Source organism: Henckelia pumila, chromosome 3 (assembly GCF_033568475.1).
Source record: "Henckelia pumila isolate YLH828 chromosome 3, ASM3356847v2, whole genome shotgun sequence".
NCBI lineage: Eukaryota > Viridiplantae > Streptophyta > Magnoliopsida > Lamiales > Gesneriaceae > Henckelia > Henckelia pumila.
In genome coordinates this window covers 162,119,130-162,191,218 of record NC_133122.1, presented here as the reverse complement: position 1 = coordinate 162,191,218, position 72,089 = coordinate 162,119,130, and the positions used below count along the sequence as shown (strand labels likewise).

General features: G+C 34.3%; 2 protein-coding genes across 4 annotated transcripts; one reads left to right on the top strand and one right to left on the bottom strand.

Annotated features, from left to right (window-relative positions):
* Positions 1-35,451: 35,451 nt before the first annotated feature.
* On the top strand, positions 35,452-39,703 carry LOC140893087 (uncharacterized). Of its 3 annotated transcripts, none has more exons than XM_073302155.1 (11): positions 35,452-35,794; positions 35,895-36,101; positions 36,179-36,263; positions 36,356-36,406; positions 36,482-36,532; positions 36,641-36,675; positions 37,243-37,314; positions 37,408-37,591; positions 38,369-38,474; positions 39,274-39,340; positions 39,599-39,703. In XM_073302155.1, the coding sequence occupies exons 1-7, from the start codon at positions 35,586-35,588 to the stop codon at positions 37,307-37,309; spliced, it is 705 nt and encodes a 234-aa protein (XP_073158256.1). In that variant the 5' UTR covers positions 35,452-35,585; the 3' UTR covers positions 37,310-37,314; positions 37,408-37,591; positions 38,369-38,474; positions 39,274-39,340; positions 39,599-39,703. The 3 variants fall into 3 exon arrangements, with proteins under 3 accessions (XP_073158256.1, XP_073158255.1, XP_073158258.1); XM_073302154.1 differs by having other exon boundaries at positions 37,243-37,321; XM_073302157.1 differs by lacking the exons at positions 36,482-36,532; positions 36,641-36,675; positions 37,408-37,591; ... (1 more) ...; positions 39,274-39,340; positions 39,599-39,703 and having other exon boundaries at positions 37,243-37,322.
* A 13,929-nt stretch (positions 39,704-53,632) lies between these two features.
* Positions 53,633-55,840, bottom strand: LOC140892159 (tRNA-splicing endonuclease subunit Sen2-1-like). Its single transcript, XM_073300926.1, has 3 exons — positions 55,575-55,840; positions 55,326-55,459; positions 53,633-54,512 (listed from the first exon to the last, which is right to left on the bottom strand). The coding sequence occupies exon 3, from the start codon at positions 54,505-54,507 to the stop codon at positions 53,761-53,763; it is 747 nt and encodes a 248-aa protein (XP_073157027.1). The 5' UTR covers positions 54,508-54,512; positions 55,326-55,459; positions 55,575-55,840; the 3' UTR covers positions 53,633-53,760.
* Between the last annotated feature and the right edge of the window lie 16,249 nt (positions 55,841-72,089).

Genomic DNA, 72,089 nt, shown 5'->3' with positions numbered 1-72,089 from the left:
GCATACTTGGAAAATCGGTCCACAACAACCCAAATGACATCACAATTCCTGACGGACATCGGCAAGTTGGTGATGAAATCCATAGTCACATGCTCCCACTTCCATTACAAAATCTCCAAACTCTAAAGTAAACCACCAGGTCGATAATGCTCAGCCTTGACTTGCTGGAAAACTAGGAATCTGCAATCTGCTTACAAATTGATACATACTGTGCTTCAATCCTTTACACTAGAATCTCATACGTATATCCTTGTATATCTTTGTTCTGCCTGGATTTATGGTGAATCTTCTACAATGGGCCTGAGATAAAATATCCTTATGCAAAATCGAATCATTAGGCTCAACTACTCTGCCAGACAAACATAACAATCCATCCGACTGAAAGTGAAAACCAAATGTGCTATCCCCCTAAGAAAGTCTAGCTAACTTATGCGTCTTCGGATCTGAGAGCTAACTTGTTGAATGCAGGCAAGAAATGTTGGATCGACGAACACTGAAAAGACTCGGATACCTTGCTGTTCTTTCTTGCAGCGAAAAGATCAATGTTTTTTAGTGATAAGCTAATTTGACTCTAATAAATAAGATATGTTTCATACCTCAAAGTAAGCACGATCACCTATCAGACTTATTCTCTATCCTGATTTTGAGCTTGTCTTCAACAAAGCTGTTTTTGAGTACTTGAAGAAATTCATGTAAGTTGAATGTGTGCTCAATGAGCTTCACTTCAATGTTATTGAGTTTTTTTACAATATTTATTTGATCTAAATATCTTTACGTCTTGAACCTGGTATTCTAATCTTCTAGGGATAGGAGCTTCTAAATATTTTCTACTTCAATGCTCTGATTTGACAAGTTATAAGATATTGATCTTGGCCATGCTGATCTCGTGGTCTTCTGAAGATTTAAAAGATAGGTCTTTGATTCAGTGAATCTAAGACTTTATAGGCTCTTGTTCTTGAGTGCTCTACCTTAATATTTATTTATATGATCTTATGTTCTGATTTGAAACGACCCTAACTCTACTTTAAAAATAATAATTAAATAAAATGCGGATTTTAAGAAAAAATTTGGCATGATCTCTATATACATATTCAAACCCGCCTGTCACAGACAACAACTAAAAATACGACCAACAGTACAAAAAAAAACTAGACCGAGAAAGAAACGAGAACCAGAGAAAAAGATCTGACAATTCAACCATCCAAAATAAATAACACTTTGATATTTACATGCCCAAAGATGATCTGAGAAGTATTCGAACCATATGCTTATGAAAGACCACCAATCAAATGCAAATCATAAATCCATAAATTATAGCAGCAAACCGAGTCAAGTAAAATGCAAAAGTTTTCTGGAAAATCAATCGAAGGGCAGGGCAAAAAAATCTTGAGAACAGGGCCAAGAACATACTTATAAATTTCGAAACTTCAAAAAATGCAACACACATCATATAATAATCTACAAGGTAAAGCAAAGAAGTCCATTATCCTTGCCTTTACTGAAGATAACCGAAGGAGATATGGCGAGGCGAGCTGGAACAAGTTCGAAAGTGAGCTGGAACAAAGGAGCTTGCTAAGCTTGAGCTTCGATCGGAAATGGTGGCTCACGGCGGTGCGGGCGGCGATCGGGATAGCAAGGCAAGGAGAGGCCGATCGATTTTGAGAGAGGATTGAGAGGAAAATGGAAGGGGATTGCATCGGCCGACTTGAAGAACTTGGAGAAGGGGAAAAATGAGATGGGCAGTGCAAATGGGCTGCGGAAATTATTTAATGACCGAAGATAATTTGGGTGAGTGCAAATCCCTTTGGGCCTGGTCCACATAAGTTTAAGTTTAAGTGTATATGAAATATAATTAGGGATGGCAATGGGGCGGGTCTAAACCCGCCCCAGCATCAAACCCGCCCCGACGGGGCGGGTCTCGGGTTTGGCCAAACCCGCCCCGGACCCGCCCCGCCAAAGTATTATATATATATAATTTTAAAATATTCATGTATATATATAAATATAAAATATATATGTATTATTAATAATATATAATTATATTATTATACTAAATATTTAATATTTTATCCATAATTTGAATGTGTAATATTATTGGATTGAAATGAATTTATTTTATTATGATATGTTTAGTATAAAAATAAATTATTGTAATATTTTTTAGCTAATAAATATTAATTAATTACAAGTTAATAAATTTAAACTTGTGAGAATAATTTTTTTTTTGTCTTAAATATCATAAATCCATATTTGAAATTAAATTTAATGATATTTGTTAATTTTTAAACTTTTTTATTTTTTACTTTAATAAATTTAAAATTATTTAATTTATGGCGGGTCCAACGGATCTAACCCGGATTGGACCCGCCGGGTTTGCAGGGCGGGGCGGGTCCCGAGTATAGCCAGACCCGCCCCGTTGCCATCCCTAAATATAATGCATAAAATATAATATGTAGTGTTTTTTTTAATAGTGAGGCCCAAATTCCGCAAATACCCGATTTTGAAAATTTAAGAGTTAAATACTTAAAACTCTATTTACTGGGATTGAAAATGCTAATTTTCCATACTTAAACATTTTGATGTCATATTGATAAATAAACTATTTAAATAATAAAAAAAGCGATTAAAATAATTAAACAAACTTGACGAACGATTAAAAGTCATTTAAATAAATACACAAGTGGAAATAAACCTTTAAAATGATTTGGACAATTAAAAAGAGTTTTAAATAAATAATCTAGACATTTAAAATAATTAAAATTAACTAATCGCTAAACTAGGCTATTTAAAATAAATAAGTTGGACACTCGAAAATATTTAAACAAATAAGCTAAACATTTAAAATCATTTAAAAGAATAAACTAAACAATTAAAAATTATTTAAATATTCAATATTAAACTTTAAAATATTAAAACAATTAAGTTGCACAATAAAAATCATTTTGACAATTAAACTTAAACAATTAAAAACATTAATTAAATAGTTAGTACAATAAAAATCATTTGAATAAATAATAAAATATTTTATTAACACATAATTCACAATAAGAATTTAAATCAAATAAGCCTAAAAATAATAATTATAGTATTTATTTAATTTAATGCATGTGATTTAGTAGATTGGATTTTAGGCGCCAGATGATTAGTCTAGGATTTGATTGTGTTGCATGAAATGGTTAGCTTTTTTTAAGATTTAAGTATCTTATTAATTCAAAATTGATCTTGTAGAGTGCTCTTACAAATTCGGCTTTTTTGGATAAGAACAATACTCAAGCAGCCATATAATCAAAGTAAACAAATTATGATCTTTTTAAATAAATGAGAGGTTTACATTAGATCAATCATCAAAGCATAAATGTAGATTCTTTATAATATAAAATATTTCCGTTACAATATTAATGAGAAGAAAAGATTAAAAAAATCACATCTATTATTTTTGCTTCTTGGCTCTGACACCAAATATAATGTCTCAGATTTGACGATTATGCTCATTTTATTATGTGGGGACCTCGGGTTGCTAATCTCAACTTAGGAAAAATCACGATTAATTAAAACAATTAATCAAACAATTAAAGAATAGAAACCAAGAGCAGATTTTTTTTTTTTAAAATTCCCAAGCCTCGCTCGATCGGTTAAAGTCATCCGATCGAGCGAGCATGAAAACAAAATTCTCGGGTTTGCACAAAAATTGGTCTCGCTCCATGTTTCACATGCCGCGCTCAATCGGTAACTATTACCCGATCGAGCGGGCACACTTCCAAAAAAATGACAGAGCAGAACTTCTTGCTGTCAAGTCTTGGTACAAGGTATAAATCATAATCAAACTCAATCCCAAGCATGCTATCAAATCTAAAAACATGCATATACATTTGTATCAAGTCTCACATATAAAATCATGCATTTACTACATCGAATAAATAGCATAAAAACATGCAACGTCAAGCTACTCAAATTTTCAAAAGTAAACTTCTAACATACAAGCTTCATGCTATCTATTATTCTCCATCTTAAACCTGAGTCCTCACGTGCTAAGTCACACTCCCGAGCTGCCAATGTCATCTTTGACCAGCTTCTGCCCCACCTGTTGTGATGCACACATACAAAACAAAACAACAGCCGGATAAACTCCGATGAGAAATCATATCAGTATAAGCGACATATAAATGCGCTAACTAAATTCATATCAACTCTAAACATGTCAACTCAAGAATAGAGCAACCATAACGCATATATCGACTCAAAATTCAAATCAAGACTTCAATTTATATAGCGCGCTTATCTCAAGAATTGATTCTTATCACTTCATTGCCATCAAGATTCGTAAACGATCTTGACATGGATATCCATCTAACGAGTTCGTAAACGACTCGCAAATAAGGTTAACCGCAACCTTGGCATAGAATCAACTCAATATACAATCATATCAAAAGAAATAAAGATCCACTACCTGTGATGGATCGACAATAACATAAGTTCTACCTCAAGAACAAGTACTTAAACAAGTATGTGATTTGTTCGGGATAACTCAAGAATAGTCGTTCTTGAGTTTCACAGTCCCTGACTCGCGATGTCGTCATTATACCTTTCATTCTCGAGTTTGTCATGTTCCACATTTGGATAGGAAGTACATCAACTCCTACACCTGATCATTCAAACATCAATCTTGATCACTTCTTCTTCGGTTTCAAGTTGAGGTTCTTGAGTCAATAGTCTCCTATTAAACTCTGAAACATATCATCAAAACATGTATATCAAACCTCATTCTATTCAATCATTTCAGAATTGAATCAAAATCATCAATATAGATTCAATCAACATCATTTCAAACTTCAACTCCTTCTTATTCGATACAACTCGGAGTCGTGAATCGTTAGCCTTCGAAACTCAACTGAAATCGAGAAATAAAAATGTCATAACATTCATAACATCTAAAAAAACTATCTCAACTCAGTTATAGGCTATCAAAACGGTCCAAAAACACGAATCTACGGCGTAGCGATTAAAAATCGATAACGACGAAATATTGAATGCGAAGCTAACTTCTCTCCAACTTCTAATCAATTCATATCATTCATACTCCTCATATCAGCAGCTATAATCATATGCTAACAATACAAATACATGCTGAAATACTCAGAAGTTCATATAACAATAACTCATCGTTCCGGTCTCGACAACGAAACACATATAAGATCAAGAACATAAAACTATATCAAAGTACTGATCTCTGCCAAATTTCATTCTTCAAAACATGCCGAGATGATTAAATACTTACATCAAATTGAAGGCCTCGTTGCAAGGATTCCAGAACATCTTTCGGAATTGAAATCGGACGAGCGGATCAAAAGTTACGGGGTTTCAAAAATCAAATATCAAAGGAAAATGAAGAGAGTTTTGGCCTTTGTTCCAACTTCTGAATTCCTTATTATTCAAGCACGTATCCTGCTGATAATCTCCTTTAAAATCAGATATGTATTGCATAATTGCAATTTAGCCCCTCAAGTCTTCATTATTTGAAATTCAGTTATCGGCCTTCTTTTTAATTCAATTTCAATCCAAAATAATTTAAGAATATTAGAATTTAAATCGAAACTCTAAATACTCCCAAATTAAATATACTCGGATTAAAATTAAATAAATGCAGATTAATTCTATTAATCCCGACTTTTTGCACTTCAGCCCTTCAAACTTCGATATGTGCAAATCAGTCTCTGATCGGGTTTCATCTTCAAAATACATCTTCTTTAATTTCAGAAATATGGAATTTAATCTCAAATTCCATAAATATTCAAATCGAATATTTATTCTTTTAATTTAAGAATTCTCGAAATTTAATTCTCAAAATCCGTAAATTATCAAATTAAATATTTTCGGCTCGAAAATTAAATCTATCATTTCCATAAATTCTCAAATCAATATTAGCCCATAATATGGAATTTAATTCTCAAATCCCATAATTAATAATTTAATATTTTCGGGTCTTACAATTCCTCCCCTCTAAGAAATGATTTCGTTCTCGAAATCGTATTCATCCGGAATATCAAATCTGATAGACTGAATGATTATCTGAAGTTATTCTCACCTCAATCATCCAACTCTGCATTTCGTATCTCACTTCATATTTTAAATCTCTTGTCATATTATTACTTCGAATCTACTTCTATTCTTTTGTATTCGGTATCTATTCAGGTGTACTTTAAGTAATTGAAAAGAATTCGTTCTGAGTTGTTTCTTTCTTCAACCAAAGATTTGTCGATTAATCGACTTAACTCAGAATCTTTTCAATATATATCTCATCTCATTAAAGTACATAGGAAGAATCTTCTGATACTTCCTTCTCATAGATACGTGAAACAAATCAGATTCATCATATCAAGCTAAAAAGATTAAATCGTTCAATCAAATCATCAATTCCATCTGATATCTCAGTCAGTGAAATTCCACTTCAGTAACGACTTGTTTTTTTTTCTCGATATCATTCCATGCTCTGCATAGAACAAATATCAGGTCTACACTGTTATTCAGTTCATCGCTTCAAGATCAGTATTCACATTCATATTCTGAATCTATGGCTCAACTTCGTTCTTTCTCAATTCTGAATCGAATGTTGTTCAGGAATAACTTTTACGCTTAACGAGTTAGTTTCAGCTTCAAAAGTTATATCTATCATTCAATTACTCATTCTAATTCTTCTTTTCTGTTCTTGCTTCGTACAGATTCATATTCATTATCTTTGTGTTTTTCAAATCAAATCTGATCTGATATCGAAAAATCATGATTGATCTGATATTATATACTTCAATAGTAGCATTTCAACACAAAGAGCTCGGATTTTATTTCCTCATATCATCATAACATTATCTCAAAATCGATTCATTAGCTGTTACAGGAATTATAATCATCAAGTGGCAACACATCAAGACAAGTAATACCGAATCAGGTATTAAAGATCTAAGAATAGTCTCAATATCTGGAAAATCAACTCAGATAATCCTTCAATCGACAAATGGTATAATGCAATCACATAAAACCAACTCTCAGAACATCAATCAATCAATCGATGCCACATCTGTCGAATAAATCTAAAGTCTTAATCCTGACAATAGATTTTAATCATTCCTGTAATTTCATCATATCTCTATCTTCTTCACAGATCTGAATAGATAGCTGTTATTCACATCTCATACAGTGTATTCTACAAATCTGATTAGTCTATTCGGATTATTTCGTAATCAGAGTTTATACTGTATTCACAGATTTCAACGTATTCAGAACTGTTGATAATCGGTATCATATCAGATAAAATTTCATTCTCGAAATTCAATTCATTTTCTCTGATTATTCTACCAATTCAAGGATAACATATTGTACCTTTACCTCAAAAAGTACTCAAAGTCTTAGGATCATCTGTATTACAATGTAATAGTAAACTCAATGTTTCAATCTGAAACATTATTTCTTGGCTTACTGTTCGTCTTACAACGAATCTAATCACAATTCAGTGATTTGATCATACAGACAGATTATCGTATATAGTATTTCAAATCAATCTGTTTTTAACTACCACCTGTTTACATCATATAAACGGCTTCATATTGGTAGTTTCACAAATTATTCTTTCATATCATGATCTCATACCAATTTCTGGAGTTTCTAAACTATCACTAAACTAGTCTGGTCAACGATTTGCAACTTCATCAAAAACTCTTTGTACGTTTAACTTCGAAAACATACTATTCAGTTACATCTAGTTTCTCTATCTTCTGGTAAAACAATTATTGGATGAATCACAAATTCATTGTTGTGCATTTTCTTCAAAATCTGATATTTCTTTTCGGAAATATCAAGCACAATCAGATAATCAATCAGAATAGAATTCATTCATTCTGATCTGAGGCTTCAATTCATATCTCTATATGGCATTCTGTACTGAATTCTCATCGCTTCAGTTTACTTTCTGTGTTTCTTTCATCTTCTAAACAGTTCTGGATTTCTTTCAATCAAAAATCATTCTGATTGGTCATATATTCATCTGAATATTCAAACCAAAATACACAAAATCTGAAATCAATTGATCGAATGCCTGTTTCATTCTTCATTTGTATTTCTCAATTGAATTCTTATAACTTGATCTCATCTCAATGTGCTTTAATCCTTCAAAATAAATTCTCACTTAATTTGGATTACAGCAATTCGAACTGTTTTCGTATCTATCTCGATACTTCAAGCACATAAATTCAAAAGATCAATCAATCACGCATTCATCTCTTCTCTTCGTTCTATTTCCCAAATCTCAATTGGAAATTTTATCAGTTACGAGTCAAAAATATTATAATATACTGAATGTATACATCAACCAATCAGTAACTCTTGAAATTCATAATCAGGGAAACTCACTTAAGTCAAGGTCATCCACAGAACAATAATATGAATGACAATATGCTAAGTAAAAACAACTCACTAGCATCTCAACTCAAGACGAGTAGATCAAATCAGACTCTATAAAAAAATAAGAGTCAATCAAAATCGATTGATGTCGGTACCAAAACCTCAAAATCAATATCAAGAATTTCAAAAATCATGATTTTATGATGTAATAACTTCAGTAAAATCAAATAAAGACTCAATCTGTAACTGATTTTCATATCATCATCTATTTTGTAAACCTCAAAAGTAGTATTCAATTCATAAACTCATCAATTCTCTGATAAATTCCAGTTCACAACTTAAACTAAAGTCAAGAATCTTACTGAAATATATCTGTCATCTCTACTCATCGGCATATCTTTCAATTCTGGTTTAGATCATGAACATATCTAGTGCATTGAATATACTTATTTCAGAATATTTCTGTAATCAAACATCATATATCAAACCGAAATCACAGAATCTTAATTCGAGATTCTATCATATCGTCATATTCATATGCACATTATGTTCTTGCTGATCTAATTTTATCGCGTCTTATCATCAATTCTTCTACTAATCTGTATTCGATTATTGCATCATCATCTATCATGCAACATAAACAGATATTTCAATATGAACAAAATCATATTCAGTTTCAGTTCATCAAAGCAATAGTTCCATTCTTCAGTTCAATTCTCACAGTCTCTTTTTTGATACAGAGGTGATCATATAATAAGCTTTCAGCTATCATGAATCTATTGCACCAATAATAAACAGGTCAAAACAAAATAAATCGGTTACCTGAAATTTTATTCTCAGGTGCAATTTCATTCTGATCCTCTGTGTACTAATCTCTAATATACTTTGCATTCAGAACCAGACTAATCTGTCTCGGTTCTCTAGAGCAAGATAACTAATTTCAGATCATTCACTTCATATCTATCTTGGAATAGAAATCGTAGCCAATTGTGATTATCTCATACACTATGGCATACTTACAATTTCATTCCTTCTACTTCATCATTCAACTTCTAAAAGATATATTTTTCCTTCTCATCATTTCTATCTGTTGTGGCAAAGAAACATTAATAAAACTCTGTTCTAAGCACTTACCAACAAATAAATATACCTCTATTTTGTCAAAATTTCTTCGTCAAAATCTATCAGCTAGTTGCTAGGTTTTGAAGTTGATAGACAGTCAATCTGATACATCAGTCATCGGTATCTTCCAGATATCTGAACATCAGTTCTTCAGAACAACTTCTACCTGCAATACATCTATTCATTCGCTGATATTCTGTTCTGTTCAATCAGAGATATTTCATTCAACTGAGAAATAATACAGTTTTATTCAATCTTACCATACCATTCTGTTCAGTCTGACCATACAACTCTATCAGTCTGGGGTGCTTACGTCACCCAAACAACACTGTTCTCTTCGATTCTTGGTGCTTACATCACCCGGGGAAATTCTTATAATAACATCGATAAGAATTCGAAAATTTACAAATCAGTAAATTAATCAATTCAATTTCAAAGGTAGATCAAGAGCACATGCAATTTAGTAAATCATCGAATCAAATACTGCATAATCATGCAATACTATAAATGCATATGACTCACTCTACCCGCTCAGCTTCTATCTCAGTCCAGAACCTACGCTCTGATACCACCTGTTGTGGGGACCTCGGGTTGCTAATCTCGTCTTAGGAAAAACCACAATTAATTAAAACAATTAATCAAACAATTAAAGAATAGAAACCAAGAGCAGAATTTTTTTTTAAATTCCCAAGCCTCGCTCGATCGGTTAAAGTCATCCGATCGAGCGAGCATGAAAACAAAATTCTCGGGTCTGCACAAAAATTGGTCTCGCTCCATGTTTCACATGCCGCGCTCGATCGGTAACTATTACCCGATCGAGCAGGCACACTTCCAGAAAAATGACAGAGCAGAACTTCTTGCTGTCAAGTCTTGGTACAAGGTATAATCATAATCAAACTCAATCCCAAGCATGTTATCAAATCTAAAAACATGCATATACACTTGTATCAAGTCTCACATATAAAATCATGCATTTACTACATCGAATAAATAGCATAAAAACATGCAACGTCAAGCTATTAAAATTTTCAAAAGTAAACTTCTAACATACAAGCTTCATGCTATCTATTATTCTCCATCTTAAACCCGAGTCCTCACGTGCTAATTCTCACTTTCGAGCTGCCAATGTCATCTTTGACCAGCTCCTGCCCCACCTGTTATGATGCACACATATAAAACAAAACAATAGCCGGATAAACTCCGGTGAGAAATCATCTCAGTATAAGCGACATATAAACGCGCTAAATAAATTCATATCAACTCTAAACATGTCAACTCAAGAATAGAGCAACCATAACGCATATATCGACTCAAACTTCAAATCAAGACTTCAATTTATATAGCGCGCTTATCTCAAGAATTGATTCTTATCACTTCATTGCCATCAAGATTCGTAAACGATCTTGACATGGATATCCATCTAACGAGTTCGTAAACGACTCGCAAATAAGGTTAACCGCAACCTTGGCATAGAATCAACTCAATATACAATCATATCAAAAGCAATAAGATCCACTACCTGTGATGGATCGACAATAACATAAGTTCTACCTCAAGAACAAGTACTTAAACAAGTATGTGATTTGTTCGGGATAACTCAAGAATATTCATTCTTGAGTTTCACAGTCCCTGACTCGCGATGTCGTCATTATACCTTTCATTCTCGAGTTTGTCATGTTCCATATCTGGATAGGAAGTACATCAACTCCTACACCTGATCATTCAAACATCAATCTTGATCACTTCTTCTTCGGTTTCAAGTTGAGGTTCTTGAGTCAATAGTCTCCTATTAAACTCTTAAACATATCATCAAAACATGTATATCAAACCTCATTCTATTCAATCATTTCAGAATTGAATCAAAATCATCAATATAGATTCAATCAACATCATTTCAAACTTCAACTCCTTCTTATTCGATACAACTCGGAGTCGTGAATCGTTAGCCTTCGAAACTCAACTAAAATCGAGAAATAAAAATGCCATAACATTCATAACATCTAAAAAAATATCTCAACTCAGTTATAGGCTATCAAAACGGTCCAAAAACACGAATCTACGGCGTAGCGATTAAAAATTGATAACCGACAAAATATCGAATGCGAAGCTAACTTCTCTCCAACTTCTAATCAATTCATATAATTCATACTCCTCATATCAGCAGCTATAATCGTATGCTAACAATACAAATACATGCTGAAATACTCAGAAGTTCATATAACAATAACTCATCGTTCCGGTCTCGACAACAAAACACATATAAGATCAAGAACATGAAACTATATCAAAGTACTAATCTCTGCCAAATTTCGTTCTTCAAAACATTCCAAGATGATTAAATACTTACATCAAATTGAATGCCTCGTTGCAAGGATTCCAGAACATCTTTCGGAATTGAAATCGGACGAGCGGATCAAAAGTTACGGGGTTTCAAAAATCAAATATCAAAGGAAAATGAAGAGAGTTTCGGCCTCTGTTCCAACTTCTGAATTCCTTATTATTCAAGCACGTATCCTGCTGATAATCTCCTTTAAAATCAGATATGTATTGCATAATTGCAATTTAGCCCCTCAAGTCTTTATTATTTGAAATTCAGTGCTCGGCCTTCTTTTTAATTCAATTTCAATCCAAAATAATTTAAGAATATTAGAATTTAAATCGAAACTCTAAATATTCCCAAATTAAATATACTCGGATTAAAATTAAATAAATGCGGATTAATTCTATTAATCCCGGCTTTTTGCACTTCAGCCCTTCAAACTTCGATATGTGCAAATCAGTCTTTGACCCTGTTTCATCTTCAAAATACATCTTCTTTAATTTCCGAAATATGGAATTTAATCTCAAATTCCATAAATATTCAAATCAAATATTTATTCTTTTAATTTAAGAATTCTCAGAATTTAATTCTCAAAATCCATAAATTCTCAAATTAAATATTTTCGGCTCGAAAATTAAATCTATCATTTTCATAAATTCTCAAATCAATATTAGCCCATAATATGGAATTTAATTCTCAAATCTCATAATTAATAATTTAATATTTTCGGGCCTTACATATTAACACTGGTTTTTTCAATATATGTTGAACCCTAAGTTTTGATGATACAAAACAATAAATCATTTTTGTAGATGTTGTTGCCTTTCTTTGTAAAACAGGTATCGATTGCTTGCTTTGAAGAACAGGTATCGACCGCTTGCAATAAAGGCCAATCATCGCCTGGGTGAAGATTCCTCGACCGGTCAACTACAATTCATATCCCTCGACCGGTAACTGTCTCAAGATCTACTCGACCGTCCAAACCTACAAGCTAGCATATCACAACGGTTCTGAGTAATGAGTTCCAGATACAAGAGACAACACTCTTAAGAGCCGTCTAAAGCATTTATGCACAACCAATAAGAAATGTTGGAAATCAGAATATTTACTAAAAATAATAACTGAGGAAGTAGAGCATAGAGATTATTTGCAACCGTTACCTCCTAAATTGAGAAAGAGTCAAATCACGCATTTATTGAAGAACTCTACTTGACATACGAAGGACAACAACTATAGTACTTGTGCATTAATGATCTTAACAAAAATTTTGGGACTCTCCATGAAAAATACAACAGTCAGAGTACATACGTAGCAATGACCGCAATAAAGACATTGAGACTCTATATGTGAATGACGTTATAAATATGATATTTCCAGAAGAAAAAGCACAAGAAGCTTTTCCACTGCAACTCGAAATATCTCTCGCATTCTTAAGCAGTCTCCTTGAAAACTCAAAGAATTTGTGTCCACATTGCTCACACTAACCCTCTCTCACCCAGAAAGTTATCAGATCTTCTAAGATCACTCAAGGGTTTGATAGTTTGGATCTGCGAATTCAAACTTAGTTGAAACTGCTACCAGTTTGATAAGAGCTGTCAATATTATTTTGTTGAAATCTAGGAGTTCCAAATTAGGCATTGTATAAGTCCTGATTTTGGAGTGGGTGTGTTACAAGACATTGTAATAAGGAAAAGTCTTCTAGCGGATTCCTTCCTGTGTGGAATAATGGGAGACGTAGAAGGATTCAGCATTCGAACTTCCATATATCTTGTGTTCTTTATCTTCCTGCTAATTGTTATACTTGCTTAAATTCTCATAGTGATTTAAGTCAATGTTTTTCACTGAAGCTATTTGGACTCATTCCGTACTTTTAAGTTGTTCAAATATCTTTAGAATTTGAGAAAGTTGGTTAAGTGGATTATGAAAGAGTGGGTGCCCGGTTAGCCAACTTGTGGCTAAGGGCTTTTATGACTCTATGTAAAACAATCTTTTGTTTAATATAATTTACACTTTTATAATGGTATTGACTTTATCTTTCTTCATATTGTTATATGATGATATAATATTGTTGTTTTGATAAAGACCTTGAATATACTATAGTGTATGTAAGATGTGGTAGCACATGGGGATGGCTATCATGAAACACATCTTATAGTCACTGTATATTCTAAACTGTTCCTAGTCAATTGAGCCATCCGCAAATAAGGATAAGGATCGCTCGAGATTGAGACTAGCATTTGCGATGCCGAGTACCACGTTTCATTGGTATGGAACATAGAGATGTTCAAAGCATGCAAATGGATATTCATATGATGAATGATCGAACTACCCTATTCGGACTTTCCAAGTGGTTATCACTTATCGAGTGGATAAAGTTCGCGGTTTTGGTTGTACACCATTAGTCCTTATTACTTGAAACATCATTGAGACTCTATATGCTAGTACTGTACTTTGACTCGTTTACCGACTCTATTGGGGTCATCAGGTGTCGGGATTGGGTACAGTTACGACACATATAGGAGTCGATGCTTTGTTGTCAAGGATTCACTACATACTTGCGAGTATGGATATCCTATGCGATCTGAGGAGATATTAGTGTGACGAATCTCTGGCCAGAGTACATGATGTGTTTTAGGTTAATGGGTTATCCTAGTAACACATGCGATGTCACTATTTAATCTCCAAGATGTTATGCATAGTTATCGAATCTTGAACGACTCTCGATATACCAATGGTTGTTGATTCGATCGGGATATATGGATGAAGGGACCATACTGTACGCTAACCAAAATCTACTGGTTCTTGCAGGCACTATCAGTAATACCTAGGGAATCATGGGGCGATGTTTCTAGGCGCTCTTACCATGATTCGATGGGTAAGTCGGAAATTGTTGTTCCGAGTTACAAGGAGTTGTGAGCCCACGGCTAGCTGTATTCCTGAACCATTGAGGGTTACACAAGTAATGGATTACTAAAACCCCGTAGAGATAGTTAAATTTAAAGAGTTAAATTTAATGAAAGAGAAGTTGGACTTCTTAACTAAAGGGAGTGAGATTTCCTAAAATGACATAGGTATGGACATTTTTGAAAATCACTGAATTCGGATTCAGAAAAATTATCTTGACTTTAAAAGATGCAGAAATGGTTTCTGTGCACATTGGTGAAATCAGTTTATCAATCGGAGTCACGATAAATTTTATATTAATTTCTATAACAACGGGCTTGGCTTGTTGGGCTTAAGTTATGAATTGTGGGCTTTAAGGAGTTAGAGTCCTAACACAATTATAACTTAACCTAGTCTAGAAATTATCCATAAATACATGTAGTGGGTTCGAAAATTGTGTGTGATTCAGTCTTCAAATTTTCGAACACTGCATAATTATTTCAAGAGGATTTTCGAAAATTCCTCTGTCCCTTTCGGAGAAAATTCGGCTTGTGATTTTTATGAAAAAATTACAATCTGAATTAACAAATCATATCTGTTTATTCTCTACGCAAACTTCTGATTGATTTCTAGTGCAGTCAATCAGAGGGTTTCTATTTTCTGTTCGTGGACCTTATTCCGGTGATTGATCGTGACGCCATCAGTTCCCGGGATTTACAAGAAGAGCAGATTAAATTCTGTTGGAGTCCATAATCTCGTTTTGAGATTTAAGGTAAAATATTAATTGTGATTATTTGTTTTACTTGTATGAATTTAATCGTAAAAGTTTTGATACCCAAATATGGAATCGTTCCATATTAATAAAAATAAATTTTTAAACTTCCGTTGCATCGGGTATCAATTCTAATTGATCTGAACATAGTTTTTCAACAGATTAACATTCATTCAACCCTTTGTTTATTTTCTAGAATATATTTAGAGTATGTATCCCCCTACACATACACCCGATCCCCAACAAGTGGTATCAGAGTGAGTTTTTTCTCAACTGCTGATACTTATACTTAAATCATGACTTCATTTAACAAGATACCCATGTTTTCTAAAGAATAATATGATGATTGGAAGATTCGTATACATGCACATCTTGCAGCTCAGGAAGATGACATGTGGTATGTCATCACCGACAGACCCATGAATATTTGTAAAGAAAACAAGGAAGTAGCAATATCCATTGGTGAGCCTTAAATGGTTGAAAAACATAGATTTGAGTGGACCACAGAGGATAAAAAAAAAATTTGGATAACATTGTCAAAGATATTCTCTATAAGACTACAGACAATAACATGTTCACTAAAATCAAAATTTTCTCCACCGCAAAGGAAATATGGGAAAAGCTCACTCAAATCTGTGATGGAAATGCTCAAACCAAGGAGAACAAGCTTATAGTTGCCATCCAGAGATTTGAAAACGCAAAAATGAATCCAGGGGAAAACATGAATGACTTTGAAGAACGATTTAGTAGTATTGTTTGTGAACTTATTACTTTGGGAAAATCATACTTTAACCGAGAAATTTATTTGAAGGTGATGCCTGTTTTGCCCAGAGAGTGGGATGTCAAAACTGTAGCTATACGAGAATCCAAAGATTTGAGCAAGCTTGATCTTCTTTACCTCTTCGCTGATATTAAAGCATATGAATTTGAGCTCGGTATAAGAACAAAAGAGAAGCCTTCAACCTCTCACCCAACCAAAGCATTGATCACGACCATTGCTTGTCCACGGGTCGAGGAGGCCACAAACAAGAAGACTGCAGAACAAATTAGCAATGAGGCCATGTCTCTTTTCGTCAAGAAATTCGGTAAATTATGCGGAAAAATCAATCAAAATTTACAAAGTTTTATCACAAGAAGGACCACACATACGATGATCCTTCATGTTTTAAATGTGGCAAGCAAGGAAATTTTATTGCAGAATGTACTAAACCTAGAAATGATGAGAAGAGGCAACATGTCTAGAAGAAATGAGAAAAAGATGAGCGGAGATCCTTCAAGAAAAGGAGAGATCAAAAATTACTAGTTGCAGAATAAAGTACAAGTAAATGGGAAAATTCAGACTCAGAGCCTTCCAGTTCAGCAAGCTCATCCGAAGAAAGTGAGGATGAGAAGGTGCAGTGCTTCATGACCAACTCAGAACCAGAAGAAGATAATGGGGTATTTGATTTTGGCTATTCTGATTCACACGAGATGAATTAGTCACTTTACTTCACGAAATGGAAAAAGAGTACTAGAAGATTTATAAATCATTTGAGAAAGTAAAGGCAAAAAAGTTAAGCCTAAAAGATAAGTCAAATGAATCTAGCTACTTGCAGCGAAACGAACTTGACAGTATTAAGGTGAAAATAATTTGCTTGCTACAGAAAATGATAACATGAGAAGAATGTTCAAGCCACTTTGAACGAGAATCAAAAGTTGCATAAAACAATCAGCACTTGGAATCAGGCTTCTGTGTCTCTAAATAAGATGCATGAGAATCAGAAGCCAACATGTGATAAAACTGTCTTTGGCTTTGGCTCACATGATTGCATTTTAAACGAGACAAGTACTCAATCGGATCTGGACAAAGGCAATCTTAACACTATAAAATTTGTCAGGTCCTGTACGATATATGAGCATGATAGGCCAGAGATCAATGTAAATCAAAAATATGTTATGAGAACAGTGCTAATCATAGAGGAATTGGATACGTGGACCCTCAGAACTCTAAGCAAAGAAAGACTTGGCTCAAGCCTAGACCAAATAAAGAAAGAAAGGGAAAACAATTTAACTTCAACCGGTTGAGGAATGAGCTTGGTCTATCCAAGCAAAGAGTTCAACACGTGAAGCAAAGATGATACAGATTGAATAGCAATGATCAAAAGACCAAACAACACATAGCACACACAAACATACATAGAACCCCTTGATCGTCTCATTTTCTGGACACACGGGTAGGCCCATTAGGGTAATTCAGGTGTGGGTCCCAAAAGGGCTAATCAAATTCGAACCCAATTAGATATGGGTACTAAAATTTTCATTTGTTTGTAACAGGTACTAAAAGTCCAGCTGGTCTAGAAATCCAAAGCAGTCGAGAGATATACTTGGTACTTAGATAGTAGATGCTCAAGGCACATGACGAGAAATAAAGAGCTTTCTACTGAGATTGTGCATTACATAGGACCAAAAATAATCCTTGGAGACAATTCTAAGGGTAAGACCGTGGATAAGGGTAAGAATACTCATGGTAATATCATAATTAATGATGTGTTACTTGTTGAAAATATGTGCTATAACCTGATTAGTATAATTTAACTATGTGATAAAGGTTACACTATCGAGTTTCACAAGCACACCTGAACTATTAAATCAAGAAAATGTGATATTATGTTAACAAGCATACGAGAACAAATACTTACGTAATAAATTGGCAATGTGCACAATTACCCTCCCCCACTTGTTTTTGTTGTTCAAAGTCATAAGCACTGGTTGTGGCACAAGCATTTGAACCATATCAATTTTATGTCCATCTAAGCAAACATGAGTTGGTTACAGGTTTTCCCAAAGGCATATTTTTGAAAAACAAAGTTTGTTATGCATGCCAATTAAGCAAAAAAGTGAGAGCCACTTTTAAAAACAAGGGGTATATATCTTCTTTCAAATGCTTAGACCTACTGCACATGGACATCTTTGGCCCTATACCAGTCAAGAGCATAGGGGGAATGAGATACATTCCGGTAATTGTGGATGACTACTCTCGTTTTACATGGGTGATTTTTCTATCTTCTAAAGATTAAACAACTTCTCACTTAATAAAAATTTTAAAGCGTTTACAAAATGAGAAATCTTCTGTGATAGATAGAAACAAGAGTGACAGAGGTACTGAATTTTTAAATAAAACGATAGAATCAGGAGTGATAGAGGCACTGAATTTTAAATTAAAACCCTTGGATTCTATCTAGATGTTCAGGAAATCAAGCATGAGTTATCTTCTGCTAGGACCCCACTTCAAAATGGCATTGCTGAAAGGAGAAATCGTACTTTAAAAGAAGCAGCTAGAACTATAATTGCTGATTCAAATGTTTCTCAAAGGCTATGTGCTGAATCAGTAAACACAACATGCTACACTCAAAATAGATCCATGAAGAACAAGAGGCGTAACAAAACTCTTTATGAGATCTGGAATGACACAAAACCTGACATATCATATTTCAAAATATTTGGGTGCAAATACTTTATTCACAACAATGGAAAGAATCACTTAGCAGCCTTTGATGCCAAAGAAGATGAAGGAATCTTCATTGGTTACTCCTCAGCCAGTCGAGCTTATAGAGTGTTTAACAATAAGTCACTGACTGTTGAGGAAACCATTCATGTTATATTTGATGAATCTACTGTATGTGCAGATCAACCACAAGTAAATGTCAATGATATAAGTAACAGATTGGAGAGCACGAATTGTTGGAAAACGCGGCGTTCAGATCAATTAGGATTGATACCCGGTGCAGCGGAAGTTTAAAATTTTTGTATGGAACGATTCCATAATAGGTATCAACCTTACGATTAAATTGTGTGTGTAAAAATCAAATAACAATTATAAAATTTTTACCTTTAACCTCGAATCGAGATTTTGGACACCAACAGATTTCTCTGCTCTTGTTGTATATCCCTGGAACTGATGGACGAACTGTTCTTCAATCAGGTCCACGAACGGATATTTAATCCCTCTGATAGATTGCACTAGAAAATCTATCAGAAGTTTCTACGAAGAGATTAACGAATTTGATCCGTTAAACCAGACTGTAATTCAAAATCACAGGCTGGATTTTTCTCGAGTAGAGAGGGAGAGGGGGCGGCCACCTTTTAGAAAATCAACTAGGGTTTTCGAAAATTTTGTGACCTGTTGTGTGTAATTTCTGTACTGCAATAACTTATTTATAATGTAGGCCGCTAACAGCTTAGGGCCCATTAGTCATAAGTTCAAGCCCGACAAGCAAAGCCCGCATGTTCAGAAATTAATATAAAATTCATCGTGACTCCGATTGATAAACCGATTTCACCAATGTGCACAGAAACCATTTCTGCACCTTTTAAAGTCAAGATAAATTTTTCTGAATCCGAATTCAGTGATTTCCAAAAATGCCCATCCCTATGTCATTTTAGGAAATCTTACTCATCTACTCTTAAATAAGAAGTCCAACTTCTTCGTTCATTAAATTTAACTCTTTAAATTTAACTATCTCAACGGGGATTAAAAATCCATTACACTGTGTGACCCTCAATGGTTCAGGGATACAGCTAGCCGTGGGCTCACAACTCCTTGTGACTCGGAACAACAATTTCCGACTTGCCCATCGAATCATGGTATGAGCGCCTAGTAACATCGCCCCATGATTCCCTAGGTATCACTGATAGTGCCTACAAGAACCAGTAGATTTTGGTTAGCGTACAGTACGGTCCCTTCATCCAAATATCCCGATCGAATCAACAACCATTGGTATATCGAGAGTCGCTCGAGATTCGATAACTATGCAATGCATCTTGAAGATCAAATAGTGACATCGCATGTGCTACTAAGAAACCATTTCTTAAATCACATCATGTACTCTGGCCAGAGATTCGTCACACTAATATCTCCTCAGATCGCATAGGATATCCACACTCGCAAGTATGTGGTGAATCCTTGACAACAAAGCATCGACTCCTATATGTGTTGTAACTGTACCCAATCCCGACACCTGATGACCCCAATAGAGTCGGTAAACGAGTCAAAGCACAGTACTAGCATATAGAGTCTCAATGATGTCTCAAGTAGTAAGGACTAATGGTGTACAACCAAAACCGCAGACTATATCCACTCGATAAGTGATAACCACTTGGAAAGTCCGGATAGGGTAGTTCGATCATTCATCATATGAATATCCATTTGCATGCTTCGAACATCTCTATGTTCCTTACCAATGAAACGTGGTACTCTGCATCGCAAATGCTAGTCTCAAGCTCGAGCGATCCTTATCCTTATTATCGGACAGCTCAATCGACTAGGAACAGTTTAGAATATACAGTGACTATAAGATGTGTTTCATGATAGACATCCCCATGTTCTACCACATCTTACATACACTATAGTATATTCAAGGTCTTTATCAAAACAACAATAGTATATCACAATATAACAATATGAAGAAAGATAAAGTCATTGCCATTAATAAAAGTGTAAATTATATTAAACAAAAGATTGTTTATACAAAGAGTCATCAAAGCCCTTAGCCACAAGTTGGCTCACCGGGCACCCACTCTTTCAATCTCCTACTTGCCCTATAGCCAACTAGTCATACTACGTAGACCCATTGCTTCGCGATGTTTGTCAAATAATGGTCCTGGCAAGGGCTTAGTAAGTGGATCAGCGATATTGTCTGCAGAGGCCACTCTTTCGACAGTGATGTCTCCTCTTTCCACAATCTCCCGGATGATGTGGTATTTCCTCAGTACGTGTTTGGATCTTTGATGAGACCTTGGTTCCTTTGCTTGAGAAATGGCACCCGTGTTGTCACAGTACACCGGGACTGGACCAACAACTTCAGGAATGACGCCCAACTCTTGGACGAAATTCCTCATCCAAACGGCCTCTTTAGCAGCAGCTGATGCTGCAATGTATTCTGTTTCAGTGGTGGAATCCGCTGTGGTGTCCTGCTTGGAACTCTTCCAAGAGACAGCACCGCCATTGAGCATGAACACAAATCCAGAGGTTGACTTCGAGTCATCCACGTCACTTTGGAAGCTAGAGTCGGTATAGCCTTCCAATTTTAGTTCTCTTCCTCCATATACCATGAACATATTCTTAGTCCTTCGTAAGTACTTAAGAATGTCCTTCACGGCTTTCCAATGCATTTGACCGGGATTAGCTTGATATCTGCTCGTGACACTCAGAGCAAATGCTACATCCGGTCTGGTAGATATCATCCCATACATGATACTACCTATGGCTGACGCATATGGTACATGTGTCATTTTCTCTATCTCTTCATCAGTCTTGGGACACATAGACTTGGATAGAGAAACTCCATGACACATGGGTAGATGTCCTCTCTTGGACCCATCCATTGAAAACCGTTTCAATATGGTGTCGATGTAGGTTGATTGAGTGAGTCCTATCATTCTCTTAGATCTATCTCTATAGATCTGTATCCCTAGAATATAGGATGCCTCACCCAAATCCTTCATCGAGAATCTACCTGATAACCATATCTTCGTTGACTGCAACATCCCTACATCATTCCCAATGAGTAGGATGTCATCAACATAAAGTACTAAGAATGTCACCGCATCCTTAACTACTTTCTTGTACACGCATGGTTCCTCCGGGTTCTTGATGAAACCAAAATCCTTTATTGTTTCATCAAATTTCTGGTTCCAACTTCTTGATGCTTGCTTTAGACCATAAATTGATCTCTGAAGCTTGCATACCTTATGCTCGCTTCCCATGGATGTGAACCCCTCAGGCTGCTTCATATAGATTTCTTCCTTAATGTCTCCATTAAGAAAAGCAGTCTTCACATCCATTTGCCATATCTCATAGTCATACCATGCAGCTATGGCAATAAGGATTCTTATGGACTTGAACATTGCAACTGGCGAAAAGGTTTCATCATAGTCAACTCCTTGTCTTTGAGTATAACCTTTTGCCACCAATCGCGCCTTGTAGGTCAATACCTTACCATCAGGCCCAAGCTTTCTTTTGTAGATCCATTTACACCCTATTGGAACAATTCCATCGGGAGGATCTACTAAAGACCAAACTTGGTTTGTATGCATCGAATCTATTTCCGACTGCATAGCTTCAAGCCATAAATTTGAATCCGCATCAGAAATTGCTTCCTTGAAGTTTCTTGGATCACATCCAACATCGGGTTCATCTTGATCCCCTTCAAGAAGAAGACCATATCGAATAGGAGGTCTAGAAGTCCTCTCGGATCTTCTAGGTACAGGCGTGTCCAGCAATGGTTCCTGAGGTGTAGGATTGTTATTTTGTATTTCGGGTTCTTCTCGAATTTATTCGAGTTCCATCATCTCACCTTTCTTATCCAATAAGAACTCCTTCTCCAAGAAGGTGGCATTCCTTGAAACAAACACCTTTGTTTCAGCAGGATAATAGAAATAATATCCGATTGAATTCTTCGGATACCCTACAAAATAACATAAGCTGGATCGACTATCCAACTTATCTCCCACTGTCCGCTTCACGTAAGCAGGACATCCCCAAATCCTCAAGTACGAATACTTAGGAGCTTTGCCATTCCATAACTCGTATGGTGTTTTGTCCACTGCTTTAGTGTGGACGTTGTTCAACAATAATACCGTCGTTTCAAGCGCATAGCCCCAAAACGAAGGTGAAAGCTCAGTGAAGCTCATCATGGACCGAACCATGTCCAACAAAGTTCGATTACGACGCTCCGATACACCATTATGCTGTGGTGTCATAGGAGGAGTCCACTGAGAGAGAATCTCATTCTCTTTTAGATAGTCCAAAAACTCGGTACTCAAGTATTCTCCACCTCGATCCGATCGAAGTGCTTTAATACTTTTACCTAGCTTGTTTTCTACTTCAGCCTTGAATTCTTTGAACTTTTCAAATGCTTCAGACTTATATTTCATTAAATATAAATACCCATACCTTGAATAATCATCAGTAAAGGTAATGAAGTAGGTGTGACCATATTGAGTCCCAACTCTAAACGGACCACAAACATCTGTATGGATCAAATCCAACAGATTTTGACTACGTTCAGGTTTCCCCTTAAAAGGAGATTTAGTCATTTTTCCTTTTAGGCAGGATTCACAAGTAGGTAGAGAGTTAATATCAGACATATCAAACATGCCCTCTCCCACTAGCTTGTTCATCCTCCTTGAGGAAATATGACCTAGCCTAGCGTGCCAAAGGTTTGCCGGGTTTTGGCTATCGATTTTCCTTTTGTTTGTTGTTGCCGGTTTATCAACATAATTTATTGGAACGTCTTTTAGTTTTAAGTTGTATAGATCGTTTTCAAGTTGTCCATTTCCAATTAAACATTCATTCTTGTAAATATTGCAAATCCCATTCACAAAATTGCAAGAATAACCATCTCTATCAAGCATAGAAACAGAAATAATGTTTTTAATCAAATCCGAAACAAATAAAACATCTCTTAAAAGTAACTTAAAACCGTTCTGCAAAATTAAATAAACATCTCCCACGGCTTTTGCTTCAACTCTAGAACCATTTCCGAGCCTCAGCTGGGTCTCACCCATCCTAAGCCTGCGACTTCTTGTCATCACCTGCAAATCATTGCAAATGTGAGATCCACATCCGGTATCCAATACCCAAGAAGTAGTATTAAGTGAAACATTTATTTCAATATAGAACATACCCTTCGCAGTTCGCAACTGCTCTAGATATTCCTTGCAGTTACGCTTCCAATGACCGGGCTTCTTGCAGTAATGACAAACCTCCTTGGATTTTTCCATGTTTGAAGCCTTTGTCTTGTACTTCTTCTCGGGTTCAATTTTCTTGGGTGGGGCAGAACGTTTCTTACCCTTTGTACTTGGCCCCTTCTTAGCAGAAGAAGAGGAGCCCACCAAGAAAGCCGGTTTATCCTTCTTTAATGTGGATTCATATGTCACAAGCATATTGACCATCTCTTCAAGGGAGGCCTCTATCTTGTTCATATTGAAATTTACCACAAATCCGTCAAACGAAGAAGGAAGAGACAGAAGTAGTAAGTCCACGTTGAGTTCATGCTCCAACACCAAATCAAGGGTTACCAACTTCTGTATGAGCCAAATCACTCGTACCCCATGATCACGGACCGAAGTCCCTTCACGCATGCGACACGTCATTAGCTCCTTTACAGTAGCGAACCTTTCAGCCCTCGATTGAGCCCCAAAAAGTTCCTTGAGTTGAACGTGAATGTCAGCAGCATTCACGGTGTCCTCAAATTGCCTCTGGAGTTCATCAGACATCGAGGCTTGCATATAGAATTTGGTCTTGATATCATGGTCCCACCATGTATCAAGCTTGGCTAACTCCTCCGGACTTACGTCAGCTGGTGCTTCCTTCGGAGGAGATTTTTCTAACACGTAGAGCATCTTCTCCGAAGTCAAGACAATCTTCAACTTACGGAACCATTCCGTATAGTTTGCACCAATCAACTTATTTTGTTCGAGGATCGAGAAAAGTGGATTACGCGAATTCATCTTATGAAATACTGAAAAGAAACAGACAAATATCAGTGATTGTTTAAGCAATTTACTAAGACATAAAATAGGCGAAATTTATTTTATGAATCTCACTCCCACTATTTTAACGATTTCACTACCCTCTAGTGAAAACGGGAAACTGTTTTCCTTAGTGAGAACATGGAGTCCAATTGACAAACTTATGGTCCCGAATAATATCAGCCAACCATAATTTTCAAAATGAGAGCCCAATTGCTTCCAAAGCAACCTCCATGTATTTACCTCATGTCCAATAAGGGCCCAATAATATGACGCCATTTATTGTGACATGTCAAGATGACCCATCAATATTAAGTTGTGATGGACGGTCGCCATGTGGATCCCCCAATAATATGAACCGATCCCATGGGAGTTCCACCCAACTTACAACATGTGTCGATCCAATGTACAGCTTTCCGACGAACGGGCCCCCCCAATAATATGAGCCGGACCGTATCCGCGGGTAGCATCTCATACATTGATCGTTGATGGAAGGTAGGAACATTTAAACAAATTTAAATTTCCTTTATTTATCTTGATATCAATTTTAAATCATATTTAAAATGAGGGATTTTTAATTATAAAAATTTGTCTCATCATTTTTAAAAATTTTGTATGCTTGCCGGATTCACACAATTATGTCTAAAACATGCATACAACTATAATATCACATATTATATAGGATGATCGATTTCATTTCTAATTGACCCGTGGTTGCCAATCACGAGTCTTAGTCCAATCCTAGGTAATATGCAGTATGCAATGCAATCCTATTACATTTGCTTCCAATTTACATTTCTTCTGTCTTTATTGTCTGCTGGGCCCACCTTCATCTTCAAATCTTGATCTCCCACTAAATCTAATGTATTTACAATAAATAACAATGACAAGTAGGGGATACATTTTTAAGGGGTGGGAACGGGCCATAAACCAAGCCCACTTTTATTACATATGACATTCATATTGGGCCATAAACCAGGCTCATTAATAAAACCAACAACAATAAAACAAATGTAAATTCCTAACATACACCTACAAAATTGGTCATGCAATCGATCATCCTTATCCAATAACATTTAATTCAAAATTAATTTATTGGATAACATGCAATGGCAATTTAAATTTAAAAGGATAAAATCATATTTCATACATAAAATCTTATTTTACATACAAAATCATATTTTATATTTTTATCAAATAAAATCATATGTTATCTATAAAATCCAATTTTATACATAAAATCATATTTTACTCAATATATCCATAAGATCATATCTTATCATCAATTGTACCAAAAATAATTAATTTCAAAATTCAATTAAAGGATAAAATATTAAAATTTTCCAAAAATTCAAATTTATCCAAAAAATCAATTTTAAAATTTTCGGACTCGAACAATTCGATCCGACGCCTCGTGGACCAATCAAAACAATTTTCGATCGGACCAAAAATAGAATTTTAACATATTAAAATTTAATTTAAAAAATTAAAAATAATTTTTCCCGCGGGCCGCCCGGGACATTCCCGGGCCGGGCAGCCCGGCTGCCCCTAGGGCAGCGACGATCGCTGCCCCTGCCCCGGGCAGCGATCCAATCGCTGCCCGGGTTTTTGCCCGAAAAAATATTTTTTTATTTTTAAAATATTTATTTTGTTTCAAAAACCGAGGCCTAAAAATTTTTGTACAATCGATTAATTTAATCACTTGATCTGAGCAACCTGGCTCTGATACCACTGTTGGAAAACGTGGCGTTCAGATCAATTAGGATTGATACCCGGTGCAGCGGAAGTTTAAAATTTTTGTATGGAACGATTCCATAATAGGTATCAACCTTACGATTAAATTGTGTGTGTAAAAATCAAATAACAATTATAAAATTTTTACCTTTAACCTCGAATCGAGATTTTGGACACCAACAGATTTCTCTGCTCTTGTTGTATATCCCTGGAACTGATGAACGAACTGTTCTTCAATCAGGTCCACGAACGGATATTTAATCCCTCTGATAGATTGCACTAGAAAATCTATCAGAAGTTTCTACGAAGAGATTAACGAATTTGATCCGTTAAACCAGACTGTAATTCAAAATCACAGGCTGGATTTTTCTCGAGTAGAGAGGGAGAGGGGGCGGCCACCTTTTAGAAAATCAACTAGGGTTTTCGAAAATTTTGTGACCTGTTGTGTGTAATTTCTGTACTGCAATAACTTATTTATAATGTAGGCCGCTAACAGCTTAGGGCCCATTAGTCATAAGTTCAAGCCCGACAAGCAAAGCCCGCATGTTCAAAAATTAATATAAAATTCATCGTGACTCCGATTGATAAACCGATTTCACCAATGTGCACAGAAACCATTTCTGCACCTTTTAAAGTCAAGATAAATTTTTCTGAATCCGAATTCAGTGATTTCCAAAAATGGCCATCCCTATGTCATTTTAGGAAATCTTACTCCTCTACTCTTAAATAAGAAGTCCAACTTCTTCGTTCATTAAATTTAACTCTTTAAATTTAACTATCTCAACGGGGATTAAAAACCATTACACTGTGTGACCCTCAATGGTTCAGGGATACAGCTAGTCGTGGGCTCACAACTCCTTGTGACTCGGAACAACAATTTCCGACTTGCCCATCGAATCATGGTATGAGCGCCTAGCAACATCGCCCCATGATTCCCTAGGTATCACTGATAGTGCCTACAAGAACCAGTAGATTTTGGTTAGCGTACAGTACGGTCCCTTCATCCAAATATCCCGATCGAATCAACAACCATTGGTATATCGAGAGTCGCTCGAGATTCGATAACTATGCAATGCATCTTGAAGATCAAATAGTGACATCGCATGTGCTACTAAGAAACCATTTCTTAAATCACATCATGTACTCTGGCCAGAGATTCGTCATACTAATATCTCCTCAGATCGCATAGGATATCCACACTCGCAAGTATGTGGTGAATCCTTGACAACAAAGCATCGACTCCTATATGTGTTGTAACTGTACCCAATCCCGACACCTGATGACCCCAATAGAGTCGGTAAACGAGTCAAAGCACAGTACTAGCATATAGAGTCTCAATGATGTCTCAAGTAGTAAGGACTAATGGTGTACAACCAAAACCGCAGACTATATCCACTCGATAAGTGATAACCACTTGGAAAGTCCGGATAGGGTAGTTCGATCATTCATCATATGAATATCCATTTGCATGCTTCGAACATCTCTATGTTCCTTACCAATGAAACGTGGTACTCTGCATCGCAAATGCTAGTCTCAAGCTCGAGCGATCCTTATCCTTATTATCGGACGGCTCAATCGACTAGGAACAGTGTAGAATATACAGTGACTATAAGATGTGTTTCATGATAGACATCCCCATGTTCTACCACATCTTACATACACTATAGTATATTCAAGGTCTTTATCAAAACAACAATAGTATATCACAATATAACAATATGAAGAAAGATAAAGTCATTGCCATTAATAAAAGTGTAAATTATATTAAACAAAAGATTGTTTATACAAAGAGTCATCAAAGCCCTTAGCTACAAGTTGGCTCACCGGGCACCCACTCTTTCACGAATCTCATATATGAGAGTAAGAGTGAAGAAAATCTCAGAAGAAAAGACAATCAAGAGCCCTTTCCTGTTCCCCTGTATGATGATCAAAACTTTACCAGGCGAGATCCAGAACCACCGGTCGAGAATAATGATCCACTCAGAAATTTTGATGCTGCACAAATTCCTGAATAAGCATCTCAACACCTCAAGAGTCAAATCCTGTTGGACCATTCTTCTGATGGAATGGAGATCATCCACCCGATGTGGTCATAGGTGAGCCTTCTGCCCCTCTCAGGACTAGAAGGCGAATGATTGATGAATTTTTGCATGAAACTTTTATCTCACAGCTAGAACCAAAGAAGATTGATGAATCATTTCAAAATGCAAGTTTTATAGAAGCCATGCAGGAAGAACTCAATCAATTTACCAGAAACAAAGTATGACACCTAGTCCCTTGCCCAAAAGATCAAAATGTCATTGGGACCAGATAGGTATATCGAAACAAATTGGATAATAATGACACGATTGTAAGGAACAGGGATATATACAAGAGGAAAGAATTGATTCTGATGAATCTTTCTCGCCAGTGTCAAGACTTGAAGCCATTAGAATCTTCCTAGCGTATGCAGCCTATAAAGATTTCAATGTGTACTAGATGGATTTCAAGTCAGCATTCCTAAATGTATTACTTCAAGAAGAAGTCTACGTTGAGTAGCCTCCAGGTTTCGTCAATCCAACTACACCTGATTATATATTTAAACTTGATAAGTCTCTCTATGGTTTAAAGCAGGATCCACGAGCATGGTATGATACTCTTTTGGAATTTTTACTTGACCATGATTTTGAAATAGGAACGGTCGATTAGATCTTGTTTAAATTTTCTAAATGAGATCATATACTGCTCGTGAAAATATATGTAGATAACATAATTTTTGGGTCAACTAACCCCAAGCTGTGCGAGAAATTTTCTAAGTTGATGCAAAACAGTTTGAAATGAACATGATGGGTGATCTCAACTTCTTCCTTGGATTGCAAGTCAAACAACTCGATAAGGGTATATTCATTAATCAATCCAAGTATGCCAAAGAATTAATCAAGAAATTTGAAATGGAAAATTGATCAATTGCATCTACCCCCATGAGTGCAACAATCAAGCGAGATAAATATGGAGGGGGAATATCGATCAAGGTAACAATGTATCGCGGATTAATAGGTTCCCTAATATATCTAACAGTTATTCGACCATATATCATGTTTTTAGTATTCTTATGTGCTAGATTTCAAGCCGCACCAAAACAATCACACTACACTGCTGCTAAGCGCATTCTTAAATATCTCAAGGGCACAACTAACGTGGGTCTTTGGTATCCCAAGGATTCCAGCTTCAATATTACTGGTTATTCAGATGCATATTACACAGGTTTCAAGATTAATCGTAAAAGCACTAGCGGATCTTGTCAATTCCTTCGAGATAGACTGATACCTTGATTTAGCAAAAAAAAAAAAAAACAAACATCTATATCCACCTAGACCGATGAAGCTGAGTACCTTATAGCAGGAAGATGTTGTGCTCAAATACTGTGGATCCAACAGTTACATGATTATGGGATCCTGTGGAGTGAAGATCCAATCTATTGCAATAATGCAAGTGCTATTGCAATTACCTACAATCTAGTGATGCATTCAAGAACAAAGCACATCGATGTCAGACATCACTTCATTAGGGACCATGTGTTGAAGAAAGAGATCAAGCTCGAATACATTTCAACAGATCTATAGAATGCTGATATTTTCACAAAGCCTCTTCCAGACGCTAAGTTTTATTACTTCCGAAACATTCTTGGCTTCGTAGATTTAAGATAATATGCATCATGTTAGGGGGAATATTGTTACTAAGTTCATGCTCTCTTATGATCTCTTGGTCTCACACATGCTTGTATGCTCCTGATTATGTCTCACACATTCTATAAATAGAAGATTTCCCGAAGAAAAAGCACAAGAAGATTTTTCACTGGAACTCAAAAGATCTCTCGCATTCTTAAGCAATCTCCTTGAGCACTCAAAGACTCCGTGTCCACATTGCTCACACTAACCCTCGCTCACCCAGAAAGTTATCAGATCTTCTAGGATCACTCAAGGGTTTGATAGTTTGGATCTGCGAATTCAAACTTAGTTGAAACTACTACCAGTTTGATAAGAGATGCGAATCTTATTTTGTTGAAATCTAGGAGTTCCGAATTAGGCAGTGTATAATTCTTGATTTTGGAGTGGGTGTGTTACAAGACGTTGGAATAAGCCAAAGTCTTCTAGTGATTTCTTTTCTGGGTAGAAGAAGGAGAGATGTAGAAGGATTTAGCCTTTGAACTTTCATATATCTTGTGTTCTTTATCTTTCTTCTTATTGTTATACTTGCTTAAATTATCATAGTGATTTAAGTCAACTTTTTTCACTGAAGATGTTTGAACTCATTCCGCACTTCTAAGTTGTTCAAATATTTTCAGAAGTTGAGAAATTTGGTTGAGTGGATTAACATTCATTCAACCCTTTGTTTATTTTTTAGAATATTTTTAGAGTGTGTATTCACCCTCTCTACATACACACCCGATCCCCAACAATAAGTTTAATTGAGAAACTTACCATTAGATTATCCATACCATATTGCTCCAATTCCAATCTGAATTGGACCTATTAGACCCACTAAAAATTATATAATTTTTATATTTTATTAATATACACTAAAATAAGATGATTGAAAGCCCAAGACCAATTTGCTAGGTATATGCTAGGATATTTTGTGTTGAATGGGTTGTAATAATTATCAAATTATAAAGTGGGCTTGGTTTATAGCCCGTTCCCACCCCATGAGATGTATCCCTATTTGCCATGGATATTTTATTGAAAATATTTGATAGTGGAAGATCAATATTTGAAGATGGTGGGTCATGATAAATTATGCATATCCAAGACATGTAAATATTGGAAGCTTATGTAATTGTTGCATTTTCATCCCGTGCATTCCCTAGGATTGGACCTAGGCCCGTGTTTGGCTCACACAGGCCGAATAGTTTTGGTGCGATTGATCATCCTTGTTAATTTACTGTTTATAATATATGCATGATATATTATAAATAATGAGTGTGTGTTATTATTTTATAATAACAAAGTTGCATGAATTCGGCAAACATACGATCAATCATGGTGAGTTTTAAAATTAATGATGAGACCATTTCAAATTAAAAACCCTCATTTTGAATTAGATTCAAAATTTATATCAAGCCCAAAAAAGAAAATTATAAATTTGTTTATAGTTTTCATGTCTTTCATCGACAATGGGTGCATGTTGAACGCTACCTGTATTCAATGCTCGGCTCATATTATTGGGGGGGCTTGGATGCCGGAAAGCTGTGACATCCATTGACATGGTGATGTGAACTACGTGAAACTCCCATGACTTCGGCTCATATTATTGGGAGAACTCATGGCGACCGTCCATTAAGGCTCGATATTGATGGGTAAGGCTTGACACGTAAAGATGGACGAAGTCATATTATTGGGTCCTAATCAAGAGTGAGACAAAAGTTTACGTAAGGGTTGCATGGAGATGCAATTGGAAACTACCTTTTAGGAATTTTGATTGGCTGATATTATTCTGGATCATGATTAGCTAAATGGACCTTACGTACCTACTGAGGAAATGAGTTTCCCGTTTTTCACTAGAGGGTGGTGAAAATGTCAAAACAGTGGGAGCATAAAATTTATAAAGTAAAAGTCCATACTTTATATCTTACTAAATATTTCAAAGTAGTAATTAACATTTATCTGTAATTATTTTACAATACAAAATTTTTGACATGTCATCAATTCGCAATATGTTATCTACAATACTCGACAAACATATACTGATCGGTCCAAATTACCTCAATTGGCTAAGAAATGTGAAAATCGTCTTGAATTCAAAAATAATAGCATATACACTTGAGAAGTCGCCCCCTGCTGAGGTTCCGACTGGATGTGTTCTTGATGAGCTACAAACTTACAAAGATTGGTGTGACCATGACTTAAAAGCCAAGTGTTATATGCAGGCTTCTATGTCTGATGAGCTGCAGAGGCGTTTAGAGGATGCCAAGAATGCTGCTGACATTGATTTGCATCTCAAACAGCTTTTTGGTGAGAAAACACATCCACACATTCCAACTTTATATTAACTAACCACTACACACATTTTGTGTGTGTAATATAATCATATGAAGATTATGTATTGTGGATTAAATTCTTGATAATAATTTCCCCTTTTTTATGGTCATGTTTAAGAATATATAGTATGTATCAAAGGTAAAAATATGTGCAGGGAAATTATAAGATTATAAGGAAAAAGATATCGCAAAAAGTAATTATTAATAGGGTTCTTGATTTATTTATAATTGACCGAAAAAAGCACATGCGTCGCATTTGTGATACAATACAGAGTTTTGATTAATATGATTTGCTTTCCACTACTGCAGGATTGACAATTAAAAAAATAACATGATGAAATGGTTAAGAAAGCTGGGTAGTGATCACTAAATTTTGTCCTGCCGCATTTGTGATACAAATATATAGTTTTGATTAATATGATTTTCTTTCCACTACTGCAGGATGAACAGTTAAAAAAATAACATGATGAAATAGTTAAAAAAGCGAGGTAGTGATCACTAAATTTTGTCATTCGTGTCTTTCTAGTTTTATTGAAAACAACCGAGGTATTTCTAGGATCATTAAAACGATTATTATGTGATTTCTCTTGCATTATAATCTTAAAATATTATGAACTAAATTGTAAATTAAAGTATTCCTCAGTGAATTCAATGTAATAAAAAATATTATACATATACATTGTTTGATTTATGATATGAGATAAATGAAAGACAAGTTATAAGTGTGAAAAGAAAATGGAAGATAAGAGTAATAACATAACATGATAAATTATATGGTGTTTGATATGATTTTAAAATGATAGATTAATGTTTTGAATCATATTGTAATGACCAAAATGCCCTTACCTTGTATTAATTAATGAATATTCTTGTAACAACTAAATAAAAAAAATTTAATTGCACTACATTAAATAAATAAATCATAAAATATAAATTAATCAATAAAAAATAAATTAAAAATATAAACTATATAAGTTTTTCATAGACTTGAGTAATAAAAATAAAATTTTATAAATATTTAGTTTCAGATTAGATTTTCATTGTATCATTTATTTTACTGTAAAGAAAATATATATAATTAATGAATTCTGCATCATGTCATTCATTTTACTGATTACAAAAATGAAGAGTGGTGTTTAAAAATCAATCAATAATAAATAAATTGATATTTCTTAATAAATTTATTCAAAAATTTAATAAAAACATATTTCAACTTTCAACTATATTAATGATTTTTAATATTAAAAAATAATAAAATTAATAATAATCGAGTGCAAGAAAAATATATAAGATACCATTCTGGATTCATATGTTGGATGTCGTGGAAAAACTTGGATCATCCTTGAACTCAGGCCGGACAAAGGGCAGAAAAAGGACATGTTAGAAGTAATAAATTATTATGAAGAGAGCTCCTTAGTCTTTACACATGACATTTGTTTGAGAATAAAGTGTCGAACTCAAAATTTAATATTAAAATCAGGTAGTCATCTTTAATAATAATAATAATTATTATTATTAATATTTACGGTTATTGTGGCGGTTATAATTATAATTATTATTATTATGTTAACTTTATATATTTTAATTATTGATTTGTTTTTAATTATTTTCTACATTGAGATTTGCAGATGTGTTACGATATGTATAGTCTTTGAAGTTGAGATTAGATTAAAGCATTTAAAGTGTTGTTACCATACAAAACCTAACTTGGTAGATTGCGGAAAAGGTTTGTGTCGTGTCGCGCGATGAGCCAGAGTTGGTCATAAAACAGCTCATAAGATCTCTGTGCTTTCTAAAATTAAAATGCATTGTAGGCCATCTTTATCATCTTCAAACATATTTCCCCAATGTCTTACGCCAGATTGTTGAATAGTTTGATTACTTTGTGCCCAAATGCACCCTGTGTTCCCAAACATACCACTAGCTAGCGTTTCTTGCCTCCCGTGTTGAACACTGAAAACAGTTCTCTATTAATACATATAGATTCAAAAGACGTGAAGAATTAGGAAGCAGATCTCTTAGGTTGTGCTTGGATGTAAGTATTTCAAATCCATGGATTTCGATTATTATTTTTGTGTTAATAATGAAATATAAAAAATTTTAATTTATAACTTAATTATTTACACATTACTTATGGGTTAAATGGATTCCAAATCATCATTTTGTTGGTTGAATTTAAAATTCATCATAACTATCACGAATAACCATACAAACATAAAAAAAAAATGGATTTGGTGTTTATGGTGTTACTTTTCTAAAGAACAAAATTGTATTTGAAATTCATAGATTTGAAATATTTATATCCAAACACAGCCTTAAAATAAATGTAAGTTCCTAGGAAAGAAGCTTCATGCATGGAATCTAATCGATATACAAAATAGCAGTCAACCACTAGTAGAATTTCTGCATATTACTTCGCTATTTTTTACTTCGGCAATCACTATTACCGAAGTAATACATAGTTATTTACTGCGGTTATAAAATTAATGAAGTAAAATATATTTTAGACTTCGTCAATTAAAAAAAACGGGCTTCACTTAAATTTTAAGTGACTTTTTACTTCATCAAATTTAATTTGATGAAGTAAAAAGGTGAAAATAAATTTTTAATTTCTATTTGGCGAAGTAATATGTTGATCTGTTTAAAATTCGTGATTTTCATTTTCTCGATTAACTTTAGACCCCAGCTTCGTCTCCCCCTTTCTCTCGATCTCCAAGTGCAAATCCATTTAGGGCTTTTCCATTTGTCTCCCCCCTTTCTTTGCTTCGTTCCAGCTTGCTCCCCGCTTATGCACATTCAAGCATGTATGTATATATGATGCATCGGAGTTTCGAAAGATGTTGAAGGCGGCGACATTGGCATTGCGGGTCCCGAGCCCAGAAATCCCTTGTAGTTCCCGTGGTGGAAGCAATTTCGTCGCTTATTCTCGCTGGCATCTGAGTCTCAAGCTACACAATCGTCCTCGATTCACTTCTTCCACTGTTCAATCGGTGGGCCTCTCCTCCGCTGTTGGATCCTCCCCCGAGCTTCGGCCCTATTCTCGCTGGTGAATAGCTTTTGGTTGGTCTACAGCCTAAATTAATTTCTTTGTCAATTTGAAATTATTGTCGATTGGCTTAATATATTATTCTTCGTTATGTCTCTAGTTATTCTTTTAATCATGCTTACATCTGGAGCTTGAGGAGAAAAGAACACCTGGAATGCAAGACAATGGGCGACGTCCTGGGTATCATGCCTGAATCTGGTGTTCTATGTCAGAGAGAACCAGCTCACTTGGTGGATCAAAACGAACCTTTGGATAAGTTTCTTTTGAACCAAAGATTTCACCAGTCTTTCATGGAATTTGCCGATAGGTGCTTAGAAGTCCTCTGTTAAAGTACATATTGTTTCTTCTATTGACATACAACTGAGTTATGTTCTATCTATGTAGCTGTTTGGCTGGGGAAAGTGTCCATTTCTATGAAGAGGTGCAGCAGCCCGACAAAAGAAATATTGAATTTAAAGTTGTTTCTGAGTTGAGTGCAGAGTTTATTGAATATGAATAAAAGAAATATGATGTAGTTAGATAGTACTAATGATTTCTTGCATACATGTATTTATCCTACAGATTGGGATGATAGATAATATATTGAAGATCCAAAATGATGTCAAACATGAGGTATTGCGATTTGCATCATATGACATGTTTTCAGTTGTTTATAATGTTTTATGCTCTCTGTTTCTAACATTTCAGTTAGAGGAGATCCATTTGGGAGCTATAAGAGAAGTAAAAGAAAAAAGTGGGGTGCGTAATATTACTTATTATTAGCTAATTTCACTATGATCAGTCAATTCCTCTATATCATACTGTGCTTAGATGTGAAATGTGATATGTATTTCGCTGTCGTGCCAGATTGCTACTGAATTTTTGGAAGTTGTAGCTTTCAGGTAAAAAACGAACTGCTTCATATGCCTATTTAGAGAGATATGCCCATTTTTTGCTTCACTTTCCCATTTAGTCTGAGATTTCGTCATCTTGTGAATTAGTTAGTTGCCTATTTAAATCCTCATTCAACTCACAAATGACTTCTATGATTTTTTCTTAGCATATTGCTTGGATGTTGCTGATGTGTTCCAATTTCAATAATTTGAGCTCGTTCGAAACTTGGCTCGAAACTCGAAATGAGTTCTTTTGGACTAAAGTATACGCTGAGTTAGATTTTGATTCATTTGTTTTAATGAAAGTGATAGTAGTTGGCCCAAAATAAACAGAGGATTCATAAGGATACATCCCAAGATCAATTTAGTCGATTGTATTTTATTTCTCTTGTGCATACAAATTTCAAGTCCCTTTGGTTTTACTCACTATTTTTTGCTATCTAAATTTATTATGTAAGACATTCCATTTCATTATACATTCAAGCTGTTGAAACACTGAAAGTTTGTAGCCAAATTTATCATGCTGTTGAAACACTGAAAGTTTGTCTATTGTATTGTTCTGATAATCTCATGTAGGTGGTCGAGTTGTCTTCCTTTTTTCCTCCTTGGTGGGAATGTAATCAGCCCTGTTGTGGGAATGTAATTTAGGTGAAATGTGAGTTTATTGATCTTCCTTTTGTGTACAATTAGAATTTAGAACTTTATCACGCTTACGAATATATATCTGATGATGGAGGTCAGGGCAGAAGTTGAGATGGCACTGATTGATGCAGTTGCAAACATCATTGGACTACCATTATGGAAACTCTTCGGTGGATTTTCAAATGAAATAACAACAGACATAACAGTATAGTTGCTTTCATGTTCAGCTAGAAAGTGTCGGTCTCCATCGCAACCAACGAAGCTCTGTTCACCAATCTACCTCGTAAGTTTTCTTTCATTTTAGGTTCATTTTTCGCTTTATAATCCATATATGGATCGCAAGTGCTCGATTTCTTCTACGTGATCTCCTGAAGATCAGAATGTCATTTCTCTAATACGCATCCGATTTAACCGGCGAACGATCGGAGATTTGTTTGAAGAGTTTTCAGCTGGTTGCAGCATCTGCTAAGTGCATTAGGCGAAGAGCATGTGATCGAGTATCTGGAATCATATCGAAGAGATCTGATGAGAAGAATCGGAATTTTATTTTTTTAGTTAATGAATCGTTTGACTGATTTTTAAGTGTTGGGAAAAGAAAAGAAAAGAAGCGGTTACCAATCGTTGGTTCCATTAATGCAAGCTTCTGGTACCACCTAATTAATTTCTTAATTTTCTGAATCCGATTATCCATATACCTACCGACCCACCCTCTGATTTCTTTCACAATAGTTTTCAAGAACACCCATCCATTCATATATTCACATGGCATCATACTCTTCTGCTCAATACATACACACGGTAAACTCATGATGTACATATCATTACCAGCTTTCTTTTCTTACTTCTTTGCATATGTGATGGAATATATATTTGCATATTCGAAAGAGATCGATTGAGATACGGATTAAAAACTCTAATCGATGGATTCTTGAGGTGTAAATAATTTCATATTTATGGCGAACAAATTAAATAATACTGAATTTTCCTAGTACTAACCATATGTTTATTGTAGATTATAATGGTTTAAATTGTGGATATATATGTATATATAATTGAACAGGTACAACACTTGATAGAGAAGTGCATGACGTTTAACATGAGCAAAGAGAATTGCATGGAAGCACTCTCTAGACATGCAAATATCTAGCCAGCTATTACTTTCACAGGTTTGTGATTCAGTACTGCTGTGCTTTATTTCTGAAATTTATTGGAATTTTTTTCTTTTTTTTCCTTTTCTTGAGGACAGTAAAAAAATAACCCAGTTGAACATTTGAGAGTTTATAGTTTGGCTTTGGTTTAAACAGCAAAATCTTCTCCACTTTCGCCTCTTCTTTTATAATTCTACTTTACTTTGAGACAAAAATCTCTGTAGGATTTTATTTTTATCTTTAATACAATGTATAAAATAATAATGACGACCACATAATTTTCATTTTTGAGTAAATATAAATATTAATATTAGATACCATTCGTACACACACACGCACAGGTGAATTTTACCCGTTCTCAGTAAGTTTGGAAGATGCAATATATATACATCGATATATATCCATCACCTTCACAATGATAGAACACCACGATGCAATTAACTCCAACACCACTTGCATAAATGGAGGTGACCCATTCTTTTTGAACAACCAATTCACAGAGACAACTAGGAAGGTATTGGTTATGTTAGTGAAATAGAAAGAAACAAATACAGGGTATCTGTTGATGCCGATATATGAAAGTTGCCGTAGTTTAGATGATGTAGAAAAAATAGCGAAAGAAAATCTTGCGGATGTAATAAACATTAAACTTGCTAAAGTTGGAGTTCTTGGAGCTCTTGAAATTATTGATCTATCAAGTGCATCAGGGTATTTGTGTTAGATGGTAAAATACGAGGACATTGATTACTAACTAGAACAAGTCAATTTTACATATTTTGGTTTTTTTTTCTATAAGGATTTAATTTTACTGATGCAGATCTACATTGACTCACTGATGGAGAAGAAATCGAGACGATGCATGGAAAACTATAGTGACCAAGGAGGTAGTAGATTATGTTAATAATAGAATAATGATTTGATTGACTCCTCGAAATTGTCCTTGGTATCTTTGTATGCAGGCGTTATCCCATGTACTTCATCAAGTTTATTGTCTATCATTGTAGGCCAAAACAATAAGTTTCTACTTGCATTATCATCTCAAAAGCTTTATGCCAATAGGAGATGGTTGAATGAGAAAATCCACAGTTGGAGAAGATGATGAGTTTCCTATTGACATTGATCTATCTTTTTTTACATTTCAGTTTGCAGGATCCATCAAGAACCAATATTACAGCCAAGATCAATTTGATGAAGTTAGAAGTGAATGGAGTGAATTCGTCTACTCCTATGTAGGTGCCTAAATGTGTCGTGCACGTTGGGATAATACTTTGTTTTGTCTCTGTGGATACAATTTTAGTTTTTTTAAAATACTTGTGGATACATGCATATTTTCGGGTTATTTTGGTGAATATACTTGTGGATTTATGGATGTTCGTCGTTTTGGAATAAATGTTGTAGTCATATGTATTCTATTGCTTCGAAAATTTTAGTAATCGACAAATATGGAAGTAAATTATTATATTCTACTTCGTATATTAATCAAAATACCAAAGTAAAACAAATTCTATTACTTCGAAAATTTCATTAATAAACGAAGTAGAAGAATGCATTTTACTACGGTAATATAGGAAATTAACGAAGTAAAAGATATTATATCACTTCGTCTGTTAATGAAATTGATGAAGTAAAAACTATTCTATGGCTTCAGTATTTTCATTAATAAGCGAAGTAGAAGATTTCATTTTACTTCGGTGATAAAAGAAATTAACGAAGTAAAACACAATATTTCACTTCGTATATGAACCGAAGTATAATCATAGTTGTTACTGCATTAAATTCATTAATTAACGAAGTATAAGCATATGTTTGACTTCGTAACTTATGAAATGAGCGAAGTAAAATATATGTTTTTACTTTGGTATCGGTCCAATTCTGCCCCCAAAAAATAACCAAAGACTTCGGTAATTTAAGGTATAAGACTTCGGCGATTAAGCGAAGTAAAAAAGTACCCTATTACTTCACGTGACACTACTTCGGTAATTAAGTTCCTACGACTTCGGTTATTAACCGAAGTCTTATGCAATTTTTCTACTAGTGAACAATAAAAAAAACAACCATTCATTAATGAATCAAACTGATCAAACCGAGTTAAATATGGTAATGATAGACTATAATTAATAAATATGGGGAGTTATCTACCAGATGCCTTCAAAGGATAAAGAGATCTTGAGATGAAGCAAAAGTATACTAGTATGGATTGGGCCCACAAAGAGGAAAAAAAGAACAAGAATATCAATTAGACATTTAGACTATACTAATAGAATGACCCTGAAGGAATTATTTTGTGTAATAAATCTTCAGAAATTGCTTATCCATATCACATGGTAGAACATAATGTAACAGCTAGCCCGAGGTGAGGGAAATCACGAGAATAAATATGAAAAAGAAAATCAAACCAAAGCTTGAATTGCTGGAAACAGATCAAATAAGGAAAATTATTTAGAAATGTAGTTGATTATGAGTTAGCTAGACAAAAATGTAGATGGGTTGAGCATTCACAAAAAAAAACTATTTAAAAAAAGAAAAAGAAAATCTAACCAAAGCTTGAATTCAATAAGATCGTACCAAAATGATATTGCGGTTGCAATTCTAAGCTTGCAATTATACTGGAAAGAAGCTCTTTTGCTTCAACATGAGACGCATGCTGATTAAAGTTCAATGTTGACAGGTTCCAACATGAAAGGAAAGAGCAGACCAACATGCTCAAATCTAAATATTGAAGGAAATCTGCAAGTCTAGCTCCCTGCTCCAGGCTAGGCATGGAGGACTGACTTAACTGTTGTTGGGTTAGCAATTGCTGGTGTTAGAGTAAATGTCCTGCAAGTCAACTGTTGGCTGAAAATTTTATTGACTCAAGTGTAATAAATAATTTTTATTTTAATATAATTATTTTTTTATTCAATTTTGATATTTTCTTTATCTGCATACCTATGCAAGCTGCATAGATAAAGACCTTGAATATACTATAGTAAATAAATATGAGGTTTTACATGTGATGACAATCATGAAACACATATTTCAAATTACTGTATATTCTAAATCAAGTTCCTAGTCGATTGAGCCGTCCAAAATAAGGATAAGGATCACTCGAGATTGAGACTAGAATCTGTGATGATGTGTACCACGTTTCATTGGTATGGACATAGAGATGTTTCAATCATACATATTGGTGCTCATATGATGAGTTAACTGAACTACCCTCCCTCGGACTTCCCAAGTGGTTATCATCAATCGAGTGGATAAGTTTGTGGTTATGGTTGTATATCATTAGTCCTAACGACCCGAGACAACTCTGAGACTCTACATGTTAGTACTATGATTTGAATTGTTTACCGATTCCATGAGGGTCATCAGGTGGTGAGATTGGGTATAGTTGCAACACATGTAGGAGTCATTGCATTGTAGTGAGAATTCACCACTCACCTACGGGTGTGGATATCCTATGTGATCTAGTGAGATAATAGTGCATGGAATCTATGACCAGAGTGTAAGATGGTAGTAGGGGTAAAGTGTTTACCTAGTTGCACATGCGATGTCACTATGTATTCTCAAAGATGCATCACATCGTTATCAAAATTCACATGCAACTCTCGATGAACCAATGGTTGCAGATTCGATCGGGATATATGAGATGAAAGAACTGTATTGTACGTTAATCATAATCGATTGGTTCTTGCAAGTACTATCAATGAGGGAATCATGGGACGATACTACTTAACTCCATGATTCGATGGGTCAAATCAGAAATGAGTTCTGACATTCTTACGATCAAAGAGTTGATGCATAGAATGAGACTAATAAGGGTAAGCTCATATAAAGGACAAAGTCCTAAATCACAAAAAGTTGTGAACCCACGGCTAGCTATATCTCTGAACTATTGAGGGTCACACAAGTACTGATTTTCCTGTTCTCGTTGAGATAATAAATTCAAAGAGTTGAATTTATGATAAAAACAAATTTGATTGGATCGATATATAAGCTTATAAATGAGTTTATAAGAACTTATAGAAATTTTGAAAGCACTGTAAAAGGCTCACGAAGCATATATATATATAGATATATATACGATATATATGGATATATAATGATATGTATATATATATATATATAGAGTTCTTTTATGGTGTCCAACACTATATGCCCACCATGTACAATAGATGAGTTGACCGGTACAATAGATGAGTTGACTTGTACATGGTGGACATGAAGTGGACATATAGTGTTAGGCACCATAAAAAAGCTATATATATATATATTATAATATATATATACACACATTATTGTTTCAAATTAATGCATGCAAAATTATTGAAACTGAGTCTTAAAGAAAAGTGTCGGCAATTGCAATTCTCAATTAAGAATTGAAAGAGAGCGTCGGCAACTCCAATTATTTCACAATTGAGAAGCTCTCAAAAGGAGAGGCGGAAGCTTTGCATCTTCTTGCAAACCTTCGGCCACCCAAAAGCTCAATTGAAGAATTGATTCCATCAATTTCTTCATTTAATCTCAATGTAAATTTCTTCTTTCTTCTTAAATGCGATTTAGAAAAGGAACATAAAATCTAGTCGTGAACTTCATTTGAAGATCGAAGAAAGGAGATATTCCAGTTGATCATTCGTAGGAATATAAAACAAGAGCTATTTCCGTTAGTCACGGAATAGTTGGAGCCAACTGAATTTATTCACCGAAGGTATATCTCATAACACATTTGAATGATCTTTTAACCATACGAGTGTCCAACTATATTTTGAACGTCAAAATAAAATTTTTAAAATTTTGCTGTGTCTTGGACACGAGAAAAACGATATACCAACCGTGGTATCAGAGCCAATTTTTCTATATTGAATGGTTAATTTTATGTTGGGTTTTTTTTATTTCTAACCACATAAAAAAATTCAGAAAAATCGTAGTGCTTTAAATTTGTGTAATTTGTTATTCTCGAATTTCTACAGTACCGTGATTCATGAATTGCAATTGCAATTCACGATTACTATTGAGACATAATGCACGGGCCCAATTGTTAATTGCAGCATGGGTCCGTACAGCAAAATTGCAGGCTGCCCGAGTTGTTCGGGCAGCGTACGGGTGGTGAGCTGCCCAGAAAAGCTTCGGGCAGCCTCACCTACGGTTTTTCGAAAAGAGTTTTGGGTCGATGCGATTTTTTATAATTTAAATTAATTTTGGTACAACTGAAATTTTGCAAAAATTTGACAAGTTTACCCTTAATTAATTTTAAATAAAATTATGAATATTTTCTTATAAAATAAATAATTAGAATATGATTTTAATTATTTATAATAAAATGAGTTTTACAAGAAATTAATTATTATTGAATTAATTGAAAATTAAATTAAAGAGTTTATTTAATTTGTTAATTCATTTAAAAATTATGACGGTTAGTAATAAAATTACAAGATATATGACTTAATGATTTTATAATATATGATATTATATGCATAAAGGATGATCGAGAGTCATGACCAATGTGCTAGGTGTATGTTAGGATATTTTTCATGTCTCCAATGTGCTAGGTGTATGTTAGGATATTTTTCATGTCTAAATTTGTATAATTTTATTTGATAAAATAAAAGTGGGTCTGGTTTATGGCTCGTTCCCACCCCGTGAGATGTATCCCTTATGTGCCATATCTATTCTAATGTAATTATTATAAATAGTGGGAGATCAAGATTGGAAGATGGTGGCTGAATGATCAAGATGAAGACATGTAAAATATTGAAAGCTTATGTAATAAGTTGCATTTGCATCCTTACATTTACCTAGGATTTGGACTTAGATCCATGCTTGGCTCGCATGGATCTAATAGTATTGGCAATCGATCATCCTTATTTATTTAATTGTCATATTATGATATATATGATATATAGTAATATGCGAGTATATGTATATTATTAGATAATATAGTTGCATGTACCGGCAAACATACAAAATCATGGCACACGATTTTAAATAAAATGATGAGACAATTTCAAAATTAAAATCCCTCATTTTGAATATTATTCAAAATTTATATCAAGCCACAAAAGTAAAAATTAAAAGAGTTTAATTTATTTTTGACTTTCATCAACGGTGGTTTCATGATGAACGCTATCCGCGGTCAGTGTCTGACTCATATTATTGGGGAGACCTGGATGTCGGAAATTTGTGACTTCCACTGAAATAGGTGATGTGAATTGGGTGGAACTCCCATGACTTTAGCTCATATTATTGAGGAAACTCATGGATACCGTCTACTACGATTCAACATTGATGGGTCGGCTTGACACTCGAAGATAAACGATGTCATATTATTGGGTCCTTATCAAGAGTGAGGCGAAAACACGTAGAGTTTGCATAGGGATGCAATTGAGCTCTACCTTTTAGAAATTGTGATTGACTGATATTATTTGGGATCATGATTGTCTAGATTCGACTCTACGTGCTCACTAAGGAAATAAGATTTCTCGTTTTCATCAGAGGGTGGTGAAAATATCAAAATAGTGGGAGAAAAATTTATAAAATTAAAGTCCATATTTTATATCTTAAAATTATTTTAAAATAATTATTAACGATTATCTGTTTTTTTATTTTCAGTATGTTTAAGATGACGACACGCAATCCACTTTCTGTTATTCTCGATCAAAACAAGCTAACGGGACCTAATTATCAAGACTGGCTAAGAAAATTAAAGATTGTTTTGAACTCTGAAAGGATTGCGTATGTGCTTGAAAAGAAGCCACCGAAGGATGCAGCTCCTAGCATCAGTGCGACTGAGTTAGCCAAGCTTGAGAAATGGTGGGACCATGATCTTCAAGCTAAGAGCTACATCCTTGCTTCTATGTCGAATGAACTGCAAATGCGGTTCGAGGATGCTGTGAATGCTGCTGACATTCACTTTCATCTGAAAGCGTTATACGGTGTTCAAGCACGATCAGGAAGACATGCTACTATTAAAGAACTCATGAGTACACGCTTGCGAGAAGGGGCTTCGGTCCATGAGCATGGTGTTAGGATGATTGGGCTAGTTGAGAAGTTGGTGGGACTCGATATGGTTTTACCTTATGAGCTCTCGAATGACATTCTCTTGATATCACTACCTTCCTCGTTCGACGAATTTTTGGTAAATTTTAATAAGAACAATATAGAGGCCACCCTTGAAGAGTTGGTCAACATGCTTGTTACTTATGAGGCCACAATCAAGAAAGAAAAGCCTGTTCTGTTTGTGGGCTCGTCGTCTGGGACGAAAAAGGGAGCCCAAAACAAGGGAAAGAAACGTTCTGCCCCTACAATTAAGAACAAGTCCAATAAGAAGTCATACAAAAAGCCTGCTCAAGGCCCCAAAAAGCCCGATAAATCTGAACAAGTCTGTTTCTTCTGCAACAAGCCTGGACGTTGGAGGCGTAATTGCACTGAATATCTAGCCCAAAAACGTTCTGCCTATGGTATGTTTTATATTGAAATTAATATCTCATTCAATTATTCTTCTTGGGTATTGGATACCGGATGTGAATCTCATCTATGCAATGATTTGCAGTTGATGTCAAGAAGCAAGAGACTTAGAGAAGATGAGACCTTTCTAAGACTTGGAAATGGACCAAGGGTTGCTGTCAAGGCCATAGGAGATATTACTTTGATATTAAACAATGATTTGAAGTTACTTTTAAGAGATATTTCGTATGTTATTGATTTGGTTAAAAACACTATTTTTATTTTTATGCTTGGTAGAGATGGTTATTCTTATGTTTTTGCAAAATGTGTTTGCAATATATATAGGAATAAATGTTTGATTGGAACTGGTGAATTACAAAACGATCTCTACAACTTAAAATTAAAATATATTCTATTAAATAATGTCCAAACAATAACAACAAAAAAAAAGAAAACAAGATACTCAAAACCTTGCACATATATGCCATGTTAGATTAGGTCATATTTCCCAAAGAAAGATGCACAAACTAGTGGGAGAATGCATGTTTGACATGTCAGATATAAAACTCTCTACCTACTTGTGAATTATGTCTGAAAGAAAAATGACCAAGACTCCCTTTAAAGGGAATGTGGAACGTGCACATGATTTTTTTTATTTGATCCACACAGACATATGTGGCCCGCTAAGTGTTAGCACTAAATATGGGCAGTCCTACTTCATTACCTTTATTAATGATTTCTTGAGGTATGAGTATGTGTATTTGATGAAACACAAGTCTGAAACATTTGAAAAGTTCAAAGAATTCAGATCTGAAGTAGAGAAACAATTGAGAAAAAGTATTAAAACACTCCAATATGATCGAGGTAGAGAATACTTGAGTACTGATTTTTTGGACTATCTCAAAGAGAATGAGATTCTCTCACAGTGGACTCCACCAGAAATGCCACAATTGAATGGTGTTTTTGAACGTCGAAATCGAACGTTGATGGACATGGTTCGATCTATGATGTGATTCACTGAATTGCCTTCGTTTTGGGGCTTTGCGCTTGAAACTGCAACAATGCTTTTGAATAATGTATATACAAAGGTAGTGGATAAAACACCATATGAGATATGGATGAGAAAATTTCCCAAATATTCTTATATGAGAATATGTGGATGTCCTGCTTACGTGAAGCAGACAGTAGGAGACAAATTGGATAGTAGATCCATTTTGTGTTACTTTGTGGGATATCCAAAGAATTTCGTTGGATATTATTTCTATCATCCCAAAGAAACAAATATGTTTGTTTCGAGAAATGCCACCTTCTTAGAGAAGGAGTTTCTATTAGATAGAAAAGGTGAGATGATAGAACTCGAGGAAATTTGAGATATACCCCCGACTGTAGAAGTTGAACCTAATCTCCAACATCTAGTGGTTGAATCACACACATCTAGAAGGTCTGATAGAATAATCAGACTGCCTACTAGATATACACTTCTTCATGATCAAGACCATGATGAGCCTAGTGATGAATGTGATCCAAAAAATTTCAAAAAAGAGGTATCTGATGCTGAATCATCTAAATGGCTTGAAGCAATGCAGTCCGAGATGGACTCCATGTATTCGAACCAAGTATGGACTTTAGTAGATCCACCTAAGGAAATTGTTCCCATAGGATGCAAATGGATTTACAAGAGAAAACTTGGGGCGGATGGGAAGGTAGTGACTTCAAAGCGAGACTAGTGGCTAAAGGATATACTCAAAGACAAGAAGTTGACTATGAGGAAACCTTTTCACCAGTCGCTATGTTCAAGTCCATTAGTATATTGCTAGCCATAGCTGCATCGTATGACTATGAAATATGACAAATGGATGTGAAAACAGCATTCCTCAATGGAGACATTAAAGAAAAGATCTATATGTCTCAACCTGAGGGTTTCACATCAGTAAGAAGTGAGCATAAGGTATGCAAACTTCAGAGATCGACCTATGGTTTCAAGCAGGCATCTAGGAGTTGGAATCTCAGATTTGATAACACTATCAAAGAGTTTGGTTTTGTTAAAAATCCTGAGCAACCATGTGTGTACAAGAAAGTTAGTAGGAATGTAGTGACATTCCAAGTACTTGACGTTGATGATATCCTCATCATTGGGAATGATTTAGGATTATTGCAATCAACTAAATTATGGTTAGCAAGTATTCTCCATGAAAGACATGGATGAAGCATCCTATGTATTGGGAATACAAATCTATAGAGATAAATTAAATAGGATGTTGGGGTCACCCAATCCACTTATATTGATATCATACAAAAAAGATTTTCTATGGAAGAGTCCAAAAGAGGATACTTACCAATGTGCCATGGTGTTACTCTATTTAAATCAATGTGCCCCAAGACTGATGAAGAGATAGAAATGATGACATGTGTTCCCTACGCGTCAACCATTGGTAGTATCATGTACGATATGATATCAACATGCCCTGATAGAGTATGCTCTGAGTGTTGCAAGCAGATATCAGGCTAACCCTGGTTTATTGCATTGGAAAGCCGTGAAAGATATTCTTAAGTACTTGAGAAGGACTAAGAATTTGTTCATGGTTTATAGGGGTGGAGAATTAAAATTTGAAGGATATACTGATTCTAGCTGACAATGTGACGTGAATGATTCGAAATTGACTTCTAGTTTTGTATTCATGCTTAATGGTGCAGCTGTTTCTTGTAAGAGTTCCAAGCAAGACACAGTTGCGGATTTCATCACAGAAGCTGAATACATTGCAGCATCTGCTGCAGCCAAAGAAGTAGTTTGGATGAGGAATTTTGTCCAAGAGTTGTCATTATTCCAAATGGAGTTGATCTAGTCCCGGTATACTGTGACAACACTGGTGACATTGCTCAGGCAAAGGAACCAATGTCTCATCAGCGATCCAAACACATACTGAGGAAATTCCACATCATTCGGGAGATTGTGGGAAGAGAAGACATATCAATCGAGAGAGTTTTCTCAGTAGATAACATTGCTGATCCACTAACAAAGCCCTTGCAAGTACCATTGTTTGAGAAGCATCGCGAAACAATGAGATTAAAATTAATAAATTGTTGGCTTTAGGGCAATTGAGATATTGTTAGAGTAGATGTCTTGAAAGCCAACTATTGGCTGAGAATTTTATTGACTCAAGTGTAAAAATAATCTTTATTTTAATATAATTACTCTCAATTTTGAAATTTTTTAATCTGCATAACCATGCAAGTTGTATAGATAAAGACCTTGAATATACTATAGTAAATAAATATGAGGTTTTACATGTGATGACAATCATGAAACACATATTTCAAATTATTGTATATTTTAAATCAAGATCATAGTCGATTGAGCCGTCCAAAATAAGGATAAGGATCGCTCGAGCTTGATACTAGAATTTGCGATAATGTGTACCACGTTTCATTGGTATGGACATAGAAATGTTCAATCATACAGATTGGTGCTCATATGATGAGTTCACTGAACTAACCTCCCTCGAACTTCTCAAGTGGTTATCATTCATCGAGTGGATAAGTCCGTGGTTATGGTTGTACACCATTAGTCCTTACGACCCGAGACAACACTGAGGCTCTACATGCTAGTACTGTGCTTTGACTTGTTTACCGACTCCATGAGGGTCATTAGATGGCGAGATTGGGTACAATTGTAACACATGTAGGAGTCAGTGAATTGTAGTCGGGAATTCACCGCTCACCTACGGGTATGGATATCATATGTGATCTAGTAAGATAATAGTGCAAGGAATGTCTGGCCAGAGTGTAAGATGTGTAGTAGGGGTAAAGTGTTTACCTAGTTGCACATGCGATGCCACTATGTATTTTCAAAGATGCATCACATCGTTATCAAACTTCACATTCAACCCTCGATGAACCAATGGTTGCAGATTCGATCGGGATATATGAGATGAAAGGACTGTAATGTACGTTAACCATAATCGATTGGTTCTTACAGGCACTATCAGTGATAACTAGAAAATTATGGGGCGATGCTACTTAACGCTTTTACCATGATTCGATGGATCAAATCAGAAATGAGTTCTCACATTCTTACGATCAAAGAGTTGATGCATAGAATGAGGTTAATAAGGGTAAGCCCATATAAAGGACAATGTCCTAAATCACAAAGAATTGTGAATACACAGATAGCTGTATCCCTGAACCATTGAGGGTCACACAAGTAGTGGTTTCTCTGTTCTCGTTGAGATAATAAATTCAAAGAGTTGAATTTATGATAGAACAAATTTGATTGGATCGATAGATAATTTTATAAATAAGTTTATAAGAACTTATAGAAATTTTGAGAGCACTGTAAAAGGCCCATGAAGCATACATATATATATGATATATATGGATATAGGGGTGGCAAATTTTACAAAAATCCCGACCCGTCCCGATTCCCAACCCGTTCCCGTCCCGAATTTTTCCCGTCCCGAATTTTTCCCGACCCGAGTGTTCGGGATTTTTTCCGACCCGATCAATGTCGGGATCGGGATAGTCAACCCTTCCCGACGGGATTCCCGACCCGACCCGAATATAAAAATAATATTTTTTAATTAAAAAAATAATTTTTTTTAATTTTATGTTTTAATATTAATGTTTTATAATTATATACCATATAATTTTTTTATATTTATCTTTTTTAATATTAACATTGAGTTATAATTTTTTATTTTATTTTTTTTATTATTATGAATAATTATATATTTTTTTATTAATCAAGTAGTTGTTTTAGTTTATTTGTAATGTACTAAAAAAATATTTTAGTTTTTTAATGGTTATATATAAAGAAATTATAATTTATTTGTAATGTATTAAGAAATTGTTTGATTTTTTTCATAAATTTTTTTCAAAACAATATTTTCATAGAATATTTTTTTTAAAAAAAATATTATTCGGAATTACCCTCTCCCGACCCGACGGAAACATTCGGGTACCGACACATCTCGGGTGCGGGATCGGGAGAAAAAAAATTTCAATTCCTATCGGGACGAGAATCGGGTAAGGGGGTTACAGGACGGGTCCCGACCCGACTCCACCCCTATATAGATATATAATGATATTTATATATATTTAATTAAATATGGTGGGACCATATTTTATTATAACTAGTTACCGTGACACACGCGTTGCCCACACAGTTCACACCAGGGACGGATCTAGGAATTAGAATTAGGGTGGACTTAAAATTAATTTAATAAATTATATATTATTATAAGAAAACATAATATATTTTATTTATAATATATTTTGAAACTCATTTGAAAATTTCATGAATTTAGAGTAATACAACAATAAATAAGACTCAAAATTTTTCATTTTTTTTCAACCACTACAATTTATTTTAATGCAACAACAAATAATTTGATTATTTAAGTAATATATTTTTTTCTCAAATCATAAAAAATATCACTTTTTAATACATTCATATCACACAACTATTATAATTTTAAAAATTAATCTAAAACAAAAAAGATATTTCATTTGTATCTGTATTTAAGACTTGAGAAGGCGAAATCATAAGCTGAATTTTATAGAAAAGTTTTAAACAATAAGCATACAAGATTTAAAAATTTACTACACTATTAATTATTCTTGAAATATATATATATATATATATATAAATATATATATAGTAAAAATTATTTTGGTACATGAAATATTGATAAAATGTCAAATTGGTATATGAACTATTAAAATTTTTTTAATTGGTATATAATCAAACTCAAAAGCCAATTTTGCCCTTTACTTAAATTGCTTTTAAATTGAATATTGTTATTAAATTGATTAATTGAACTACATACATATTTTTATCTTTTAAATTATTATATTAATTACAATTGTAAATATAAATTCATATTTACTAATTATTATATTATAAAAAGAATATTATATATCATTATACGAAAAAATATTCAACGTAAAATTTATAGATTATAAATGAAAGACACACATATATATAATTTTAAATTTTATTAATATAAAGAATAATATTATAGCATAGATAAACAGTAAATATATATCTTTTATTATATATTTTTAATATATATTATTTTTGAATATATAATTTATCAATTATTATATATATGTGTGTATGTGCATGTTTGTATTAATTAATATTTACAATATTTCGTACAATGAGTATGATCTCTTTTATATAATATAAAATTTAAATAAATATAAATTTATGTTTATAATTGTATTAATAAAAAAATTTTAAAAATAAATTGTGTATCTATTTTAATTTAACAAAAATATTAAACTTTAAAACAATGTTTTCATAACCGGACCAGTGATCGAACCAGTTTACCTTAAAAAAATGGTCCAACCGATCGGATCATTTTAACCGGACGGTCGGATCGGAAAACCATTTATATAATATAATATAATATAATAATAATATATTTTAAAATTTTAAAACCTAAAAAATGTATATAAATAGAAAAATATATAGATTTATCATAGTTTGAAAACTAAATAACCATATAAATATATTCAAAATATTAATTTTAGTTATATATTTTTTTAAAAATTAATTAAATAATTAAAAAAATCTAATATTGCTAAAATAATATTTTTCATGAAGTATAAATTCCAAATAATGTTGTATATATATATATATATATTAAAATATTAAATTAAAGTTTTAAAATTAAAAATATTTTTTTTCAAAAAAAAAATAAAAAAAATCGAAAAACCGGTTGAACCGGTTCTTGACCGGTTTTGGGCCGGTTTTTTGACCGGTTCGACCGGTTTTTGACCGGTTCTGACCGTAAAAACGGTTTTTAGGAGCAATCCGGACCGGACCAGTGACCGGTTCCCGGTCGAACCGGTTGAACCGGTCGGTCCGGTCCGGTTTTGAAAACATGGCTTTAAAATAATGTTGGTGAAAGGTAAAATTGACTTTATAATTTGATTATGTAGCAATTAAACAATTTTCAATAGTTCATGTACCAATTTGACATTTTACCAATAGTTCGTGTATCAAAATGAATTTTACTCTATATATATATATAAAACCCCCAAAAAAATGGGCTGTACTAGATTCCATGGTTCACACACAATACACATAGCATACGTGTACAGTACATGTATACATACAGTACCCGTATACACATTGTACAAGCATACATGCACTAACACACACTAAACTTTCATATCATTGCACATAATTAATCAAATCGCGTTTAGATCATTAAAAAAACATCATCAAATCTCTTTAAAATTTATATGGCTTCAACGATACATGAAAAAACGGAGTTTAACTTGCCTTATAACAAAGTAGAAATGATTTAGAGATGATTCTGCGATCGAAGTGTACCCGAACAGGTTCGAAGTCAATCAAAAGCCCAGTCCACTCCCTAAAATATTATATATATATATATATATATATCTAGGTAACCCAAGAACCTAAATAAATAAATAAATAAATAAAATATATTTTAATCTTCTAATCGTGCCCGAGTATCTCTTCTCCATAATGCATCCCCAAAAATCATCATCTAAAATAAAAATCTCAGAAGTGACATTTAAACGTTAGACTTAAAATAATTGAAGTCTAGCACACATAAAAATATAAACTTTTAAATCTTTAAAAATCACTCAAATGTCATGCATATGATCAAGTCGATAACTTAAAATCTTGGACGTTACAGTTATAATTTAGATTTGTATTTATGATGAGTTTACTAAGTGTTTTTTTCCCAAACATGCAACTAGTTTTTTCAAAATTATTTCCTCGAAAACAAAACATAACAAGGTTTTCGTATTTTGTACCTCAAAATATATTAAATGGACTTTCACCCCCATGATAGGAGGCTTGAATATTACATTTGGGTCTCCGTAATATGAACTATAATTAAGCTTGTGATTTAAATGATTTCTTAAGTTCCATTCCTTGATTTTCTCGGCTTTGCTCTGGAATCCATCTGGTAATGATCCTCTCCTCAACATTATCATTCTCCAAACATGAGGGAGAAACATCCCCATTGCCACCATTTTTGCTAATAAAAAGAACCAACAATGTCTTTGCAACACTGCCACAGAGACGGAGCGTGCAATTAAAATCAGACCAAACCCTTAGCCTGCCATTTGCATCGTCATCTTCCTCTGATAACACGAGTACGGCATATTCTGAATGCACCAGAGCTGGATGATGCCGGTAGACAACAAAGTCGACACCATACTGAGACCCTGCTCTCACCACCCAATTCTTCATTCGAAGATGTGAGTATGCTTTAAATAATACTGTGAAACAATCTTTCTTGGAGGTCATGTACTGCAACAACTCTGTATCGTTTATCGGACGATTATTTTCACCTATAATCTTAATGCATTTCATCACATAACACAAGTAAAAAGCTTCTTCCAAACTCAATTGAAACCACTGCTTATCCCTCTCACATGTGATTATGGGGCGACCAAAACAAGCTTGATTCAAAATTTCAGTTTGCTCTGGATGTGCTGCAAGAAGAACGCTGTAACCGGATAGGATTCCATGGGAATTAGATTCGATCAAAGATGATTGAAGTCGAGAAACTATTTTTGACATGGGGTCTGCGAGAGCCATTGCTTCTGCAGCTTTTCCTTTCCATCTCGGCCCCATCGAGCCTGCATCAAGAAAACAAGATTATCTCTTGCTGCTTAGTGAAAAGATCAAAGCAATGATACAAGGAAAAATGATTGAGAAGTGAGTGGTAAGAGGGACATTAAGAACTAGGGGAATTGACAAGAGTGCACTTCATCAAACACTTTGTGTTCATGGTAAGCAACTAGATTATGATGTAAAAATTCTTGCCCAATGATATCAACTATTCGTTGTTGGACTCCTTTATTCGTTGACAAGATTTGATTATCTTTTACTGTCTATATTCTATTTTTCACTAGTTCCAATGTTCCAACTAAACAGACATTAAATAATATGTTGAATCATTCCAAACAATATTGTTAAGCAATTCTCAACAAATTTCTAATGACAACAATTTTGTGACTATTTAATTTCTAAATTAAATAGTCACAAAATATATTTTTAGCTTTAATATCACTAAACTAACATCCCAACGATTAAATTTCCAAACCTTTTCCTTTTATTTCAAAATTTTGCATATTAATGTCCGATAATAATAATTAATCATTCTAAGACATCGGGCTGCCTCATACTTTATTCATGTTACACAATCCTTCGAAAATCCCAAAACTATAATTCTGAATTTTCGAAACTGTTGAAACAAAATTCTGAGAATTTATTCGAAACCTCAAATCGTCGCAAGTTCGTACTTATAATCAAGTATATATATATAGCAAATATCAATAATTGATCAATAATCGGACCAATAATTTGGACTAAATCGAGCGGTGAAAATTCCTTAACCGGTAGCCTTTTCTACAAGAATTTAAAGCTGGAAAAAGTCGAACTTAACTCACCACAACTCGAAACAAAGTCGTGCTATGCGGTGATGCAGCTCAGCCGGAAAAGTTAAAAGAAAATGGCCGAACACAGCTACGCTTGTTCACCGGAAAACGAGTTGTTTTGCTGCAAAACGATCCTAAGCTCAACTCTAAGCAACCAATAACCCAAAATCAGTAAAATAAGCCAAGAAAATCGAAGGATAACTGACACAGGAATAATCGTAAGCTAGGGTTTCGGGTTTAGCTTGAAATCACGATTTATACCTCGATATTGGTACCAAAGGAAAGCTTATGCCACGAGGAATAAATCCCCTCAATCAATTTCTGGTTTCCGACATCGTGAGGCGTCGGCACACGACGGCAAGAAGCGACGGGTTCTCCGGAGCTCGCGATAGAACCTTGTGAGCTGGGTATCAATACATAGCTCTCGTCGAGAGAGTTCCGAATCTATATTTACATTCGAAAATCCACAACGGACAAAGAAGATACGACCATTTTAAGGTGACGAAAATTTGGAGGAAACGTGAAGAGAATTGAAGGATAATGTTAGGAGAGAGAAAACTAAGATATGTGTATATATTTAATTTGTGTTAATTGCGGGAAAGTCTATGCTGGCCTTTGGGCTGTGCCCCAATCCATTTAATTTTTGACACGTGGCATAAATTTTTTAAACTCAATAATGGTGAAAATCGTGTTTTTTTTTAATTACAAAACTGATTTGCTTGACCAGGGTTAACTTTGGTGTGATAAAAATTTAGGATTTTTGTTTTCTTAGCGCTAAACTCTGATCTCTCATCTCTCATCTCTCCCGCCTCACTTTCAAAAAAAAATTTGGTTCTTGATCTTGGCTAACACACCCACCGTCTCTCGTCACCCCTCCCGTCGCCGTCCGGTCCTCCATCTGCATCCTCGGATCATTCAATTTTTCAAACTCTCCGCATAGCTTGGGAAGAAGAATTCCATATTTCAAAACTCTTGGCATCTCTAGGAAAGAATAATTCTAGATTTCTATTGAGAGCTCAATCCACAGTCATCCGTGAACTCCAGAATTTGTTGCTTATAAAAACACAGTGAGTGTGGAGTTTTTCTTTCTCTCTGTCATGATTTTCAAAGTGTTTCTTGTTTTGTGATTGTTCTGTGATTTTGTAACTCATCGTGGTGTATATATATTGTGATTTGAGCCTTGCTTCTTGTGAGACCCGGACGCTACAACCAAAACCCAAAACGATTCGGGGGCATAATTTTTTTAAAATATATAGTGCTCAGTTGCGCATCAATGATGCGCGTTCGCGCATAGCTCATGCGCTGTTGAGCACAATGATGCGCGTTTGCGCATGAGCATGCGCTGTTGGGCATCATTAGCGCATGAGCTATGCGCAAACGCGCAACATTGATTCCCAACAGCGCATGCTCATGCGCTAACGCGCATCAATGTGCTCAACAGCGCATGAGCTATGTGCAACACTCATTTTTGCAGAAATCCTAAAAACAATATAAATTAATATTATCCAACCTTAAGTATTGATCGATTCTTTTGAAGAAAGTGGTGATTAAGCTATGAGGAAGGCAACTTGATTTTGTTCTACACGATCATTTCTAAATTTTTTATAACTTGACACATAGCTTTGATTCATTATTATTTTTATTTACATTTGAAAATTTTGTTTAATTATAGGCTTGATGGTAGACAACAACGAAGAGTTTGAAGTTGCAAATCTGACTCCTGAAAATGTCGAGGTATCATCTACCAACTCTATTGCAGATGAATTGGAGAGTAAACTACTTGTTGGAGAAGTAGTGAGAAGTGTTGAAGATGCTTATTTACTTTATTGCAATTATGCACATGCTAAAGGGTTTAGTGTTAAAAAAGGTGATCAACGTTATTTTCCTGGTACAACTGAATTGCAAGCTAAAGATTTTGAGTGTTCATGTGAAGGCAGTAAAGATGAAAAACGCTCTAATGAAAAAGTTCATGTTTACTTGAAGCCAACTAGTAGAAGTAAATGTAAAGCTAAACTCAGAATAACCAGGCAAAAAGGGGGAGAGTGGAAGGTTGGTAGGTTTGTTGTTGATCATAATCATGACATGGTTGCTGTTGATCAAAGGCATTTGTTGAGATCATCACGTAATATTTCTCATGCTCAAAAATCCACTTTAGAAGCAATGGTAAATGCGGGGATATCTGTGGCTAATGTTGTCTCATATATGGAAAATGAAGCCCAAGGGTCACATAATTTGAATTTTCTCCGAAAGGATGTATATAATCACCTTAGTCGTATGAAAAACATACAAAAGTTGAGAATGGGGATGCTTCTGCGCTACTTCATCATTTCATAAATAAGGCAAATAAAGAGTCAAATTTTTTTTGGAACGTGCAGTTAGATGATGATGATAGGGTCATGAACTTCTTCCTTAGGGATTCGAGATGTCAAGTTGATTTTGAGTATTTCGGTGATTTTTTATCAGTTGACACCACATATCGAACCAATCGTTACAACTTGATCTGTGCTCCTTTTGTTGGGATTAATCATCATAAGCAAAGTGTGATGTTTGGTTTGGCATTCATGTCAGATGAAACTGAGAGTTCATTTGAATGGTTGTTCAAAACTTTTCTTGATTCTATGAAAGGGAAGCAGCCTGAAATAATTTTCACAGACCAATGTCAAGCTATGATGAATGCAATTGAAACAGTATTTCCATATTCTCACCATCGGTTATGTCAATGGCACATCAATCAAAATGCTCCGTCACACTTTGGGAGTTTGAATGGTGATTCGAGATTTAAAAGATTGTGGAATAAATGCATGAGTCATTGCGAATCGGAGGAAGAATTTGAATCTACCTGGAGGATTATGAATGAAAAATACAATCTTAGTAGCCATAAGTGGTTGAATAATATGTATGCTTTAAGATACAAATGGGCTACTGTATTTAGCAGTCATAGGTTCAGTGCTGGTCTTTTGGCAACTTCTAGAAGTGAGGGGACAAATGCAGTGCTGAAGAGAGTGAGTAACAGTGCCATGTCATTGTATGATTTTGTGCAGAATTACGAGAAAGTCCAAAAAAGTTGGCGTGAGAGAGAAAAAGTCGAGGATACGCGCTGCCATCACATGAAATCTCCAACGATGCTAAAAAATAATCCATTGCTGAATTCTGCGGCAGATGTTTATACACTCAACGTGTACAAGCTTTTTGAACTAGAATTTATTAATTCTTTGAATATGCGGTTGATTGAGATGCCCTCCGATTTGAGTGAAGTTTCTCTCGGGTTTAAAGTAAAATCTCATGATGAGAGTTCAAGGGTAAGATACGTGTTATTCAACAAGCAAACGTTTGAAGTAAAATGCAGTTGTCAAAAATTTGAGTCAATGGGAATACTTTGCAAGCACATTTTGATGATTTTCAATTTTATGAATGTGAATTTTCTACCAAAACAATATTTGAAAAAGAGGTGGATGAAAAATGCAAAAAAACAGAGTTGATGACTTTTTTCTGGATGAAAGTCGAAGTGGAAGCGGCAGTGGCTGTGGTCGTGAGTGTGAGACTGTTTTTGTGAACCAAATCATGAGATCAACATATGCTCTGAGCATGAGATGTAAATTTAATGAAAATTCCAGAAATATGTTGACAGAAATTCTAGATGGTGCGAGGGAACAAATAGATTGTTTGTTTGAAAATCTGAAGTTGGAAGATCCGAAAGTTTGTGGCGACGAATTTGTTGAAGAAAATATCCTGTTAGATGACATACTCGTGCTTAATCCTCCCCGAGTGAAGTCAAGAGGAATCACAAATAAAAACATACAACGTCATTGGGATGTTAAAAATAAGAAAAGGAAAGGAAAGGAAAAAGGTGATCGATCAAGTAAGTTAAGTTGTAAATTGATCTTTCTTATGTGTTTAGTTCTTTTATGTTTAAATTATTATTTTGTATGATATAGATGCAAGGGGAACCAAAGGCAAAGGTCAAAGTTCACAACCCTCTCAAAGTACAAAGTGCCAACGACGTCAAAATGCTACTGTCCCACCTTCACAAATCAATATTAATCATCCCTTTGATTTTGCATCAACTGGATCTCAATTTCATGTCAACCAAATATATCATTGGGTTGTTACTAACTTTTGCCTTGGGTTAATTGTACACCTAACCTTTTTTAAAGGATGGGGAAGCGCTTCTGCTGCGCATATGGAGTGCTGATGCGCTCTATCTAAAGCGCAACAGTGCTTCTGGTTCATTATGATGGGTGCTGCTGCGCTCTAATTCTCTCATCATCTTACATTTATTTGTGTATTTCAAATGCAGGAAAGTGATACAAACTTAAATTCACATGACCAAATGAATTCATTCTCATATCAATTTGAGAATCTTCATTCATTCCAAGTAAGAAAAATTGCTAAAGAATATTTAAATTGTTTATAAATTTATCTCATTTTTTTAAAAAAATATTTTTAGGGACACAATGATAGTAATCATAATAGCTCGATATAAGAGCTGCGATGTCTCGGCTTCTCAAGGTAATTTTTTTGCTTCTTTATTTTGTATTTAAGCTAAAATAATAAAGATGAGGTGATGTAAAAGATTTGTTTTTGCTGTGTTGGTATTTTCATAATTGTTTTCGTGAATTATGGTATTTTGCGCTAGAATGTATGCCGGTTTCGTGAACTCTGGTTTGATCTTGGTTTTGAACAAAGAATCAGTGGGCACATGATGATCTTGCATTTGTTGTCATATGTAATCTCCTTTTGTCAGTTGCTACTGCTGGTTATTGTGTTGCGTAAGTGCACTATTTTCATGATCTTGGTTTTGAACAAATTTGTGCACCCGAGTTGAAATGTTCAACATAATATTCTTTTAAATGATTGCAATACATGTTTTTGTGGTTATTCCAGTATTGATTTTTCCATTTCCTTGTGACTTTGTTTCCTCGCTGGAATTAGTCGGTTTCATGAATTCTAGTTTTTTTGGGAGAAGAGATTTGAAACCAATTGTGTGACTTTGTTTCCTCTCATTTGAATTGATATCTCATTTGATGTGTTGGTCTTTTCAGAATTGTTATAGTCGCGAGAGTTTTTTGGGAACTAGTTGCTTTTGTGAATTCTGGTTTTTGGGAGAGAATGGAGATGTTGGCAGCTGGCAGGAGAGCTGATAATAGATCAAGAAAGGAGAAAGAACAGCAGCTTACCCACTGTGGTGCTAAGCAGTCGTCTCGTCGCCAAGAACATCCTCTTGTTTAGCAAGAGCATTTTTGGATTCTTAATGGAGAAGTTGTCAAAAGTTGGTTAAGAAATAGTTGGAATTGTATGGGATTTATGTTCTGGAATCCAAATGTCTGTTTTGGAATTTACTTTTATAAATTAGTTGGAAGTGTATGGAATTTTTTTCACTCCAATTTCTGTTCTGGAATTTGCAATGAAACAGAGGCGTGCATTTTCCAATTTTTTTCAGTCCAAATGTATGTTCTGATGCTGTGTTGTATATAGGTAAAGAAATAGCAAGAACCCAACCCAAAACTTCCCAGCTCTCGAGTAAGAAACTTTATTTAGCTTGAACCTTGACTTTTTTTTGTTGATTTTGGGTGAGGGAAACGGTTGGACAGCTTACTTTTTTTTCTTTCTGGTAACCACTATTGAATTCGAGCTTAATCGAAATGTTTAGACCATTTTAATTTTAAATTTTTGCGGCTTTGTCTTGTAGTCACAATGCTTTTCTGGATCAATTTTTGGTAACATCTTAAATACAAAATCATCGAACACAAGGGGAGCATTAATGAAGACATACAGAACCGATAATTATTTTCATTTTCCATACGGGCATACAATCCCAGAACTAATAAGGCCGCAACATTCTGCATAAAGAAACCATACAATTGCAGATCTTCAGTTGTTAAAGTACAAAGCACAGCTACTTAAGCTTCTGTAAGCATGAGAGAAGCAGCAATTGGCTTGGCTTTTGCTTCAGTTTTGTTCATTTTACAGAGCACAACTACTTACAAATATTAATTAATGAGTAGGACCGAATTTATGCATTGCAAAATTGATAAATAATTTTGGGATTTTAAATGAACCAATATGATCCAAGAATTCATTCAACAAAAATCCAATACACGGACGTGAATAAACGGCTAGCTAAAGAAAATAATATCAAAAGGGATCATATTTCTTGACAAACAAATTATATTACAAATATCTCGGCTCTTCTCATTTTGAACTCCAATGGATGTATCTCATCATTGTCCTTCATTACCAACCGCTCCGGAGTATCCAGTCCTCGGAGATGCTTACCTTCAAACATGAACAAAAAATATACTAAAAAAAGTGTCGCAGAAGAGTGGATAGGAAATCTGTATAGTTCCAGCGCAGTTTGGACACAAATTTTAAGAGTGAAAAATCAATACAAGCGAAAAAATGAATATGTATATATATATATATATATATATATATATATACAGCTTTGTGATTGATAACCATCAAGGACAGAAAAAAGAAACATGATACACAATCTACTATCTAGATCCACAAAAAAGGAAACAAGATATACAATCACAGTGAAAAATCAACCCATATAAATTGGTAACCGTCAAGGCCAGAAACAAGATACCCAATCTACTATCTAAAGCATGAGTTGATACTGATCCAATTCGAATAAATAGAGCTTATGATTCAATCAAGCTAAACTTGAGAGAATAAAAGAAAAAAAAGAACATTCTAAATGCTCAAGTCTCCTAGTTGTATTGATAAGTATTGTTACTATCTATTTGTTGAAAGGATGTTTTAAAAACATTGTATCATATTTCTTCAAATCAATATCATTTGGTTATATACTCCAAGAAAACTATGACAACAAAAAAAACATAGAAGCCCAGAGAACTACCAGCACGATTCAGGACCATCCGGCATGATTCAGGTCTCTTTTCGTTTGATGGAAGGAATTTCGAAAACTGTCATTCCGGCACCAAGAACAAAACTTCAACTAAATACAAAATGTTTGATAATATATTAATAGTTAATATATGATATCTCAAATTAAGTTAATAAATATATTGTAGACATCAATATATAACTATTTACAGGTAAGAATATGGAAAGAAAAATTAATATTGAGAAAATAAACTCACATTCATTATAAAACACAACCATTCTGTTTGGAAATGGAAATGCATCGAGTGATCTTTGAAAGAATTCTAATCCATCACAAATTTAGTCACAAAATTGGTGAAACTAATATAGAAAATAAATTATTTTCATTTAACCTATTCAGTATTGTTCAACGAGAACTAATAAAATTAAGATTTTTGTATGGATGTGTTGGAAAAGGTCTACTTATCAACATATTAATTAATTTATTTAATGAATTTTGAGAAACAATAAAGACAACCATGTGTGGTAAAAAAAAACCGACATTATAATGTGAAGTAAAAAACCAGGTGTGGAGATATTTCTTAATTTTCAAGTAAAATTAATACAAAATTTTATACATAATGAATTCAACTGATTAAAATGAGAGATATCTTTCACATAAAGTACCGATGGTGACAGGCGACGGTCGGTGGCGGTGAGACGAGGGTGGGGCGGTCGGTGGCTGGCCGCTGCTGTGGTAAAAAAAAAGAGACTTTAAAAATGTGAAGTAAACATGCCTAGATCTAAATCTGAATGGAGGGATGAGGATCCGAGATATGACGAATCACATAATCAATTACCTGAGCTCAGATTTCTTCAGGGTTTCTTCCCTTCCGGCGTGGAAAAAGGGAAATGGAATGAGAAATCTGATTCGAGTGAAATGCATCATTAAAAGTGAATAAAGCTGTAAATGAACTTTGTTGTAATTCCATCGAAGGCATTATTCCATAGCAAGATCCTGAAATTATTTTTGGGGAGGTGAAGCGGGAGGAGGGGAGATGAGCTGTCAGCGCTATAAATGAGAAATCAAAAGTTAGGTCTAACCCAAGCTAACCATGGTTAAGGAAATCTATTTATTTATTTAAAAAATATACACGATTTGCATTATAATTCATTTAAAAGGAGGTTGACATGTGTCGCACAATGAATGGAAGAGGGCACAACCCTTTGGCCAGCATAGACTTTCCCGTTAATTGCATTCACACTTGCTGTGAAAAGTTTAGAATACATAAAACACTCTGTGTAAAATTAATAGCATATTAGATCTTATGTTTTAAAAAAATTAGCATAAAAACCCCTATGAGAGGGTATAAATGTGTCTGAGTTTGTATAACATAGGAGTGAAATATGCTATATTTTAAAAAACTGAGGGATACATTAGCCTATTAATACTTTTTAGGGGTTTTTATGATTTTTAGAATTTTCACAGGGGAGATTAATGCAATTAGCCCATTTAATTTAACTAGAAACAAACCACGTGCGTTGTAGAGGGAAACATATGATTAGAGCTGTCAAACGGGCCAACCCATGGCAGGGCGGGTTGGTCCACCAAAAACCCACCTTTTGGCGGGTCAAGGGCGGGCCGACCCACCATTCTGACGGGTTGAAAATCCTCAACCCAACGCAACCCAAGGTGGGTTACGGGTTAGGCGGGCCAGCCCACAGGTTGGCTCACGACAAATAAAAATAAATAATTAAATGTTATAATTAATTATAAATATTATTTCATAAATAAATATTAATAGAAATATATTAATAAAAATTTTAATTATTGATTTCATTTATGTAAATTTTATATAAAGTAATTAACACAAAAAAATTTCACAACTTTTATTAAAAAATACATATATCACAATAAAAATAAAAATAAAAAATTAATTCTCCAGGCCCGCGGGCCTAGGCGGATTGGGCCATATAGGCCCACCTTTTGTTGGGTTGAAAAAATTTCAACCCAACCCACTTAAATTGGCTAGAGGGCCGGGCCGATCCGACGGGCCTAACCCAAATTGACGGCTCTACATATGATAAGAGTAATAGAATCCGAAACAACATTAGATTACTCTACCAAATGTAATGACAATGGTAGAGTTGTCAAAACGAGCTAGCGGGGCAGTCGATCCACAATCCGTCGCAACTCATTATTAGATGAGTTGAGAAAACATCAACCCAACCCAACCCACCTATTTTAGGTGACGGGACGAGTCTACGTGTAATTTGGCGATTTTTTGCGGACCAACTCGCAACCCACCACAACTCACCCAGCCCGTCCCGACATACAAAATTGGAGCTGTCAGACGGGCCAACCCATGGCGGGCCGGCCCGGCCCACCAAAAACCCACTTTTTGGCGGGTCGAGGGCGGGCCGACCCACCATCCCGGCGTGCTGGAAATCCTCAATCCAACCCAACCCAAACAAAGGTGCGTTGCGGGTTAGGCAGGCCGGCCCGCGGGTTGGTTCACTACAAATAAAAATTATTATAATTAATTATAAATTTCATTTAATAAATAAATATTAAAAAAACATATTAATAAAAAATTTTAATTATTGATTTCATACGTGTAAATTTTATATAAAGTAATTAATACAAAAAAAAATTCACAACTTTCATTCAAAAATACATATATCACAATAAATATAATAATAAAATAATAATTCTCCAGGAGCGCGGCGGGCCAACCCGAGCAGGTCGCGGGCCTAGGCGGGTTGACCCACCTTTAGTTGGGTTGAAAAAATTTCAACCCAACCCACTTAAATTGTGTGGCGGGGCGAGCCGACCCGGCGGGCCTAACCCAAGTTGACGGCTCTATACAAAATAGGTGAGTTGGGTTGGCAATTTTCCAACCCGCCATATTTGTTTTATGTAAAATGAATTAGATTATTTGTTTCATATAATAAAAACTAAAATAGTAAGAATGATAATAATAAATTTGATAATTATCCATAAAATCTCTCCCTATATATAAAGAATCTCCCCCTTAGAAACCATCTTTTAAATTGCCGAAAGTGCCCTTATGTAATATAAATATTATAATTTTATTTTTATTTGTTTTTTTTTTTTGATATTTCAAATTTCTATATTTTTCTCAACTAAACATCGTAGATAAGATAAATTGATAAAAAAAATTTATTTTTATATTATTTTATAAATGTTAAAAAATAAATTTAAATATTATTTAAAAAATAATATTTATATATAACATATAATATTAAATATATTGCATGATTTTATACACACGCAATGCGTGTGCGATTATGCTAGTAATAATAATGCATTTAATTTGCTTACTAGTTTCGTATGAAAAACTATAAATAATAATTATTAATATAATAAAATTTAAAGAATTACTTAAATATATAATTACAATCACTTTTGTAATACTAATTTTTATAAGAACTACGCAAACATTAATAATAAAAAAAAATAAAGATATAATAATTGAAATTGCAAAAATATTATTACAATAATACACAATTATACTATATTTAACATGATTAACAAAAAAAATATTATCATAATACAATAATTAAATATAATAACATCATAAAAATTACAACCATAAATTTTTAACATAATAAACATGAATATATAATAATAATAGTATTTAATATTCACTAAACTTAATATTTATAATAATAAGTGTACCTTTATTTGAAGATTGGAACCAAATTTACCTGCAAAAACACACAGAACAATAATTTTTATACTTAAAAAAAACAATAATTTTTATACAAGTGAAAACTTTGTAAAATACAACGTGCTTGTGTGGTATTTATTTTGAGATAGGCGTTGCTTTAAGCCAATTTTAGGGATGTAATTGAGCCGATCCGAATAGTATCAGGCTTGGGCTCGGCTCGTTTGATATATATAAGGGCTCGGGCTCGGCTCTTTTATCATATTAAACGAGTTTGGATCAAATTTGGCTTTCTTTTAGGCTCATTAAACGAGGTCGTTAAGCAGGCTCGTTAGCGAGCTCATTTCGGGCTCGTTAAGCAGGCTCGTAAGCGAGACCGGTTTCACGCTCATAAGCGAGCTCGTTTTCAGGCTCATTAAGCAAGCTCGTTTTCAGGTTTGTTAAGTAAGCTCGTTTTCTGGCTCATTAAGTGAGCTCGTTTTTTAGCTCATCAAGTGTAAAAACAATAAATATATCTCTATAAATTAATTATAAACTAAGATTAAATTTTTCGTACCTAAAAAAATGGCAACCTAATAACAAAAAGAACATCCCAAAATTGATCATTAAATATCTGTCATATGCCAACAGTCCATTAGAAAAAGAAGCTTACCCCTTGCAAATGGTGTCAAATTGAAGCTTAAAACATGGGCTTCAAATCCAGTGACGAGGGAAGGAGAGACCTACAACATTAAATTCATAATATATAAATAACTTTGCGATATAATCGACGAAATCGAATTTAAATCGAATGATTAAATTATCTCTTCCGGACAAATTGATGAAACCAAGAACTAAGCCGGAAAACGAGTTTAAAAGATTCAATACTCGAAGCTAAGATGATCTGGAACCAAACAACAACTATATCGCGGCGGTGGCATGGAGGAGAAGCTCAAAACACAGCTGGAACGAGCTGAAACACAGGTTTGAGCAACTCGAATCCAATCTAAAAGACCAAGAACTAACCGATAACATCACAACAACTCGGAGAATCAGATCTCGCGCAGCTCCAGCCGCGAACAGAGCACGATTTGGGCAGAAACAACCATCAAAACTAGCGATTCATGGCTCAAATCGAATCTACGGATGTAAGGAAGAAAACCCCACAAATGGATCGAAGTTTCGACAGCAGATGAAGGAGATATGAGCCAAATACAGCAGCTACATACATGTATGTGTGTATATAAATGCCCTTGCTAATACATAGATATAAAGATTGACCCGATCTATTAATTTCAAGTCTCATGTGTTATTTTAGCTCTAATATCTATCTTATATCGTTTAAATATTGATATTCTAAAATACATATTTTTAACACACTTTTTTTAATATATTTGGCATAAATAATTATTTTAATATAGCTTCTCAATAACTATTCTAATAATCTCAAATTACCTCATAATTAATTTAGGGTATCCGATATTCTAAAATACATATTTTTAACATACTTTACTATAAAAATCAAATATGTATTTTTATATCCTTTATATTCCAAAATTTATTAATACATATTTTAAACAAACAATCAGATAAAATTTTGAAATTTGATCGGATATTATCACTTTTCTTTTAAATTTCAGTTACTTTATATATATATATATATATATATATATATATATATATATATATATATATGATACAATTTTCATAAATGCTATATATGATAATATACTAATTTTTTATTTAAATTTGAAATTTGATCGGATCCTTATTTCATATAAAAAATAATTAAAATTTTAATCAAATATATTTATCGACAATGACCAAAAAATTGATATTTATTATTTAGATATATATTTATATTCTTTCTATTAGTAACCATATCACATAGTTAAAAGAAAGAAGTTAATTGAACCTTACAAAATTGTTATCCACATTAACGAGTTATCTAAAATAATATAAATATTTTTTATACGATAAATTTTTACAATAATATTTAAAAATAAAATAAATTTATTATATCATATCAATAATTTTAGATAAAATTTCAAATACAAATTTTTTGTTAATACTATTTGACATATAAAAAGAAAGGTTTTGTATTTGAGTTTTTAAATAAAATCAAAATTTTATTATTTAAGAAAAATCAAGATTTTTTTATTTCAAGAAATATTTAATTTAAATTTTAATATACTAGTTTTTTAAGTAATATAATTTGTAAATTACTCAATGGACATATAAATGACTAAACGAACCGAGTTCGAGAAATCATAAAAACTAATATATATTCACGAGTCAACAAAATGAGTCAAGACCGATCCCGAAACCAAGCTCAATCTGACGAGCCACTAAACGAGCCGAGACTGAGCTCGAGCTAGCGAGCCACTAAACGAGCCGAGCTTGAGCCTGAGCTAACGAGCCACCTAAACGAGCGAGCTCGAGCTTCCGAGCGTATTAACGAATATGTTCGCGAGCTAACGAGCCGAACATCCTTAACCTCAAGCTCGGCTCGTGAAAATTTTCGAGCTCAGAATTAAGCTCGGGCTTGGCTGGATAAGCTGACGAACTAGCTCAAAGGAGCTTTTTCACGAGCCGAGCTCCAAATAGCTTGTGAACAGTTCGGTTTGTTTACGTCCCTACATGAATCAAGTATGAGGTAGTACGATGTCTTAGAATCATTCATTATTATGTTTGACATTAATATGCAAAATTTTGAAGTAAAAGGAAAAATTTTGGAAATTTTAATCACTGAGATGTTAGTTTAGTGATATTAAAGATAAAAATATATTTTTTGACTATTTAATTTAGAAATTAAATAGTTTTCATCTTGCGTTTGTTAAATTGTTGTCATTAATGAGACATCAATATTTGATTAGAAGTATGCAAGGGTTTTGACAGTTTCGATCAGGAAATACCAACAATAAATTTCAGAGTAACTGTTATCTCTTATTGTGATCAACACTTCAAGACACACTACACAACGAAATGACTAAATAAAAGTAAATAATTAACACAGAAATTTATGCACAAGTAATCAATACTTGTGCGGTGTCTCAGGGCAAAATAATCACTAGAAAAAAACAAACCAGTTTACACAAAAACCAACTAGTGATTGAATATGAAAACCTACTTTTTTCAACTAGGTGAGAAAATAAATAACTTCCTAAAAACTAGTAAGAACTAGAATAAAAAAACCAATAGGAAGTTCTAAACACATGTGCCGAAAAACAGAAAAACCAATGAACCACTTTCAGAATAACACTTCACTCGCGTGTTCTTCAGTGTTTCCAACACTACTCGGCAACACTGTGTAACGACAAGGAGTACTTCAGAAAATTTTCAAATCTTCAAAGCTTCAACTTGTGAATCTCTGCAGTAATTAACTTTTCTTTTCTCCACTCTACGTTCTCTACTCTCTGCACTCAACATTTGTGTAGGATTCTCTTCTTAAATAGATCTTTAATTTTTTTGGAAATCCTACCCAAAATTCAAATACAAATTTGTTAGGATAAAATATTTTATCAACAAATTTGATAAGGTGTAATTCATATTTTTAAACAAGAGATAAGATATTCAATGCAAATCAATTAAGATAAACATGATAAGATCAAATTAACAACATGTCAAGCAAAGAAAAAATTTAAAATTCTCAATTAGAAAATAACGTGATGTTGGAAAATATTGAATGAATTGTAGGAAGAAATGATTTGAAATGGGCTTGAAAGGCTTGTCCCAATTGTTGGAAAATTGGTGAATGAATTGGAGCGAAATGGCTTGTCCCATATTGGAACAACTCCAATGTATTTTTCACCTTATATAATCCAACTTTGGATTATGGGATTGGACCCTTAGGGCACCGGATGTTTTGTAATAAAACAGCAAGACGCTAGTCGATGCAACTAACACACACGCTCACGCGGCCGACCGGCTCGGTGCGGTGAGGTAAGGTGGGGTGGGATCTTATGATCCAATTATTTTTTTGGATAAAATTTAGTTAAAATAATATTTATTATTATTTTATTGTGTGCGCTCGAGCTGACAAATATTACCGCTCGAGCGCACCACTCCACCTGCGGGACAGAAAGATTGGCTAAGGTTGGCCGCCCGAGCGGTAAAATTTTACCGCTCGAGCGCAGCGTCAAAAGTGTGTAATAGAGTGTTTGTCGCTCGAGCGGTAAAAACTTACCGCTCGAGCACGCTAGCTGTATTCCGAAAAGTCACGACTTTTTTTGGGCTTTTTCTGTCATGGGTTGCATCCTTAGGCCTTTAAACATATTGTTTGGTGTATAAGTATATATATACGATGGTTATAACGCACAAAAAATGAACTTGGACATCTATTAACGTGAAACATCAGATTTGAATATTTTTTGCAAATTATTCCATCTCTCTCACAAAAGAAAAGTTGATACATATTTTCGTTCGTTGAAGTTTGAGATATTTTTTGTGCTGCTATATCTCGATCGTGAGTCATTGTATCTTAGAGACGATTGCCGCTAACGTTGAGCACTGTTAATGGGCAATTTTGTCTTGCGGATAGAGAGATTCTCTCACCTCGACTTGTTCATTGTTGCTGCTCCTATTGTTGTTTTTGTGTTGTTAAGAATTTGGAGTACATCTTCATAACAATCGCAAGACGAAATCTTTGTATTTCTCGAATTCTGAAGATGTCTACTGTCTCGTTCACTCCGCTCGCTTTAGCCCCCGCACATGGAAAAAAATCACCAAAGTTTTCTGGTGCCGACTTCAAAAGTTGGCAGCAGAAGATGCTGTTTTATCTCACCACACTCAATCTGTCTAGATTTCTCAAGGAGGATCCCCTTGTCGTTGTTGAAGGCTATTCTGACACCCAAAGGAGGACCGAGATTGATGCATGGAACCACATCGATTTCTTGTGCAGAAACTATATTTTGAATGACCTTGATGACACTCTCTATAGTGTCTACTCCTCTGTCAAGACTGCCAAGGAACTCTAGGATTCCTTGGAGAAGAATACAAAATTGAAGATGTAAGAATAAAGAAGTTCGTGGTTGGAAAATTTCTGGAATTCAAGATGATAGACTCAAAAACAGTGATGAGTCAAGTGCAAGAAATATAGATTATCTTGCATGACTTATTGGCCGAAGGGGTTGAAATCAATGAACCTTTCCAAGTTCCGTCTATCATTGAGAAGTTGTCGTCGCAATAGAAGGACTTCAAGAACTACCGTAAGCACAAACGTAAGGAGTTAAAACTTGAAGACCTTATTATTGGAAAACTGTGTTCAGATCAATTAGAATTGATACCCGGTGCAGCGGAAGTTTAAAAATTTATTTTATTAATATGGAACGATTCCATATCTGGGTATCAAAACTTTACGATTAAATTGTATAAGTAAAACAAATAATCACTATTAAATATTTTACCTTAAAATCTCGAATCGAGATTATGGACACCAACAGAATTTAATCTGCTCTTGTTGTATATCCCCGGAACTGATGAACGAACGTTTCTTCAATCAGGTCCACGAATAGAAAATAAAACCCTCTGATTGACTGCATTAAAAATCAATCAGAAGTTTGCGTAGAGAATAAACAGATATGATGTGTTAATTCAGATTGTAATTTTTCACAAAAACACAACCCGAATTTTCTCCAAAAGGGATAGAGGATTTCGAAAATCCCCTTGAATAATATAGGCTGAAATTCGAAAATTGCAATATACAATGTGTGTGATTTTCGAACCCAACACCTCTATTTATAGATAATTTCTAGTTATAATTGTATCAGGACTCTAACTCCTTAAAGCTCACAATCCATAACTTAAGCCCAACAAGCCAAGCCTGTTGTTATAGAAATTAATATAAAATTCATCGTGACTCCGATTGATAAACTGATTTCACCAATGTGCACAGAAACCATTTCTGCATCTTTTAGAGTCAAGATAATTTTTCTGAATCCGAATTCAGTGATTTCCAAAAATGCCCATCCCTATGTCATTTTAGAAAATCCCACTTCCTTTAGTTAAGAAGTCCAACTTCTCTTTCATTAAATTTAACTCTTTAAATTTAACTATCTCTACGGGGTTTTAGTAATCCATTACTTGTGTAACCCTCAATGGTTCAGGAATACAGCTAGCCGTGGGCTCACAACTCCTTGTGACTCGGAACAATAATTTCCGACTTACCCATCGAATCATGGTAAGAGCGCCTAGCAACATCGCCCCATGATTCCCTAGGTATTACTGATAATGCCTGCAAGAACCAGTAGATTTTGGTTAGCGTACAGTACGGTCC

What these genes read in the sequence shown, in the direction of transcription:
- LOC140893087 (XM_073302155.1), top strand. Translation starts at nt 35,586, where the DNA reads ATGTTGAAGGCGGCGACATTGGCATTGCGGGTCCCGAGCCCAGAAATC. An exon ending in TTCATGGAATTTGCCGATAG is followed by an intron (nt 36,102 to 36,178) that starts GTGCTTAGAAGT and finishes CTATCTATGTAG; the next exon opens with CTGTTTGGCTGGGGAAAGTG. An exon ending in TTGGAAGTTGTAGCTTTCAG is followed by an intron (nt 36,676 to 37,242) that starts GTAAAAAACGAA and finishes AATCTCATGTAG; the next exon opens with GTGGTCGAGTTGTCTTCCTT.
- LOC140892159 (XM_073300926.1), bottom strand. Translation starts at nt 54,507, where the DNA reads ATGGGGCCGAGATGGAAAGGAAAAGCTGCAGAAGCAATGGCTCTCGCA.